The following is a 72,089-nucleotide window of genomic DNA, read 5'->3' as shown; positions in this document are numbered from 1 at the left end:
AGCCTCCCAGAGCAGCCTTGCTCAGGAGATGGCAGCCTTGAGAGCTCGCCAGGAGCAGATGATGACTACTCAGGCTCAGCATACTACTATCTTGAGGCAGCTTCAGCAGCATCTTGGTCTCCCAGCAGCTGATGAACACCTCACTCCTACCACTGTAGAGCCACACTCTCAGGCACCTCTTGAGCCAGCTGAAGAGGCAGAGCCATCTGCCTAAGTCCTCAGAGCCAGCATCACCCTCCTATCTGAACATATATATATCTCTATTATATATTTCCTTTGTGTATTTCGTTTTAGTTAGTCATATATGAAATCCCCCACATTTTGATAGCATATATGGGATTACTTGGATCACTTGTATTACTTCTTTTCCAACTGTACTCAAATGATTAAAGTAATACAAAGTCTAGTTTTTTGTTAACTCTTAGCATTAATTTATTCTTATTTCCTTTGCTCACACCTTTTATTCTTTTTGAAACATGTGGTTTCTCCAATCAGTACTCGAAATTGATATCACTCAGGAGGTACCACTTCCTCCCTTTAATTTCAATCACCCATATCACATTGAGGACAATGCTCAGCTCGGTTGGGGGGGGGGAGATATGAGGAAGGAAGTTTGCTAAGAGGAAGGAAGTATGCTAAGTTATCTTGATATTTTAGCCTTGTATAGTAAAGTAGTTGTAATTTTTTGCTTGTTACTTTAATCTCCATGGTTTATGAAGAAAAATTTTCAAATTAAAACAGGAGAAGCTGAACTGTTGCTTTGCATCTAACTTAGAGTTTGGATTATGCTTGCTAAAGTGGTTCAATTGTTGAAACTTCTATTGAATTCAAGTTTAGTCCTTCCACTTTAAGCTATCCACACACTGTGCACAATAGATTCGATTATAAGATGAAAAACTATTTCCCCCTTGACTTAGAAAATTTTGGGACTTGGTACCTTTGACCTCATTTTAATGATATTGAGACACCCTATGAAAGGCCAATGAGCCTTTGAAAAAGAAAAATAGATAAAATAAATTGTTTGCTTGCCTTGAAACCCGAGCAAGGTCTGAGGGGTATATGGTGAAAACCTTTAAAACCTGGTGCCCTAAGCCTTAATTGGTTGGGAGTCACCGGCCTCAATGCTCGTTACAAGGGTGGATAGGTGGAGTTAGCAAATGGTAGGCAAAAAGGGTATATGAAAAAGTCCGGGGTAAAATCCGAGGAGTTAGTGGTTGAAAGATCCTTAAAGCTTGATGCCCTAAACCTTAATTGGTTGGGAGTCATCGATGGACCCCCGTTACATGGACAAAACAGAAAAGAATGCCCCTTAAGCCTGCTTACCTTAAAAAAAAAAAAAAAAAAAAAAAAAAAGTGTGTTCTCTGCCTATTGAATTTGGTCAGTTTACTAAGTGTTGAAAAGAGATAGGTTGGGGGGAGAGATTAGTTTAGCATGCTATATTCGGAAGCTATCATCTTACACTTAGTTTTTTTTGTGGAAGAATAAAGTTTGGTTCTTTGGAAGTGAAAATGATTTTAAAACTTCAATTTGCATAATGCATTCCCTTGATCAATGGTATTTAGCAAAGTTTTTGATAACTCTTGTTGAAATTTGAGGTTATGTTTCTTTAATGTTCCATGTGAGAGTTTGTCAGTCATGCCACTTGATTATTTTTTGAAAGTGATTAGCATGATGTTGTAAATTATGGTACTTTTATTTTATTTTTCTCTCCTTCATTGCTAAGGGACTAGCAATATGTCAGTTGGGGGAGTGATTACTACTCAAAAAGTTCTATTTGATAGCTTGTAATTAATCCTTTTAAACACTTTTGAGTAGTAGTTATTGCCTTTTAACCCAATTAACATGTTAAGGCCTCTTGCAATCAATTCTAATCAAATTGCCTTAAGTTTTGGTGTTTTGATAGCTTTTTGATCACCAAAGCAATATGAGATTGAGGAGAGTTATTAGGAATCCTTGGAAAAGCAATGGGAAGCTCAGAAGCATGAAGAGCCAAAGCTTTGAAGCCCTTTTGCCATAAGCAAAGTTTAAATGCAAGGAGGGGAAGCAAAGAGAATCCAGTCATGAGGCATTCTTGATGACAGTCATTTCAGCCACTTTTGGACCACTTCCTGAAGTCCAAATTATACATACTATATGTCATTTGAAAGCTTAGGAAGTCAAAATCCAATGCTTCAAACCTTGTTTGATTTGGAGTTGAAATGAGGAAGTTACAGCCTTTGGAAGACAACTGCTCCAAGCTGAAGGAATGATTCAAAAAAGTGCTGCGAAATCACCCTTTTGTTGCGAAACGATTTCGCAGCCTTTTTGCACAGTGCTATGGATTTCCCCTGAAGTTTCATGACGCGATGGAAGCCAAACACCACAAGATGAAAGCCAACTTCGCAACGCTGCGGAATCACCCTTTTGTTGCGAAGTAATTTCGCAGCCCTTCTTGTTTGTCTGCGAAATTTCGCAGACCTCTTTTTTCTCCTGCGAAATGGTCCTTAGTGCTTCCCGATATTTGTAACCGACACTTGGAGATATTTTTCATCAGATTTTTGTTGTCTAAATCCCAAAGTTCTCCTTGTAAGCCACCAATTATAGGATTCCTTAGCTTTTAAGTTAGGAAATTAGCTAAATATCCATGTAATAGTTGTTAATGTAATTTTGGTATAAATATAGCCCGAGGAGCCTGTTCTGAGGGTGTTGAACCTTTTGTAAGTTTGAAAGAAAGTAATATACAGAGCTTGAGCTCTATCTTACCTTACCTTCTCACTTTGATTTTATTTTTATTTACTAAGTTATGCACTCTTTGAGGAACTTTCCCCAGAGAATGAGTAACTAAACCTTTTAGTTCCTTGGAGTGAAGGTTGCCGGGAAAGGTTCCGAGTGCAAGAATCAGAAGCTTTGTGGTTTCAGCTTTGAATGAAGAGAAAGTGTGTCCCATGAATGGTTTCTACGTTTTTAGTTAACTTAAAACGCCTTGGAGTCACCTGGGCCAACACTTGGTAAGGCAAGTGATCTCTAACCATGGAGATGCACTAGTTTACCCCTTGCGAGCCTCTGGTAGGTGACTTAAAGGTAGGATTTTCTAGAATTGCCAACACTTGGTAAGCTTTTGGACTCTAAGGAGACATCCATTAGTTATCTCTTGCGAGCTTGTGAAAGGAAGTCCAAGGTTAAAGATCACCTTGAATGGTAAAGGCTAAGTGAGAGGCTCGAACCATTGCAAGTTGCATCAGTGAGAGAATTAAAGCTGAAATCCAATTGAAGGATGCATTTGTGCAGCACCTGTTAGAGAATTGACCTTATGTTAATTCTCTAATGTGAGGAATTGAACCAACTGACCGGAGCTATGCTATTGCATGAGGAACCTCCCCTGAAAACCTGAATCTCCAAGGAATGCTTTTCTTCTTAAGTAATTTCCATCACTTGCTGTGTTGTTAATCTAAGTCCAAACCTTTTTCAACCAAAGTTTGTGTTTTATTTCTTAAGCTATTCTTAAAATGAAACAGCACCAATTCACTTTGAATTGGTATCATTTTCAGCTTGGAAACCCTTCCCAGTGAACGATCCTAGAGCCACTATGCTATAGTAGCTTTTTTCTTTGCTACCCTAGTTCATGGTGTTATAGGTTATAAATTTTGTTGATTACTCCCGCCATCAAGGAGCACCAACTGGACACGAATCAGCTGAGACACCAATTAGGCATGAATCAGCGAGGGCCCCCCCCCCAGTTATCCCGGGCCGGATGGAATTGATACGCTCACGCACTAATGCTTCCCGCAACAATCTCTGTCTTTTTCGTTTGGAGTCATGCTCCTCGTCCGATGGGCCTCCATTAATATAGTTTATAATGGCTTTGGGGGCGGCTGGAGCCGTGGGGGCTCTAGAGTTGTGATTTCAGGAAGCGTCTCTACCTCCGGCATCTGAGCAGAGGTATTGCCTCAAATGTCCCGCCTTTATAAGCCTTTCGACCAAATAATGAAGGCTCCTGCACGCCTCTGTTGTGTGACCATGGTCCTTATGGAAGGCACATTTTTTACTATGATCCCTTTTGGATTGGTCCGTTCTGAGGGGTCTAGGCCACCTGAAATCGGACATGTCTTGGATCATAGGGAGAAGCTTCTCATAAGATATGGAAAAGGGTGTGAGGGGTGGCATTTCCGGGCAACTTGGCCCTTCCTGCCTTCGATCGGATGGCCTTGGCCGGTCCGAAAGTTTGGCACTTCTTTCCGCACCACTTCTAGATGCCTGTCCGGCAACCAAGACTTGCTGGGTGGCTGCTCGTACGTCATCTTCGAGCATTGAGTATTTGCTTGCACGCCGGAACAAGTCGTCCATCATTGTAGGAGGCTTTTTAGCGAGTGATTCGAAAAATGGGGTGCCTGGACAGATGCTTTGCTTGAAGATCTGTAGGACAACATCCATGCTGTAAGCCTCTACCTGTAGCACGGCCTGACCAAACCGCTTCACGAACTCTCTCAAGGACTCGTTATCTTGCATTTTTATGTTTTGCAGAGTGCTGATGTTCTGCTTTTGCCGAGTGGAGCATAAGTATTGTCCCACGAAGGCTTCCGACAGGTCCCTAAAACTATCAACCGAGTTGGGAGGTAGGCGGTGAAACCATGAGAGGGCCTGCCCTTGTAGGCTGGCGGGGAATACTTTGCATAGCAGCGGGTCGTTTCCTATATCGAGAGTCATGAGTTGTCGATAATGCATGATATGGTCGAAGGGGTCGCTGGACCCGTCGTATGCGGAGAATTTTGGTACGAGGAATCCCCTTGGGGGCTCGTAATGAATAATATGAGAGCAGAAAGGCGTGGAGAGCATGTCATCCAGCCTTTTGCTGATGGAGCCAATGGGTGGCTCGTTTGGGAGGCTTCTCCCAGCTTGTCGTACCGCTTGGTGCGGGGGAACGTTCTGCACCTTAGAGGTGACAATAGGGTCACGGTGCGGGAGAACGTTCTGCACCATAGGGGTGACCATAGGGTTAGGGTGCGCTCCCCAAGTTGTGGCTACTGGCGGTCTTGGCCTGCCAGGCTCTTGGGGGCCCAGTCTCGCGCGCATCGCGCCCGACCACTGGGGTCTTTTTTCACGTAGTCTCTTTGACGAGAGACGAGTAGAGTCTGAGCTTTCCTCACGGGGAGCTCGGTGCATGGGCGTGTGTGGCTCATGTGGCCTCACGTTGCATGTTTCCGGGATTGCTCCTATTGTCCTAGGGTATATTGACTTTGGGTCGGGCCTTGAGTTTGCTACCTGGCCTCTTGAATGCTGTTGACGAGGAGGCCCCGTCGATGAAGCCTGGATGCGCAACACCGCGTTTTCTTCTCTTAATCTTTCTGTCTCCTGGAGGAGAGCTTGCAATTGTCGCTCGCTTGCCAACTGTCTTCTCTCAATGGCTTGGCACCATTTAGAGTTATCTTCCTCTTCTCTAGCAAATGAATGGCTTCTGGAAGGTGTGGCCATCTTTGCTGGTAACTGAATCAGTGAAATGTTTCCACAGACGGCACCAATGTTGAGGCCTCGCATCCCTGTGATCCACGTAGCTGCTGAATGGACGCACGCTCTCAACCAATATTGAGTTATGGTTCAGTAGTCCCTGCAAAAGATGTCCTGAAGGGGTGTCCGGACACACCCTCCGATGGTTTTGTCAGCCATGTATCTAGAGAGATTAATCAGTTGGCCTTTTACTAGGTATAGCAAGCTTACCTTCCTCCTTGTGTGAAGGTTCATATATATAGTGACAGAAGCTCTGCCTCCCTCTTTAATGGTGGGGAGACTTTTTGGCTCGTCATGATGCCTCTAGGTGGTGGCAGGGCCACCATCACCCTACGGGCGGCTGTTAGAGATCTTGGGAGGTGACTTGGCTGTCATAGATTGTGGGAGGTGACTTGCCATCATTCTTATCCTTTCGCTCTGCAGGCGGCGGAATGTGGGCTGTGGCAAGCTGTCGGGATGACATAGTAAGACTTGCTTACTTTGGTTAACGATCCGGACAACATATCCGGATAGGATATGGCGGTGGTCCGGATGTGATATGGCGGTCGTCCGGATGTGGTGTTTGCGAGTGCCGTGTGCTTCTCTCTTGAGGGAGTCCGGATAGGAGAAGCGCGCCACGTGTCCTCTTGGGGAAATCCAAATGAAGCTGATCCGGATAGAAATCTGTGCCACGTGTCATTAGGGGGAGGGGTCCCTACAGGTAAGTAACTGGAATTTTGATGGAGGCTTTAGAGGAATTTTTGGACGAGTTGTATGGAGATTTTTGGGTGACCATGATGAAGGGGTTACATACATTAAGGCTTAGCAATAAAAATAAGTTTTTTTTTTTTTTTTTTTTTTTTTTTTTTTTTTTTTTTTTGCTGTAGTAGTAGGTCAAAACCATAAGGAGCATGAGAGCCTTTTTGATGACGAAGAGGGAGGTGTTTCTTGACCGGCACCAACATAACGACATTGTTAAGGACAAGATAGGTGAGTGCTTGGCGACTGTTGATCTAGTCGGCAAGGTTAGTTCGGTTGAGGTAGCTCTTGAAGAGGCTATGCTCTGGGAATGGCGAGAGCATATTGGTAATATTATGAGCTCTGATGGAAACAACGAGCGTGGAGAGAACGAAGATGAGGAGGTGTAATGCACCCATGGTGGACGTTAGCAACTTGGCGGAGTTGTAGGTGAGGGAGAGAGATGATGGTTATAGCTGCATATGCATTCTTTACATCCACAAACCAATGTTTGGTGTTTGTGATACCCAACTCCCTCCGATAGGGATATGCCAACTAGTGTGCAACAAGGCAGGATACCAAAAAAATAGGGGAATAGCAAAAAAAAAAAAAAAAAAAAAACAGAGCATAAACAAATAAAGCAAATATAAAGCAACCAAAGCAACGTTACCTATTCCAATCAACGGGCTTAGATGCAGGGGTGGGCCAAAATGAATCTCAAATGGGTTTCAAAGAGAAATCAAGACATGAATGCCAATATCTCATATAAAATCTCAAAATAGAGCCTAGAAAAACCAGTTAGAAATCAAGCATAAAAGGAGTATAAGCAAACTCAGATTCTATAAAAATGTGCAAAAGCCTCCAATGCTCACATTCAGGCATCAAAATAAAATCCCATTATACATAGAAAACATAATAAAATGATATGAAAACAAAGGAATCGACAACTTATAGAAATCATACCCGTGTTGATCCCCTTCAAGATGACTCCCCTATGTGTTTCCTCATTTCTAAAACCAGCTTGCCCTTCCTGCAACTCTATCTCTTCCTCTAGAACCCTATTCAACTCTGGTTTTCATCCCTCTCGCTCTATATCTCAGCTCCCCATTTGTTGAAAACCTCATTTCTTCCTCCTTCCAAATGTTTCCCCTTTCTCTTTTCTCTGTTACTCTTCCTTCTAAATGTCTCATTCCTTTTATATCTCTCCTATCTCTCTCTGCTCCATTCCATTTTTTTTAATCTCCTCTCGTAATCCGTTAACCTTTCATTCCAAAAGGCCTCTCTCCACCTCCCCCATTTTTCTTTTTCTAAAACGCCTTCTCATATCCCTTTTCAAAACATTTCCCTATGTCCTCCATTTCCATGCACAAGCTTTTATATATATATATATATATATATATATATATATATATATAGAAACACCCCCAAGAGATAGATGATATAGAGTAAATAAAATACACAAAAACTGAAGACCCTTTACAATCGGAGGGACATTATACATAATAATAATAATAATAATAATAATAATAATAATAATACCAATAATTTATTCATTAAAACAAAATAATATTGAAACATTTTCAAAAAATTAAATTTCCAAAATAATAATAATAATAAATGAATAAAATAAATAAATAAATAAATAAAATAAAAAGTAATAAAAAATAAAAAATAAAAGTGATGCAATTGTACAAAAACAAGTCATGGAAGCCATGTAAGACATACCTAAAAGGTGACCTAGGTGGGCCAAGCAAAACTAAGTAGGCCCAAGTGGATCAAGGTGAACCAAAGTAGGATCTAACCTAAGGATGAAGGGTGGCCAAGGTCACAATGTGGGTTCGAATGAGTCTCTTAATAGAGGGTCCTTGAAGGTGGCTTAGAAAATGAAACTATATAAGTGTTAATGGGCCACCAAGGGATGACAACGAGTCAAGAGAGAAGTATGGGAAGACACCTAGTGTCACATCTGCTAAGATGACAAAATGGAGGGCCTACAAATATGCCCCTCTTCGGTAGAGATCACGAGTGTAAGGAATATGAGTAGAAATATGAGTAGAAATATGAGTAATGAGTGGAATGAAGTGAACTATACCGAAGAATTAAGAAAAGTCCAGAAATTTTGTCCTAGCATATGACTTGATAAGCCGTAAGATAGACCAATCACAAGAGAAGAAATACCCTAAATAAGAGGTTATAGGAAACCAAAGCAATGGGCTGACCGTCATGACAAATACAATGGAAAGATGAGGACAAAGAATGGAGACTATCATCTTTAAACACTAGGAAACTATGACTCTAAATGCTAAGAATGGGAAAAGGAACGACTCTGAAAGCCTAATAGAGAAAGTGGCTCTGAATGCCTATATGAGTGGTAGCTCTGAATGCCTATATGAGTGGTAGCTCTGAATGCCTATATGAGTGGTAGCTCTGAATGCCTACAATATGGATGGCTCTAAAAGTCTATGCAAGTGGTGGCTCTAAACGCCTATGAGAAAATGATGGCTCTGAACACTTAGAAAAATGATGGCTCTGAACGCCTATGGGAAAATGATGGCTCTAAACGCCTAGAAAAATGATGGCTCTGAACACCTATGAAAATGGTGATGGCTCTGAACGCCTATGAAAGTGGTGGCTCTAAACGCCTATGGGAGTGATGGATTTGAACGCCTATGATGGCTTTGAACGCCTATGCAAGTAATGACTCTAAACGCCTAGGAAAATGGTGGCTCTGAACGACTATGAAAGTGGTGGCTCTAAACGCTTATGGAAATGATGGCTCTGAATGCCAATGGAAATGGTGGCTCTGAACGCCTATGCAAATGATGGCTCTGAATGCCTATGGGAATGATGGCTCTTAACACCTATGCAAGTGGTGGCTCTGAACACTTATGGAAAATGATGTCTTTGAACGCCTGTGCAAGTAATGGCTTTGAACGCCTAGGAAAATGGTGTCTTTGAATGCCTATGAGAATGATGGCTCTGAACGCCTATGCAAGTGGTGGCTTTGAACACCTAGGAAAATGATGGCTCTGAACGCCTATGCAAGTAATGACTTTGGACGCTTAGGAAAATGATGGCTTTGAACGCCTATGCAAGTGGTGGCTCTAAACGCCTATGGAAATGGTGGCTTTAAACGCCTATGGAAATGGTGAAGAAAAATTTGATAATCTCTACACTAGGGATATGCCCCAGTATCAAAGGTACATCAAGCTACTAAAATGTTAAATGAAACAAGCAGCTGCAAATATCGTAATGAGAAAGAAACAACACATCATGATAAAGGTCTCAAGAAGTATAAACATAAATATCTTTATATCTCAAATAAATTCCTTGTCAATTGATCTCAAACATAAAGCTCAACAAATGTACATCATAGTTCAACTAAAAAATGACTATGGCAAAAATAAATCGTCTCATAAACTCCTGACTAGGGAGTCTATCGATGCTCTCTAGGTGAAATTTGGTGTGATCCATCTCAGTCTCAAGCAAAGTCATATGTAGCCAACCACAATATCACTAATCATGAGAAAGCTGAAGAATGTGCTCAAATCAGGAGGTAGAGTGGCTACGAAAGTAATAACTGATCATGGAGATACCAATCCCCTGTGTAGAATAAGGAATCATAAATACAAGGCATAAAACTATCCATCTCATCAAAGTGAGGAATATGCCCCAGTGTAACAGATGGTTCTCACATGAAGTAAGTAATCAATACAGACTATCCGCCTATGCACTACTACTCCAATAAGATCTCCTCAACAAGATAGGGATATGCCCTAGTATGGCACTTGATGTGCAAATCTCAGGAGGAATGAACAACATCAATTATCCATTTGTGCATCCAACAGTCAAACAAATCTTAACATCCCAAGGGAAAGATAACACACCCATATAATGATGATCCAAAGTACTGGGCCAAGGTGTAACAGAGTAGATGCATAGCGTATGAAAAATGTCTATCATTACCAATCAAGCATCTTCACAAATCATGGATGTGGGAGTCGTACAAACCAATGACAAGTAGGAAAATCCCATGATGAGGGGAAAATGCCCTAGTATAGGCATCTGGTGTGTCAAAAAGACAGAACTGATATCACCGACTGAATACTATCTCCATACTCAGGTTTTTCCAAACATCATCAAACTAAGCAGAAGAAGAACCAAATGTCACTTAAAGCATCTTCCATAAGGGAAAGCACAACAACACCCATATTTCAACCAATTGCTAAAACCTGCCCAATTGGAGACTGTAAAAGATAACATCTAATCTCATGGCCTCAGGGTGGTCTTATGACACGGACCGTAATGTAGGCTTAGGGTAATAGGGTGAAAGAAATGAAAGGAAACCAAGCTCAAGTACCTAATGATCAAACCCAATACCCTCATGTATAAGATGTAATGTGCAAAATAATCTCGTGAGCTAACGAACTCGATAGCAGACAATGGAAATGTCAATGACGAAATATAAGAGAAAAAATAAATGGTCAGGTTGTCAATGTAGTATGCGATGGATATGGAGAGACTAATAAATCAAAGACATGTATCAATGTAAGAAATGAATAAATAGGGAATGACCAACATGAAAAGAGATGATGGGAAACACATGAGAGAAGCGAGAAGGTGGAGAGAATGATGACCAACTCATATTAGTGCAATAAAAGAAAATCATATCACCAAAGATGGAATGGTAATGAAGACAGTGATTCGGAGACCATAGTGATGGGTTACTCAGTCCTCACACCCAATGTATATCAACCTTGATCCATGAAGTGAAGGATCTCATAAAACTCTCACCAAATTGTTGTTACTTTGAAAACATAAGTATCACAAGAAGTGGGATGCTCTCAAAAGGCTCACATACGAGCTCAATGATAGATAACTCAATGAACAACCCTCAAATATCAATGAATGCTTAGTGAAATACGCTACCGTAAAAAAAACTTATCATCGCACTTTTTTTAATTTATTTATTTATGAGAACACTAGTATCAAGAAATCGAAACTCCACTAAGCAAAGAACAAAAATGAATAAACTCTCCTCAATTACTGATGAAAATATGAATCATACACAAACCCTAGAAGTATGTCGATTCCAATCACTGACACGTATATAAAGCCCCAATCCAAAAGTCACCTCTCAAGCTAAGGTATCCAGATCAAAGTCAACAGGTGAAATGAAGGGTGTGACATGACTACCCCAAGGCACTAAAAATGTGAAAAGTCATCGATTAAAGGAAATAACAAGAGTGAGACGAAGCAAGAGAAGACAAAACACAGAAATAGATGGAAAAGCAACAATAATAAAACATTATAGAAGTGGAATAGTAAGAGGATGGTAACAAGAAAAAGAAAATAGATCAAAGAGTTGAAACTCACGAGACTATCCAAGTAAAACATGCATACACAACCAAGGGCCCCTACCCAGGTGATGAAAGGTAAGCAAAGCTATAAGAAAGAAAGGTTATAATGTACTCGTGAGGCTCAAGGGGCTAGCAATGAATTGTATGTGAAATGGGTGCGATAAGATATAAGGCTAATCGAAATGATGGCCACCAATCCTTTGACCATAATCTTAAACGTAATACTTCTTCAGTTGATCCACGTTGGTTGGCTCTAAAAATTGGTTTCCATATAGGTTAGTCAAATGTGCAGCCCCTTTTGGAGTCAACTCTCGAATAACATAAGGTCCACTCCTATGTCTAAACTTCCCCCTAGGGTCTCCAATTAGGACTCTACGTATCCTCAAAACCAAATCTTCTTTCTATAATGGCCTAGGCCTGACTTGTTTCTTGAAAGCATGAGCGATCCTCATCTGGTAAGCCTGAATATGGTCTACAACTCTCAACCTTCTTTCGTCTATAAGGTTAAGTTGATCAAATCCAACCTGAGCCCACTTTGCCTCAGAAACCTGCTACTCAAGGGCCACTCTCAATGAACCCATTTCTATCTCAACAGGCAAAACAACCTCCATACCTTACACGAGGGAGTAAAGTGTAGCTCCTGTAGAAGTGCGAAAAGAAGTACGGTATGCCCATAAAGCAAAAGGAAGCTTCTCTAACCAATCTCGAAAAGTCTCAACCATCTTTCTCAAAATCCTCTTAATGTTCTTATTTGTAGCCTCTACCACTCCATTAGTTTGCGACCTATATGTAGATGATTTATGATGTTGAATGCCATATTTTTGCAACAAAGTTTGAACTCAGCTATAAAGTGTGCTCCCCTATCTAAAATCAACTCATGAGGAACTCCATAACGATAGATAATATGTGACTTGATGAAATTGGCAACTCTAGTAGATGTTAACTTCGCATATGATGCAACCTCTACCCACTTAGTGAAATAATCTATGGCTACTAAGATGAACTCATGGTCATTTGAAGATTTTGGCGAGATCTTTCCAATGATATCAATACCCCATACTGAGAATGGCCATGGCGCTGTCAAAGCATGTAACTCTAAGGGAGGTATATAAATAAGATCCCTATGCATCTGACACTTTGGGCATCTCTGAACATACTGGCAACAATCTGTCTCCATGGTCAACCAAAAATAGCCAGTCCTCATGATCTTACAAGCTAACATATGCCCACCGATATACGGACCACAAACTCCTGCATGAACCTCTCTCATCACTCGATCTGCAGAGGCTTGATCCAAACATAAGAGAAGCATACCATCAACCGATCGTTTGTATAAAGTCTCTCCACATGTCACAAATCTAGTGGCTAATTGCCTTAATGCTCTCTGATCCTTGGCTATCGCAGACTTAGGGTATGTGCTAGATATGAGAAACTGATGAATGTCATGAAACCATGGTAGGTCATCCTGGACCTTTGTCTCATCAATCAAGTGACAATAAGCAGGCGCAGATCTAGTCTCAATCAGCAAGGGATGAACTATCACATTAGTTGGAATGTCAACTATAGAAGCTAGGGTAGTTAAGGCATCAACAAACTGATTCTGTGCTCTAAGGAGATGAATGTATTTCAATTCCTCAAAATTTTCAATCAATAACTCTAGGTAGGCATGGTATGGCTTTAGCTTTGCATCTCTGGTCTTCTAATCACCCTGAACTTGTCTGAGTACTAGAATGGAATCACCAAGTACATATGTCTGTGTGATGCCAAGCTCTAATGCAGTCTCTAAACCGATGATACACGTTTCATACTCAACAACATTATTTGTGGTAGGATGGAAATAAAAAAATGTTAAACAAACAGATCTCAGAATGTGATCACCCTGGGGAGATACCAACAAAACACCTATCCCATACCCCGAATGATTAGCTATTCTATTGATGTACATGCACCAACCTGATAACCTAGTCATAGTGACAAACTCCTCATCTAGAAAATCATCACCAACTGGCCTACTCTTGATTGTTGGTAAGGATGCTAAATAATCTGCAACAATGCTCCTCTTAATGGATTTTTGAGAGACGTATTGAATATCAAATTCTGTAAGAAGCACTAGCCATCTCATCAGTCTACTAGCCAAAGTAGGCCTATCAAACAAGTATCTTAATGGATTAAGACAGGAAATCAAGTGCACTGAATACTTTGTCATGTAATGCCTCAATCTCCTGGTAGCCTAAACTAGTGCTAAGTAAAGGCACTGAATCATAACATATCTCATCTCATACTCCAGTATCCTCTTACTTAGATAGTAAATAGCTCGCTCATTCCCTGAGTCATCAAGTTGAGCTAGCATACATTCCAAGGCCATGTCTAAAACTGACAGATATAAAAGAAGTGGACGTCCCGACATGGGAGACACTAAAACAGGAGGAGAAAACAAGTACTCCTTAATCCTTTCAAATGCAAGTTGACAATCATCATTCCAAACTATAGGCTGGTTCTTCCTCAATAGACGAAAAATGGGCTCACATATGTCTATCAATCTGGCTATGAATCGACTAATGTACTATAACCTGCCCAGAAAACCCCTGATCTCATTCTTAGTCCTTGGCATAGGCATGTCAAGTATGGGTTTGATTTTATCTGGGTCAACCTTTATGCATGACTCACTGACCATATGCCCCAACAATTTCCTAGAAGTCACTTCAAAAGTGCACTTCTTGGGATTCACCCTCAATCTGAATTTCCAAATCCTCTCAAAGAATCTCTCTAGAGCTGCTAGGTGATCTACTCTGCCTCAGGATTTCACAATCATATCATCTACATAAACTTCAACATCCCTACACATCATGTCATGAAATAAAGTCATCCCTCTGATAAGTGGCTCATACGTTCTTCAACCCAAATGGCATAACCCTGTAACAGTAGGTACCCTACTTAGTAATAAAGATTGTCTTCTCTATATCCTCTAGAGCCATTAAAATCTGATTATACCCTGAAAACCAATCCATGAAAGACAACATCAAATGGCCTGCGGTGCTATCAACCAACATATCAATGTTTGAGAGAGGAAAGTCATCTTTAGGGCTGACTTTATTAAGGTCTCTGAAGTCAACACAAACTCTAACTTTTTCGTCCTTTTTGGGAATAGGGACGATGTTAGCTAACCACTCTGGATACTCAACCACTGATATAAATCCAACACTGAGCTATTTTTGAATCTCCTCTTTCACCTGCATACTCCAACGTGGGTGTAATTGCCTCAATTTCTACTTAATTGGTCTGACATGTAGCAGGATGGGCAGATGATGCTGAACTATAGAGGGATCAAGGCTTGGCATGTCCTCATATGACCATGCAAATACATCCAAATATGACTTGAGTAAATGAATAAGTCTATCACTCTCATATGTGGATAGGCGTAAACTAATCTTCAACTCTCAAGGCTAATCATCTGTGCTAAAATCAACAGTCTCAACATCCTTTGTAGTAGGTGAAAGTCTCTCATCTATGAGATCGGAGTCGTGATCAAAAGAGTTTTTATCTGAATTGGGTTGTGCAATTTCATCATTCATATCAAATACATATGAAGTGGGTGAATAAGGTGCAAGTAATGAAACATCATCACAAGAGACAGACGAATACTCGTAAATGCTCAAATCCATACCTAAATCATCAAAAACATTGTCAAAGCGGGTGATAAATCTCGATAGAATGTCAAATGAAAGAGATGGGTCCACAGAGTCGGACGCTTCCTAAACTGGGCCAACAATGCCCTCATATATATCAATAGTAGGAATAATAAAAGCAGGAAGCTCAGGATTAGGAATAGTTTGATCCCTCTCAGCAATCTCGATGACAGATACTCCAAAAAGCTCTAATGGCTAGAAAGGCTCGTGCTGAACTGCATCAAGGAATTGACTAATACCCAACATGTCCATCTCGTCACGATACTCATCATGAGGAACTACTCCATCAATCATATCTGTAGGCTCAATGACTACCCCATATTTAGTAGTCTCATCTAGGAAGTACAAGGAGAATAAGCTGGCTTAATCTAGAGATGGTGGAGCAATCGTCATAGAAACTGAAATGCTAGGGGTCTCATCACCCACATGCATATGATGGAGCATATGCTGAAGCTCATCCACTGTACTATCCTTAATACTATCTCCTCAACATGAGGCTGAATCTCTAATCCCCTAACAAAGTAATCGGCCAAACTAAAAGTGTAAGGGCAAACAAGATAATCAAATGAGATGCCAAACAATCGAGCCCTCACCCTATCCCTATGTAGTCATGCCATATAATGAACATAATCCTCTGTAGGGGTAAATCCAATTCCAAAAGGAGTATCATGATCAATAATAGTCACGAACTCAGTAGATCCATGTTGGTGTCGTCCTAAACCAAAACCAAGTAGAAATGCCATGCCTCTCATCATATCAAGAACAAGGGTACTACTATGTTGGTCAAATGACATGGCCACGAAATCTCTGCAAAAATCTTGAATCTCAAGGGTTTGTACCTCATCAAATGTGAATCCTGTGAGAAAAAGATCATCATCACTATGACTGATTTGTAATACTAGCTCAGAGGATGAAATCATGTCTCTAGTAGACTGTACTATAATAACCTGCTCATCATGGATAAAATTCACCTTCTGATGAAGGGAAGATGGAATAGCTCCAGCCTAGTGAATCCAAGGTCGGCCCAAAAGTGGGTTAAAGGATGCGGGAATCCTTAAAACCTGGAATAATATAGAGAATATGGTCGGGCTGATAAACAAATCTATAGTCAAGGTGCCTATGGCCTTCATTTGAGTGTTGTTATAAGCTTTCATTGTCTGTGTTGAGGGACCAAAATATGAGGGTGCAAAGCTAAGGGCTACAATAGTGGCTAATGGACAAACATTCAAGGTAGAGCCATTGTCCAATAGGACGGATAAGACTCTATGGCTTGAGCAAACGACTGAAATATAGAGAGGACAAGTATGGTTAGAACCCTCTAATGGTAGATCATTAGTAGAAAACACAATGCAGGTGGCCTTATCGGTTGTCATCATATGAATCAATCCCTTTGGAGCAGTAGAGGTCTCAACATGTATTTAACTCAAGGCTCGAATAAGTGCATCTCTATGGGTACTAGAAGTGGCCAACAAACTCTAAATGGATATTCGAGCCTGGGTTCTCTGCAGCTGTCTCAAGATCTCATCATCCTCCCTCTCTTCTGACCTCATCGCGAGAGTCCGTACCACCAAATGGTCTAGTAATTGGAGGTGTAGCTTGAGCTATCCTCCCACTACGAGTCATAACCTGCACATTAACATCCTCAGGCCATAGAATAAATGGAGCAAATGTGTCCCCATGCCTAACATCTGATGGTGTAGAAGGAGTCAATTGTAATGACACTCTACCCAGGATCAAATTGAATGGTGCAGGATAGAAAAATATGATGTAACTCTTACAATCTCATAGCCATCGTCCGGAACAATCATCTTAGGCAATCCATCATCCCAACTCAGCATGTGTATGATGTCATCCTGAACAAAATCCATGTGATGAATACCCCTAGTAGGCGGAGACATTGAATGTGTGGTGTGAGCAGGTAAAGGGTTCATGAATCAACTGTAATGACGCTCTATCCAGGATCAAAATAAAACTAAGCTGAATTTAAAAGCTAAATTTAGATTATGAATCAGTAAAACTAAAAAAAATGAGAGTTAGTAAAGTTAAAGAAACGTTACCACACTTGTGATGAAAATCACAAGTACACTGAAATAGTATCACTATAAACTTGACACCTTCCCCGGCAACGGCGCCATTTGATTCATGCCTAATTGGTGTCTTAGCTGATTCGTGTCTAGCTGGTGCTCCTTGATGGCGGGAGTAATCAACAAAATTTATAACCTATAACACCATGAACTAGGGTAGCAAAGAAAAAAGCTACTATAGCATAGTGGCTCTAAGATCGTTCACTGGGAAGGGTTTCCAAGCTGAAAATGATACCAATTCAAAGTGAATTGGTGCTGTTTCATTTTAAGAATAGCTTAAGAAATAAAACACAAACTTTGGTTGAAAAAGGTTTGGACTTAGATTAACAACACAGCAAGTGATGGAAATTACTTAAGAAGAAAAGCATTCCTTGGAGATTCAGGTTTTCAGGGGAGGTTCCTCATGCAATAGCATAGCTCCGGTCAGTTGGTTCAATTCCTCACATTAGAGAATTAACATAAGGTCAATTCTCTAACAGGTGCTGCACAAATGCATCCCTCAATTGGATTTCAGCTTTAATTCTCTCACTGATGCAACTTGCAATGGTTCGAAGCCTCTCACTTAGCCTTTACCATTCAAGGTGATCTTTAACCTTGGACTTCCTTTCACAAGCTCGCAAGAGATAACTAATGGATGTCTCCTTAGAGTCCAAAAGCTTACCAAGTGTTGGCAATTCTAGAAAATCCTACCTTTAAGTCACCTACCAGAGGCTCGCAAGGGGTAAACTAGTGCATCTCCATGGTTAGAGATCACTTGCCTTACCAAGTGTTGGCCCAGGTGACTCCAAGGCATTTTAAGTTAACTAAAAACGTAAAAACCATTCATGGGACACACTTTCTCTTCATTCAAAGCTGAAACCACAAAGCTTCTGATTCTTGCACTCGGAACCTTTCCCGGCAACCTTCACTCCAAGGAACTAAAAGGTTTAGTTACTCATTCTCTGGGGAAAGTTCCTCAGAGAGTGCATAACTTAGTAAATAAAAATAAAATCAAAGTGAGAAGGTAAGGTAAGATAGAGCTCAAGCTCTGTATATTACTTTCTTTCAAACTTACAAAAGGTTCAACACCCTCAGAACAGGCTCCTCGGGCTATATTTATACCAAAATTACATTAACAACTATTACATGGATATTTAGCTAATTTCCTAACTTAAAAGCTAAGGAATCCTATAATTGGTGGCTTACAAGGAGAATTTGGAGATTTAGACAACAAAAATCTGATGAAAAATATCTCCAAGTGTCGGTTACAAATATTGGGAAGCACTAAGGACCATTTCGCAGGAGAAAAAAGAGGTCTGCGAAATTTCGCAGACAAACAAGAAGGGCTGCGAAATTACTTCGCAACAAAAGGGTGATTCTGCAGCGCTGCGAAGTTGGCTTTCATCTTGTGGTGTTTGGCTTCCATCGCATCATGAAACTTCAGGGGAAATCCATAGCACTGTGCAAAAAGGCTGCGAAATCATTTCGCAACAAAAGGGTGATTTCGCAGCACTTTTCTGAATCCTTCCTTCAACTTGGAGCAGTTGTCTTCCAAAGGCTGTAACTTCCTCATTTCAGCTCCAAATCAAACACGGTTTGAAGCATTGGATTGTTGACTTCCTAAGCTTTCAAATGACATATAGTATGCATAATTTGGACTTCAGAAAGTGGTCCAAAAGTGGCTGAAATGACTGTCATCAAGAATGCCTCATGACTGGATTCTCTTTGCTTCCCCTCCTTGCATTTCAACTTTGCTTATGGCAAAAGGGCTTCAAAGCTTTGGTTCTTCATGCTTCTGAGCTTCCCATTGCTTTTCCAAGGATTCCTAATAACTCTCCTCAATCTCATATTGCTTTGGTGATCAAAAAGCTATCAAAACACCAAAACTTAAGGCAATTTGATTAGAATTGATTGCAAGAGGCCTTAACATGTTAATTGGGTTAAAAGGCAATAACTACTACTCAAAAGTGTTTAAAAGGATTAATTACAAGCTATCAAATAGCACTTTTTGAGTAGTAATCACTCGCCCCATAGATGGGACAATCATTTTCCCACCAGTAGACCCCACCCGGATATTGCAGCCGCACCGCAACGCCCTCATTCTGTCCCTGGAAATGGGAAATTTTGACGTGAGACGCATCCTGGTTGACCCGGGCAGCTCAGCCGATCTTGTACAAGCATCGGTCATTAGCCACATGGGACATAGTCTCACAGGCCTCGAAAATCCTGGGCGAATCTTATCTAGATTCAACGGGGCATCAACTACTTCCTTGGGAGATATTGTACTACCGGTCCAAGCTGGCCCAGTCACTCTCAACGTACAATTTTTGGTGGTACAAGATTTATCACCCTTCAATGTCATCTTGGGGCGCACATGGATGCACTACATGAAAGCCATCCCCTCTACATATCATCAAATGGTAAGCTTCCTTACCAAGGATGGGCAAATCAACCTATACAGTAGCCAATTAGTCGCTCGCCAGTGCTACCAGATAGCACGAGAAGCAGGGACTAGCTAGGAGGATAAACCCCTCCCTGAGTCCACCCATGCACTTGACCAATAGCAATCACTGTGTCCGGCGGACAAAGATCCCCCGGTAGCAGATCCCTTGTAGACAATCAAAATTTCGGAAGAAGGTACTCACCTTACATATATCAGTTCCCTCTTGACGCCTGAAGAGACTCGGAACATTCAAAACGCCCTCCGACAAAATCATGACGTCTTCGCATGGGCGCATTCTGATATGAAGGGAATTCATCCCTCCATCGTCTCTCACAGGCTTAACGTCTTGCCAACAACAAGACCCGTCCGATAGAGAGTTAGACGTTTTCACCCGGACAGAAAAAAGATTATCCGGGATGAGATTGACAAGTTGCTAGAGGCCGAATTCATCAGAGAAGTGGAGTATCCGGATTGGTTGGCAAATGTAGTGGTGGTACCCAAAAAAGAAGGCAAATGGCGAGTGTGCGTCGATTACACCAACCTCAATAATGCATGCCCAAAAGACAGTTTCCCTTTGCCATGGATAGATCAAATTGTGGATTCCACTGTTGGGCAAGGGATGCTCTCCTTCTTGGACGCCTTCTCCGGATACCATCAAATCCCCATGTCCCCGGCTGACGAAGAACAGACAGCCTTCATAACGCCACACGGTCTTTATTGTTACAAAGTCATGCCATTCGGACTCAAAAACGCTGGCGCCACTTATCAGAGACTGATAACGAAGATCTTCAAACCTCTGGTCGGCCGCACAGTGGAGGTTTATATTGACGATATCGTGGTTAAAAGTAAAACCCGAGAAGAACATGTCCTCCACTTACAAGAGGTCTTCCAACTCTTAAGGAAGTATGGCATGAAGCTGAATCCTTCTAAATGCGCCTTTGGCGTAAGTGCTGGCAAATTCCTGGGATTTATGGTCAGCCAGAGGGGGATAGAGGTTAGCCCGGATCAAGTGCAGGTAGTCATGGAAACACCATCCCCCAGGAGCAAAAAGGAATTACAGCGCCTCACTGGTAAGCTTGTCGCGCTGGGACGCTTTATAGCCCGCTTCACTTATGAACTGTGACCCTTCTTCTTGGCAATACAAAAAGTTGGAGCGAGTGGATGGACGGACAGCTGTCAGAGCGCTTTCGAAAAAATTAAACATTGCCTCATGCAACCACCCATTCTAAGCAGCCCCCTCCCCAAAGAAAAATTGTATGTGTACCTGGCTGTATCAGAGTGGGCAATTAGCGCTGCTCTGTTCCGCTGCCCCTCGCCCAAAGAGCAGAAACCTATTTACTACGTCAGTAAAGCGTTGGCAGACGTAGAAACAAGGTATTCAAAGGTGGAGCTAACGGCCTTGGCTCTTCGAAGTGCCGCCCAGAAGCTCCGCCCTTACTTCCAAGCCCACCCGGTGGTCGTGCTAACCGACCAGCCCCTTCACAACATACTGCACAAGTCGGACCTAACCAGAAGAATGCTTCAATGGGCCATAGAGTTGAGCGAATTTGGAATCGAGTTCCAACCTAGATTGTTCATGAAAGGCCAGGTGATGGCTGACTTCGTGCTGGAGTACTCCCGAAGGCCTATCCAACGCGAGGAACCAAGTGAAAAAGAATGGTGGACTTTGCGGGTTGACGGAGCCTCTTGGGCATCAGGATCCAGTGTAGGGCTCCTGCCGCAATCCCTAACAGGAGAACATCTGGAGCAAGCCATCCGACTGGGGTTCCCCGCCTCTAACAATGAAGTGGAGTATGAGGCCATCCTATCCGGATTAGACCTCGCCCTGGCTCTATCCGTCTCCAAGCTCCGGATTTACAGTGATTCACAACTAGTGGTAAGGCACGTCCAGAAGGAATACAAAGCTAAGGATGAGCGCATGGCGCGATATCTGACTAAAGTAAGGGACACCTTACAACGATTCACCGAATGGACGATTGAAAAAATTAGGTGAACTGAAAATAGTCGTGCCAACACCCTGGCAGGCATAGCCACTTCCCTCCCCATCAAAGAAGCCATATTATTGCCTATACATGTGCAAGCCAACCCTTCCGTCACGGAAGCCTCCACTTGCAATACCATTGAGGCAAGCCAAGCAAACAACAAAGGTTGGATGGAAGTCATCATAGAATATCTCCGGACAAGCACTCTGCCCGAAGAACCTAAGCAGGCACACAAGACCCGGGTACAAGCTGCCCGTTTCACCCTGATTGGGGGGCACCTGTACAAGCGGTCCTTTACAGGTCCCTATCTCAGGTGCCTAAACCACTCAGAGGCCTTGTACGTATTAGCTGAGTTGCATGAGGGGGTATATGGAAATCATTCCGGCGGTCGGTCTCTAGCACACAGGGCCCATTCACAAGGGTATTACTGGCCCACAATGAAAAAGGATGTGGCAGCCTATGTCAAAAAATGTGACAAGTGTCAAAATCATGCTCCCATACCGCATGTGCCGTCAGAGACATTGAAACCAATTTCAGACCCCTGGCCCTTCGCGCAGTGGGGCATGGACATAGTAGGACCCCTACCAGCCGCAGCCGCCCAGAAGAAATTCCTGTTTTTCGCCACGGATTACTTCAGTAAATGGGTGGAAGCTGAAGTATACGCTAACATCAAAGATAAAGATGTCACCAAGTTCGTATGGAAGAACATCATCTGCCGCTTTGGAATCCCCCAAACCATCTGATTACTACCCAAAAGTGCCATTTTACACCTTTAAGTCATTATGTTTTAAGCACTTTTGTGTAGTAATTCTTCACCTTTATTCCAATTGGCATGTTAAGGACCTAGCAATGACTTCTAATCATATTTGTGGCTAGTTTTAGTGTTTTGACATCTTTTTGGATCATTAAGACAAGCCAACCAAAGAAGAAAAGCAAAGAGAAGCAAAGAAAATCAAAAGAGAAGCAAGGAGGAAATCTGAAGTCAGCAGCTGCAGTGTTCTTTGGCACTTTTGGAGCACTTCCCGAAGTCCATTTTTTACATGCTATATACCGTTTCGAAGCTCAAGAAGTCAAGAATCCAACGCTTCAAACCGTGCATGATTTGGAGCTGAAACGAGGAAGTTATGACTTTCGGAAGAGAACTGCTCCAGGTGTGCGAAAATTTCGCACACCTTCTGAAGGGTATGCGAAATTCGCATACCTGTGCGAAATTCCTTCTGAATGGTGTGCGAATTTCGCACACCCCCTCCCCTGTTTTGCCGACTCCACTTTAGATATTTTCTTAAGTTTCTTTTGATGTAATTTCCTTTCTTCTCCTTGTAGCAAGCCAATGAAAAGCTTTGCTTTTGTAAAAACTATATAAGGGGTGGAAATCACCTCTTGAAGACAGGTAACACGAGTGTTGAGCTGAACACTTAGCAATATACAGAGCACTCTTATTTTCTATTTTCTCGTTACTATTTTCTCTTTCTTGGAAGCCAAACAACCTCTGAGGATGTTTTCTCAGAGGATGAGAGGCTAAACTCTTGGTTTCTTGGAGTGAAGGAAGCTAGGTGAAAAGTCCAGATGAAAAGTTGGAAAATGCTCGTGCATTAAATTCAGGTAGTTGAAGTTCATAAATGGCTTTTAATCTAAAGTTTTGCTTTAAATCCCTTAGAATCACTTTGAATGGCCAATACATGGTAAGCTTCAGGTCTTTATGGATGCTTATTGCTAGATCCATATTAGTCCATTAGTTATCATGTACGAGCCATTAGAAAGTGGTTCAAGGTGAAGACCTATATAGTATCTAAAGCCATTAATGGATCTTGACTACCATTTCTATTGATTTTTATGGATTAAATCTTCATTGTCAAACCTACACCGGTTCGGGAAATAACTATAGGTTAAATCCCCAATGCGAGGAGAAAAATCCGGAATTTTCCACTTTGCATTTTAAACTTGATCCTAGCAATCCTTAGCTCCGAGAAACTTTCTTTCTTCCATTTTTAATTAGTTTATGTTAATTTAGTTTCAAATACTTTCAAAACAAATTTTATTTTCTTTTAAGCTTTAAGTTTTTGATAAAGGAAATCATTAAATCTAATTTCTAATCATGAGTATATCACTGGTAGAATGAAAACCCATCCCAGAGTTCGACCCTAGAGCCACTATACTATAGTAGCTTTGCTACACTAGTATGAGGTCATAGGTTTTATAAATGTTTTTTGATTAAATGACCCGACTGGGTATCCATGCGAATCACCATCATAGCCAACAACGGTCCACAGTTTGATAGCAAAACTTTCCAGAATTTCTGTTCGGAACTGAACATCCAGAATTCATACTCCACACCACATTATCCTCAAAGCAATGGGCAAGCAGAGGCCACAAACAAGACTCTAATAACTGCCCTAAAAAAGAGGCTCGAGCAAGCCAAAGGAAAGTGGGTGGAGGAGCTACCCGGCGTCCTGTGGGCTTATCGAACCACACCCGGACGTCCAACAGGCAACACTCCCTTCGCCCTCATATATGGCATGGATGCTATCATTCCTACTGAAATAAGGCTGCCTACTATCCAGACCGAAGCAGGACCGCAGGAGGATGCAAATGCGGAATTAGGAAGAAATTTGGACCGGGCAGACGAAATAAGAGAAACCGCATCCATCCGGATGGCTGACTATCAACAAAGGGCAGCCGCTCACTACAATCGCAAGGCAAAGCCCAGGAGCTTTAAAAGTGGTACGCTGGTCCTTAGAAAGGTTTTTGAAAATACTGCTGAAACCGGAGCAGGAAAATTTCAAGCCAACTGGGAAGGCCCCTATATAGTATCTAAGACAAGTGAAAGTGGAGCCTATCATCTACAGAAGCTAGACGGAACCCCATTGCTCCGACCATGGAATGTATCTAATCTAAAGCAGTATTACCAATAAAAGAGAGATAGAAATGCAATCTGAATAAGTATGTTTTATTAATACTTGTAAAAAATTGTATACATAGAGACTCTCCGGACTACAAAGTACAAAGAGGAATCACAGTAAAAATTACAAAAAGAAAAGCTCTCATTGGGAAGGCTTGCCGCACAACTTGTCTTCCTCATCCGGAGGAATCAAAGGGACGTCCCGTTTAATACCATGTTTCTTCAGGCAGCAACAGTAGCCGAAGAAGTACATTTCGTCTACCTGCTTCTGGTAGTCCGCTTCGAGTTCCTCCCTTTGCGCAGCAAACTCAGCCTTCAACTCTTCTTTTTGTGCTGATAAGCGCGACTGCAGATCCTCTCTCTGTTTTTTCTCGATGGACACCTCTGTCCGGAGTTGCCTCACTTCTCCCCTCAGCAAGGCCATCTCACCCTCCGCCTCATATAGGCGGGCGTCTGTAGATTCCTCCCGACTCTTTGCCTCAGCTAACTCTATCCGGAGAGCCTCGTTATCCTCTTGGGACTTCTTCAAAGCTTCGGCACTTTCTTCAAAGACTCTCCGGGCAGCGAATAAGCTAGCTTCGGCCCGCTCCAACCTCAAGCACAATTTTCTTCTTCACTATTCATGCGTTGGGAGACGAAGGCCTTCATATAATCGGCAGTCCGCAGCAGGTCTGAAAAAAAATCGCGCTGTTGAGCCGTGCCGCGAATGCCGCTCACCAGCTGCATAAAAACCCACAAACAAGAAGTGCAAATTACAAACCATGTGACAAACACATTAGTATGGCAAGAAAAATCAAGAAATAAACTATACCATTTCCGCCGCTTCAAACATTTTTGCTGAAGGCACAGCAATATCTGAGCCGGGTGGAATCCGTTTCAGCATCTCTCCTAACTCCGCATAGCTGAAAGGGCTAGTGGAGGGGTAAGCCGCATCATCAACTAGACTTCCCCCTAACAAGGCGGTAGGGTGTGACTCCTCCTCCAGATCCGAGCCCCCATCATGCACGGCTGGCTGGGTCTCTTCGAGTGAACCCTCATCCGGGACCAACACCAGGGCGGTTGAGTTCTCTTCTGCCATCTCCGTCTCACTACCCTCCGGATGATCCTCCTGGACGGATGAGCAACTGACTTCAATGGTTTCCAGAAGACGATCTTGAAGCCGCCCGATGAGGCCAAACTTTAAGTCGCGGGTCGGACGAGACCTCCTTGTAGCTAGCCCCTTCACCGGTACAAGGGCAAGGGAGCTTGGCTCGCAAGGAGGCAAACCCTGACTCTCAGCCCCCGTTTCTTCCGTGGGAGGCAACGTTTCAGAGAAAGAGGCCCCAGCTGCATCCGCGTCCGAATGGAGAGAGCCGGGCTGATTCACTAAGGTCGCTTCCTCAGCCAAAAGAGCTAGCCGTCTAGCCGCTGGCACTTAAGGCCCCGATCCATTTAGACACGCGAGACGTCCGGAGCCGCTTGAAACAAAAGGCAAGACAGAGGGATCTGGCGTTCTTATTGTTACTCCCTTTACAAAAGTTGGAGGTGGTATTACCACTTCCTTTGGGGGAGTTTGAAGTTTTATTTCTTTTCCCTTATTGAGAGCCTTCTTCTTCTTTTTCGCTGGGGCGCCAGCAGGGGGAGAGGGCGCAGGGCGTTTATCACCAGGAGCCTTCCGCAGCGTTCCTTCTTGTCTTTTCTCCTCCCGTTCGTTGAGACGGGCTTTGCGTGCCCGGGCGTCTGCCTTTCGCGCCTCCGTGTAGAATGGGAGGTCCTTGAGAACAAAGTGTTCTCCGCTCACCACCTTTTTGGGCAGCCGCCTCGGGAGTATGTTGAGTACGTACAGCTGGGGCTCCCGGGTAATCGCGCGAAGATTCTGCGCGGAGAGAAGCATTTCACAACTCCTCTCGTCCGCCGCAATCTCAAATAGCATGTTCAACCGGTTGAACGAGGCTTTCTCCACCCATTCTACCAGCTTCCCCCTTTTATCCTTGCCTGCACCCAAGAAAACAAAGCATATCAGCCACCTGATAATGCTGATCTAAGTCACAACACGGGGATACAGGAAGTAACTTATTCATACCTGGGACCTTCAAAGACTGGTTGGGAGCGAACTGCCTATCCTGATGCACAGTCAAACCCGCCCATAGGCCCTTAACCAGCACATGTCCTCTGGCGGCCCCCTTGGTCGAGTCCGGAAGGCTGGTTACTAACTGAAGGGATGGAAGGCTGGCGACAAAGCTGAAGATATCATTCTTCCCATTCTTGATCGAGTAAATGAAGAAGACCTCTAGTAGTGATAGGTCAAGATTGAACAGCATGCTCAAAATGCTGCACCCCATCAGCACCCGGACCATGTTCGGATGGATGTAAGCCGGGGGAATCTGGGTGAAATGAAGAAACTCTTTGAACAAAGACAGGAGGGGGAACCGGAGCCCAGCGTTGAATTGCTCCTTGGTGAAGAAAATAGAGTTGTCCTCAGATTTGTCAGTCGACACGGCCTCTCCGTCCATAAGTTCAACGACCACGCCATTGGGAATGCAGAAGCGTTCGTGAAACTCCCTCACATTCAACTTATCCACGGATTTTTCCGCATGAGCATCTCCGGACACATCTCTGCCGCTCTGTCCGAACGAGCTAGACGAGGTAGCTTCCTTGTTCGCAGACATTTTTTAGGCTGGCGCTGAAACAGAACCTGCATAAAAGAATACCAACAGTCAAAAACAGCAATCCGGCCCCATAGCCCTAAACAGTAGAAACTCTCAGAAAACCTAACATAACCAGCATCCCCATCTCAACCCTTGTCTCTACCCCAAAGAAGAATCGATGCCCACAAAAGACGTAGAGGGGCAACGGAAACCCTAAACACAGTCAAAACCCCCCCGAAAAAGCCCTAAAAACCAGTACCAACCCCCTTCGCAAATAACTTGCCCAACAAACCAGAAGCAACCACAAAGCAAATGCAAATAAGGAGAATGCAAGAATAGAAAAACATACCGAGCGTAAAATGGGAAGATGGAGATGAAGTCCGCAGTACAGTCATCCTCACGGCACGAGTGTTGCTAGCAAAAACCTTCGAACTTCACTCACAGATGAGGATACGCAGAAGGCTGAAGAGATAGCACTACCAGCAGAAAATGAAGAAGACAAAATGCAAGAGTAAGGGACTCGGTCCGCTATTTAAATGAGAGACAGCCTCTCGGTATTCTAAACGCTCAACTGCGCCATTATTGAACAGACACGCTGCCTGGGAATTCCCAGAGACGGAGGCTCATCATAAATGCTCTACTTCCTCTTCGCCTCCACGCACCACGTGGCCCAATGAGCGAAAGAAGTAACCTCGGTTTCAAAAACAATCATTTTTAACCCGCCCATTTTGCCCGGGCAAAATGGGCAGGTTAAAAGGGGGCATTGTAGGGACCCCTCCCCCTGATGACACGTGGCACAGATTTCTATCCGGATCAGCTTCATCCGGATTTCCCCAAGAGGACACGTGGCGCGCTTCTCCTATCCAGACTCCCTCAAGAGAGAAGCACACGGCACTCGCAAACACCACATCCGGACCACCGCCATATCACATCCGGACCACCGCCATATCCTATCCGGATATGTTGTCCAGATCGTTGACCAAAGTAAGCAAGTCTTACTACGTCATCCCGACAGCCTGCCACAACCCACATTCCGCCGCCTGCAGAGTGAAAGGACAGGAATGATGGCAAGTCACCTCCCACGATCTATGACAGCCAAGTCACCTCCCAAGATCTCTGACAGCCGCCCGTAGGGTGATGGTGGCCCTGCTACCACCTAGAGGCATCATGACGAGCCAAAAAGTCTCCCCACCATTAAAGAGGGGGGCAGAGCTTCTGTCACTATATATATATGAACCTTCACACAAGGAGGAAGGTAAGCTTGCTATACCTAGTAAAAGGCCAACTGATTAATCTCTCTAGATACATGGCTGACAAAACCATCGGAGGGTGTGTCCGGACACCCCGTCCGGATATCTTTTGCAGGGACTATTGAACCAGAACTCAATATTGGTTGAGAGCGTGCGTCCATTCAACAGCTACGTGGATCACAGGGACGCGAGGCCTCAACATTACCTACCCATGAACCCCACACGCATGTGATCACCATACATGGGTGTGGCTAACATTTTTTTCCAATTTGTTGTTAAGCCTCTACTAGACCCACTACCAGCTGCTCATTCCACCACCATACCCATATCTCCACCTCTCAATACCCACTAAACCCACTTCTCTCTCTACTTCCTCCATTATTCATTCTCCACGGAACCCAACTCCCATGCATCCCATGACTCACCCATGCCCACCATATGGCCATTCTCCAACTCACATGTAGTCCATGGCTCACCCATGGCCACCATATGGCCATCTCCCAACTCCTATGCATCCCATGGCTCACCCATAGCCACCATATGATCATTCCCCACTCCATGCAGCCCACAGCTCATCCATGGCCACCATATGGCCATTCCCCAACTCCCATGCATCCCACAGCTCACCCATGGCCACCATATGGTCATTCCCCAGCTCCCATGCCGCCTGTGGCTCACCCATGGCCACCATTTGGCCATTCCCCAGCTCCCATGCAACCCGCGGCTCACCCATGGCCACCATTTGGCCATTCCCCATCTCACATGCAGCTCGTGGCTCACCCATGGCCACCATATGGCAATCCTCTAGCTCTCATGCATCCCACGACTCACCCATGGCCACCATATGGCCATTCCCTAGCTCACATGCAGTCCACGGCTCACCCATGGCCACCATATGGCCATCCCTCAGTGCACCATGCAATAGTCACATGTAATCTTCTTCTTTTTTTTCTTTTCTTTTCTTTTCTTCTTTTAATGTTAAATTTTTATTTATTTATTTATTTATTTATTTTTATTCTTTTTTTATTTCTCCATTTTCAAATAACTCTTTAAAATTCCATTTTTAAAAAAAAAAATCTAATTTTCAAGATTTCAATCTTCAAATGATTTCCAAAAATACCATTTTCCAAAAATTCCAAATTTTCAAATTTAATTTTTAAACTACCGTCCTCAAATAATTTTCCAAAATTCCAAATTTTCAAATTTAATTTTAAAATACCATTTTCAAATAATTTTCCAAAATTCCAAATTAAATTTTTTAAAATACCATTCTCAAATAATCTTCCAAAATTCCAATTTCCAAATTTAATTTTTAAAATGCCATCTTCAAATAATTTTTCAAAATTCCCAAATTTCAAATTTAATTTTCAATATTTTTTTATATAAAAAAATGAATGAATAAGTTTTCATAATTCCAAAATAATGGAATTTGTGAGATTAATTCATGCAAAATAAATTGGGCTTTGGTGGGGGCCCAACATTCATAACATTTCTTTCGAAAATAACTCAAGTGAATTGTATGGTTGATATTGTTTGATTTTGATCAGTTTTGTGTGAGATAGTTTACACTTATCATTGTGTACTAACTTTGTTTTATGATAATGCTTTATTACCTGCTGCCAAGGTAGGCTCTCACTCTCACTTTGTTTATTTATTCGTCATCATGACTTGTTTTTTATCCGTGATCATTTTGGTATCTACTGATTTCCTTATCAATTGTCACACTGACTTCACCTTATTTAGTAGAGACCCATTTTTAGGGACTTAGAGGGGTGCTACAACCTTTTTACCGTACCTTCCCAATAAGTAACCTGGCCCTCGGACCCGACTTTGGTTTTCCATAGACCGTCTTTTCTAAATAAGGAGTTACACTTAGGGTTTTCTTTTTTATTTTGTTTTCCCTTCAAAATAAAACAAAAATAAGTGGTGACTCCAAGTCTTTTCTAAAGATTATATTTTCACTAAATAAATTAAAAAGCAAGTCACGCCATTAGGTGGAAACGCATCGAGTTAAAATGTGGGATCCACAGGTAGTACCCTATGTTTCAACAATGGGTAGCCTTATGTATGTAATGCTAGGTACTAGACCGGACCATTTGCTTTGCTATAGAGATGGTGAGTAGATATCAGACTAATTCAAGCAGGGAGCATTAGACAAAGGTCATGCATATACTCAAGTATCTTTAGAAAAGAGAGATTATATGTTGGTGTATCAAAGTGATGAGTTGTTACACCTTAAGTACACAGATTTGGACTTTCAAATATCCAATAGAGACTCTTGCAAGTTTACATCCAGTTTTTTGTTTACTCTAGTTGGTGAGGTTATTAGTTGGAGAAGTATGAAGCAATCCTCTATTACTAACTCCACCATGGAAGCCAAGTATGTTGCTACTTCTAAAAAAACAAAGGAAACTGTTTGGATTTGGAAATTCTTAATGGGACTTAGGGTAGTGCCCTTGGTTGCATTGCCTCTGGTACTGTTTTGTGATAATAGTGAAGCAATGGCACAATCTAAAAAACCAAAACACCATTATAAGAGTAGACACATTAAGCAAAAATATCACTTGATACGTGAGATAGTAATGAAAGGAAATGTAGCCATGGAAAATATCACTTTTATGGAGAACTTGGCAAATCCTTTAACCAAGATTTTGTCTACTAGAGTTTTTTATTGTTATAAGGATAGCTTAAGTGTTAAATGTGTTCCCATCATGATTTAAAGCTAATGGGAGTTTTTTAGGATTGAACCTTAGAAAGCATGACATGATGTAACAAATTAAGATTCATTTATAAGTTTATTTATTTATGTTTTTCGGTTTCCCTTTATTATGTCTTTTATATTAATTTGTTATCTAAGCACACACGTATGCATCTCTTATATTGTACATGACTTGGGTACATTAAGGGTTACATAGAGGATACAAGTCATGGATTTCTTATAAGTAGATAAGTTATTCACGGTCAATTCATGGATTTGGGTAATAAAGTAGAGACTATAATGCACTGCCTCTTAATTGGAGGGATGACTTATCTTGGCCATCAAGATGGGTTTCCTATGGTGAATACATTAGTGTGTATGGTTACACATTAGATAGTACCTAGGGTGAATCATGATGCAAGGTTATCAATTGTCATGATTTACCAAGCTACTATACTCCATGGACTCTCAGCCTTGAGAGGATGATCTTATACCAAAATCAACAGGAGACTTAGGGTGAATCATGATGCAAGGTTATCAATTGTCATGATTTACCAAGCTACTATACTCCATGGACTCTCAACCTTGAGAGGATGATCTTATGCCAAAATCAACAGGAGACTTTGACCCATGGGTGAAACCCCAATGTGGTCATCTATCCCTATTGATTGTGTCATTATTGATAGAGGCTAGAGGCAACAAGTATTCTCAATAGAGGTACCATGATACCTTATAAGAGTTAAACAATTTGTCCCCTTGGGAAATCTAAAGGACACGATTTAGAAGACTATGATCATAGCATTTTCACTTAGTGAAATTTGACATAGGCTTTTTAGAGGTTAACTATGTTAATTGATCACATAATAGGTGGGATCTATAACTCAATGATTGAAAAGATAATCTAAGGTGATAGCACTACTTTGTTAGATTATAAACACTGAATCATAGATAGCCTACATGCAATGGATAGTAGGCCATAGACCCGAGCTTTGTCTTATTATTATTTACATAAAGTACTAAAGTATAGTTGATTTTCTATAGTGGAATATTGAATCAATTTCATAATTGAATTAGAAGGGAGTCAATACTGTCCTATGGGTCCCAATGGTCCCCATTTGAGCTCATATATCTTGATTACACAATTTACAAGGGTTAGATAAGCTCTAGGTTCACTTAAATGTATAAGGGCATTTTAGTAATTACATAAGGTTGCACAAGGGTTAGTGAATGGTATCTTTAGTTTGGGTTAATTGATTAATTAAACAGTCTTGTTGGGTTAATTAATCAATTAAGACCCTTTTAGGTTAGATTAAGTGGCCCAAGTTAATAGGCTCAAGTCACTTAAACACAATAGGAAACCCTATAAATACCTCCTTAGGGGTTAAGGTTTCCTGTTAGTCATCTTCCACCAACCAAAGAGTAAAGTAGCCTCCACCTTCTCAAACACTTCCCCATTTGAGCGCCAAGGATCGAGATTGAGTTATTGGGTGGAAGATCATGGATTTACAAGGCTTTTGACTACTTCGATTTGCATTTTCATCAAAAGGAATTGATTTGGGAATATTCAAAGCAAAGGTAAAGTTTTCTAATGCACACATCTAGATCATTTGATTGTCAAAAATGCTAGTTTTGCTTTCGTTGCCAAGAATCTAGAAACATTAGGGAGTTTTCATGCACCTGACCTAGTCCTAGAATAAGGAACAAAACAATCTAGGATTCTTTGCAATCCATAAGAGTTTGATTTCTTTTTTCTACTACTACATTTTGTTGTGGAGTTCTAAGGACATTCAACTAGGATATAACCATATGCTCCTTCAAGAAAGAATCAAACTCGCCTAATATGTACTCTTTACTCAATCAGATTGAAGTGCTTTAAGGTGATTACCTAACTAGTTCTTCAATTCCTCCTTAAATTCCTTGAATTTATCCAAAAAAATCGAATTTCCTATGCATAAGGTAATCATAACCATACCTAGAGAAATCACAAGTAAAGGTGATGAAATACTCATGCCCTTCACATGCTTGGACATCAAAAGGTTCATGCACATCAATATGCACTAACTTCAAATATTCTTTGGCTCTAACCCCTTTAGTAGTAAAGGCCCTCTTGGTCATTTAACCTTCCATTAAGGATTCGTAAACTAGAAGGTCTTCTACAACTAATGAGTGTAATGTTCTAAACTTAACCGATCTTTGGATCCTATTTAGATTTAACCTAAGTGTAGAAGCCACAAGTATGTTTCATTAGTGCTAGGTATTTTCCTTATTTTTTTTAATTATATTTAGACAATATATTTTTGGTTAAGAATGATAAGGGGATAATTATCATCACAAAGACATGGTTGTCCTTGAACTTTGAGATGAAGGACATAGATGAAGCAAACTATGTGCTCGGAATTAAGATCCTTCAAGATCATTTAAGGCAATTTCTCAATTTGTCCTAAGACACTTATTTTAAGAAATCCTCAAGTGATTTCAGATCTAAAGTTGCAAAACCATGGATACCCTTATTAGAAAAGAAGAAGATGGCTCAAGTTCCCTATGCTAGTGTCTTGGATAGCCTAATGTGTGTTATGATGCGTACTCAATCTAACATTTGTTATACAATTAGGTTAGTAAGTAGGTTTCAATTAAATCTAGTTGTGCTCATTGAATAGCAATGTAACAAATTCTTCGATACCTTAGAAGGATAGTTGAGCATATGCTTTACTATCGGGTACTTGGTTTATGCTTGGTAGGCTATAGTGATGCTAATTGGGGTTGCAACCTAAATGATTGTAAATAGACGTCTGATTATGCTTTCATGCTTTTTGATGGCCTCATATCCTAAAGTAGTAAGAAGCAATCTTGTATTGCATTATCAAATATGGATTCCAAGAAGGTGTTTTCTTAACAAGGTTCATTCGACAACTTAGTTTTATCACACATGCTTATAGAGCTCATCAATATATATTACAATAGCATGGTCTAGTATCATTACATTTGAGACAATGCTTCGCAACATGGAATGGTCCTAAATTATATTTTTATGATTTGCATGATTGTAGATCCTCTAAGCTAATAGCTCAAGATGTTTATTAGGCTCATTTAGAAGTCCATGATTGCATAGATTGTGATTTGTTTTGTTTGATTTTTCCTAGTTGACCATGACATTGGATTTTCAACATTTGAGATATTACTTATGACAAAAATGTTTCATTATCTACTTAAAATTATGACATGGAAGATTTTAGAATTCACATAGTAAGGCATATCAACATATGCAGATTAGCTCACTCACATAAGCGATCACCTTTAACACTTGAAGATTGAGTAAAGATGAGACTCATTGAGCTTGCAAAGTTAGGATAGCGGGATAAGCCAAATTTATTTAAATGTCACCTTGAAAGGGACCAACATGAGGTCCCTCATTGTTTAACATTGACTATGGATAAATATTTAGATCTCATTATCCATATATGTAGCTTGTAGAATAATTGGATGTGAAACCTTGAAATTACATTGGGATTAGTAAGCATACAAACAACTCAAGTCTGATGCCTAATGGTGATTGAACTAAGAGATATGTATGGTGTTTAGCAAGATGTATACTTTTCAAAAGAAAGCTCCACCATGACATATTTCATACTACATGTGCTTAGTGTCCAAGATAAGGAAGTAGAAGAAGGAATCTCTACTTCTTCCCTTATAGATCATTATACTTTATATATATTATCTCATATTTTTTCTATGCCTTACAAGATTTTTGATAGTGTCATGAAGTGGGGGTATGATATATGCTACTCTAGTATGTTTCCTATGGTCTTGTTTAATTTGTTCTAAATGGGTAACGTTGATAACACATTTGTGTTTTATATTCATTGTCAACAAATTGTTTTGTGCTTGAGCGCTATAAAATAACTATGAGATAAAAATGCTAGATAGAAGGTTTTCTAATGCAGCTCCAAGATATTACTTAATGGGATTGGAGGTGTTAAATATGATGTGACCACATGAGTCTGGGGCATAATGAGACATCAAATGAAATGCTCTATGCCAGTCTAGATAAGATTTGGTATACTACTCCCAATTTCTTTTTGTAGGTGGCTTGATGGTCTCGTAGTTCGTTAACTAAGTATGAATGGAACAATTAATAAGATGGTAAGAGATGCATGTGTTTGTGCCTACTATATATGTGTGAATGGGAGACGTTGGATTGGCCAAAATGGAGTGCCTATAGTTAGCTAGCCCAATTAGGGGATAAGTAGTATATAGGAATTTTGTTAGCAATTGGACCCTTATACTAGGGTTCAAAATCTCAGTCGAGACTAGTACAACTTGGTGGAGCCCATTCTGCCTCAGCCATGCCCAATATTGGACCCATACCCGAGTCAAAATCAGTGAAGAAAATCAAAAACCACAAAAATGAAGAAATTTGAATGGACAATTTGTAGCCTTAGTCTTGATTTGCATTTTCATCCTTCAAATATAAACTTTTGCATCTCGTATGGCTGATTTATTTCCAATTTAATATGTAAGAAGTTTTTGCTGAGATGTGAAATGGGTATTTTTCATAAATAAATAAAAAAAAATGAGTATGTTAATAAGGAAATTGGTGTAATGGGGAGATCTCGTGAAAAGCAAAGAATATGAAAGGGGTATTTTACTGAAATGGGTCTCTTACAGAGAGATGGAAGAGAGTATTTCGCAAAGAAATAGGTTTTTTGCAGTCTTGTGGAGAGATGAGAGTGAGCTTTGTGACCGAAAATGGGGGAGAAATGGGTGTGTTCCATAGGGTGGGAAAGAAGACCAAAATAGGAAAGAGGTGCTTTTGATTGGATATTATATTTATGATTATAAAAATTTAAATTGAATAAAAAATTAATATAAAAAATTAAAATTAATGTATAGAATCACTAAATATATTTAAATTTTATTTATTCAAATGAAAATAAAATTAATAAAAAAATCTTGTTGTTTTTTTATAATAGTTTTATTTAAATTATATTTGATAGGAAAAATGATATTTATATTTCTAAAGGTGATTCATGGTATTTTTATGGTTGAAAATATTTTTTAAAATTTTTAAAATATTTATTTCAAACAAATTTATTATAAAATATTTTTTATTAGTTTTATCTAATATTTAATACAAGATAATAAATAAATAAATTAAAATCTATTACATAATGTTCTCTATGTATATTTATTAATTTTTTTAGTCTATTTGTATTTATTTTTTGTGATAATTTTAAAAATTTTGGTAAAAATTTTAGAGTTCTTAAATTAATATATTTTGTATTTCGTCCTATACCAATCCAAGATATTGAGACCGATTTGCCTCATACCCTCCGAGTTATCACAACTTTTAATCATACCTTATCCTAACCAAAATTGGAGTAAGAGAGATTTTCCAGGTGAAAATCTCTCGTCCATATAAATATCCCTTTCTCTCCCACCCTCCAAGTTCAAAAATAGAATTCCAGAGAAGTTCTTAGATTATGGGTTTCCTGGGTGACTCCAACTAGTGGTCTGCACACACTATGAGTAAGGATGGCAAAGGGGTGAGTTCAGGATGGATCGCCCCCGTCTCAACCCCGCCCCGTTTATTCAAAATAATTCTCATTCTCGTCCCGTTTAACTTTATTTTGAATATTTTTTTTTAATTTTTAATTACATTAAAATAAATATGTTTTATAAATAATTAAATTATTATATTTTTTATAACTTATTTTATTAAAAATATTTTATTATTATCTATATATTAAAAACAGTAAAATAAAAATGAAATTAAATTAATTTTAAATTTTAAATTAAATTAATTTTAAATTTTAAATTAAATTAATTTTATATATAATCAGGGGATTTTTAAAAAAAATTATCAAACCCGTCCCAAACTCATTTATTAAAATTGAACTCCGTCCCATTAAGGGGGACAAGTACCCGAAAAAACCCGCATCATTGTCATTCCTAACTATGAGCGTTCAGATAGCAACAACGTATCATCACACAAATCCTTTTTAGGTATAAACCAAAATGCTTCCAAACAATAATTGAAAGGAGCATGTGAAATTATGATATGCTCTCATCTTCTTTCTGCACCTATACTCCAAAAACAACTCCAATCTTAATAGTATGTTCTTCTCCTTTCTCCCCCCACCTTCCTCTTTGCCGTTTCATTTTCTTTTCTACTCATTCATTTCATCTTTTTCCCAACTCCAAACTGTAAAATATATTTAAAAAGTTAAAAAAAAAAAAAAAAATTTACTTTAAAAAAAAATAATAAAAAAAGAGCAGCCCTTGCCAACTATCATAGTTGCTCCTCTCTCCCTCTATTTTCTTCTTTTCCTTTTTTCATTGTGAAGCAAGGAAGAAGATGAGATGAATGGGAAGGGACAAAAACGAACTGAGGAAGAAGTTGAAGGAGAGGAAGGGAGTTAAGGTTTGAGTTTCTCGTTGAAGGAAGTAGATAAGGATTAAGGATATTATTCTAAATTTACATGATTTTCATTATTTAAAAAGAAAAGAATTAAGAAGTTTAATTTGAATTGAAAACAAAAATCGAGTTGAATCAAATAAAATCATCCGAAGAAAGCCTTCAAATGGCCTCCCTTTATTTACCATCATATGCTCAATTAATTTCTTTAAAACCTTCTAAGATTTATTGGATACCAACTATTCATTGCTCAAAGTTTGATTAATGTACCCTATAAGATTACAAGTTTCCAAGCATATTCACTGCTCCAAGTTTTAGTGGGCTTCAGAAGATATGCATGCATGCATACCAAGAATAAGCTAAGTCAGCCAAAGATTTTGCACTCCACGTGAATCCATATATATATAACATTTGACTATTTATTTAGAAAAATAGAGTAGTAATAAAGAAAAAACTTTAAATTTAAATTTAAATTCGATGATCACCCGTCACAGTAATTGTTGAAATAACATTATTCAAAGAAATGTATGTTTGAGGAATCCTGACGAAAGGTTTCGTGACGTCGTCGTACTACTTTTTTTTTTTTTTTGTTTTTTTTGTCTTTTATTTAAGAATAATAACATGTGTTGTGTGATTGGTAAATAAGATGATAAAAAGAGAAAGGATTATAAAGGAAGAAAAACACATCCCGACCGTGTGATTTACTTTTGAGGGCCACATTTAACTTTTGACTATACCCCAACAACATACACCAGCTTTGATCATCAACCCATATGATTTCTACTCATTGTTCCATGATTTTCACTGAGTGATTGAAGAATAGGAACATGGGTCAGTGGTCATTTTTGTAAAAGAAAAGATGTAACAGCAAGTGTTAGATTTTGGTTGAGGGCTTCAAAGGAACGTTTGTCTGAGAATCTGTAAAAGAGAAAGCGAAAAATGACTCAAAGACAAGGGACTTTGAATCCTTTTATATATGTGTGTGAAGGGACGATGGTACAAGTGTTAAGAGGAAGAGTTTTTAGCCGAGAGGAGAGTAGGGTGGTGGTGGTGGCTGGCGGTGGTGGTGGTGGTGATTGGTGGCAGGGGCGAAAGGTGAAAAAAAGACAATGGCGCCAGTCGGATTACCTCCAGGTTTTAGGTTTCATCCCACTGATGAAGAGCTTGTGAATTACTATCTCAAGAGGAAGATTCATGGACAAGAGATTGAACTGGATATCATTCCTGAGGTCGATCTCTACAAATGTGAGCCTTGGGAGTTGGCAGGTTCCTCTTCTCCTTCTTATTCTTCTCCCTTTCTACATAATATACAGAGAGAGAGAGAGAGAGAGAGAGAGAGAGAGAGAGAGAGAAAGGGAGTGAGAGAGATTTCATTAACATCATCTTCTTCTTCTTAATTCTTCGTCTTTATATGTATATATAGGGATTTGATTTCAGGTCAAAAAATGCCAGTTATTCTTTTTTCTTTTTTATATGGTTAATCTCTCTCTCTCTCATGCCAATCATTCATGTCTTTTTATATCTTCTGTTGTATGCTTAAATTTTTTACCTTGTCAAGTAGAAAACAACATGAACTCTTCCACAAATTCCATGTTTTTATATTCATTCTCCTCCTTTTTCTTCCTTAAAGCTTTTCAGAAACCATTTATGAGTAGGTGAATTGTCTATGATAAGTCATGCTGATTCCAAGTTTTGTTTTGTGGTCTCATACAGAGAAGTCATTTTTGCCTAGTAGAGATCCAGAGTGGTACTTCTTTGGACCACGGGATCGAAAATACCCTAACGGGTTCAGGACTAATAGGGCAACCCGGGCGGGATACTGGAAATCCACAGGAAAAGACCGGAGAGTAACATGCCAAAGTCGCGCCATTGGAATGAAGAAAACACTGGTTTACTACCGTGGCCGTGCTCCTCAGGGGATTAGGACGGATTGGGTGATGCATGAGTACCGCCTTGATGACAAGGAATGTGAAGAAACGTCCGGAATTCAGGTAGTTCGTGTATGATCACATGATTCATTACTTGTTCATGATGTTGAAAATTGAACCAAAAACTCGTAATCATTATCATCATCAGCTGCAGCATTATTGGTTTTTTTCTTTTATATGCAATGCTCTTATTTGCTTGAGGCTTTCTTTTCCGTGATGATGATTTAAGCTTTACACTACACCCAGATCTTGAATGCATACTTCCTTCTTCTCTTCATCAAATTGGCTGTGAAATTAAGGCATTATCACCATTGAATTTAATTATTTTGTTTCTCTTAGGTATTAACACTATAACAAGAAGGCATAGCTCTACAGAAAAATAGGTAGGCACCAAGTTATAATCTACAAATCACATATTCAAAGTACCCTAGAAGTTTAAGCAATGGCATTCAACTATTCCATGACTTAATCATGGAAACTCAATATTCTATAGTCAGTGTTCAAAAAATAATGCTAAATCTCATGACCCTTGATGATTAAAACAAGTTTGTTTGAACAAACACTATTGAAAGTACATTCTTGTTGTAAATATATCTGTAATGAAGCAAATGAGAGAACTCGACTGATCCTACACCTACCCAATTGTTATTTCTAAACTTAAAACTAGCAAAAAACATCATCTCCAATTGACTAAAAAAGCAGAAAATTCCATTCCTTGATTTGTGCCTTAACCATTTTCCTGCATTTTTTTCTCACCCACTTTACACCAAAGAGGATGCAAAGCAAGCCAAAGTTTCAACAAGTACATTGTAAATCACTCTTGATGAATTGGAGTCCATGGTGAATGTAGAAAAAAGCTAGCTGAATTGGAATAATGAGATTTTGAGAGGTTGAAATAGAGTAAGAAGTGCATGCTAATGCTAAGACTTGCATGAAAAGTTAGAGCTTTTGTCATTCTCTTCTCTCACTTTATCTTTCTTTATCATATAGCCTGTGAATAAAAAAACATAAAAACAAGGGCATGGGCTGACATATATATTCGTTTCTTGCTCTGGTCTCTCTCAGATCTCTACACAGACAAAGCCTTTGGCTTCTTCACTTTCTCTTCTCTAATGAGACAAAAGCATTATCCCCAATTAATATATACCTTGAGAGAGAGATATGTATTGTTTATTTGTTTTATATATGTTTCGAGTGTGGTAATCTAGTGTAGATTCTATAAGTACTCATCATGAAATCACTTGTTTTATGCAAGCCTAAAAGCAGACTCATCAACTTCACTTTACTTTTTCACTTTATTCCAAACACAAAAATAGGCCAATTAGGTGTCAATCTATTCTCAGATTTTGATTTGATATCAAACTTGTCAAATGCACTTCTGTTTGGATCAAGTTGTGTGCATAAGAGTTCCCCTTTTGTTTCATTTTTTTTTTTTTTTCCTCTTTTGGTGGGGTGGGGCATTTCACAATGTTTCTTTGATTATTTGATTATTTTATTTGTGTGGGTCTTTTGGCAATGAACGTATAGATGGAAAAAGTTGGGAGAAGAAACAGTCAGTATAGTATGTAGCATATTATTTTTAGGCTTTGAAATCATGATATTTTTTAAAGGACGATGCATGCGGTTTCCTTTTGTAAAGTTATGTAATTTGTAAGCAAAGAAGAAGGAAAAAGAAGCTTCATTGCTGTGTAAAGTCAGTTTTGATACTTAAAGGTGCCAAACGTAGCCTCCCATTAGCTAGAAAGGAAAACAAATGCGAATGTTATATACATAGCCCCCAATTATTGACTAGTGCAGACAAATTGGACCCAGCTTTAATTCGAACTTACTGAATAATCAATAGAATCATGAATGTAAATTTCAGCTCAGAAAATAATAGGATCATGCAAATAAGATTCAGCATAAACTCTCTCTCTCTCTCTCTCTCTCTCTCTCTCTCTCTCTCTCTCTCTCTCTATCTCTCTCTATCTATCTCTCTCTCTCTCTCTCTCTCTCTATCTCTCTCTATCTCTCTCTCTCTCTCTCTCTCTCTCTCTCTCTCTCTCTCTCTCTCTCTCACATATCACACATAAGTTGTGGCCTATAAATTACATCTATGCTCTCCTCTCTAATTTAAGTTTATGTACCTAAAATATATACATATATGTTTACATATATTCCATCTACAGGATTCCTACGCATTGTGTCGGGTGTTCAAGAAAAACGGGATATGCTCGGAGAGTGAAGAGCAAGGACAATGTAGCTCGTCATTGATGGAGAGCTCACAAGGCGTCCTCAATGACTACGAGACCATGTCACCGGACGTTCCCCTACCATCCTCTTCATGCATGGAGGAGGAAGACAAAGATGACTCATGGATGCAGTTCATAACCGACGATGCATGGTGTTCTTCCAACACGATCATGGGTGGCGCCGATGAAGTCTCGTGCCCGCCTGCATTCACAAACTGAAAGGCCGGGAGAGTTGTCAACCAACCACAAATAATAATTTAGATATCTATATATATTTCATATAATAAGACATCTGCATGTTCTTGAGGACAAGTTTGTAAAATTTCTTGATTTTTATGTGTAGATTATTGTGCCTAATTGCTTGTAGTTTCTTCATCTTCCATATATCATATCTCTATATATGGTGGTTTGGCGGGTGGCATATGTCCATGAAGGCCAATATATGGAATGGCTGTCTGGATTTTTAGGGTTTTAACCTCTTGATTGAGGCTTATTTGGGTGTTACTTGTGGAATAAAGGACATGAATAATTAATATTTTTATTTTTTAATTGTTAATGTTTTTGTTATATTGTTTCCATGCATTGTAACGCTGTAGTGGCATATATATTTATGTTAGATGGGGCCCACGCCAGCCTTTGGATGGAGTTGGGAATTCGATCCACGAATTTAACAAATGTAACCATATTTGTTAATAAATAAATATAAAAATAAAAACATGCATTCAAGGTTTAGTTTAGTGGTGAGATGTGAAGCATATAACTACATAAATAATAAGAATTTTTCATGGTAAAATAATTTTAAAATAAGGTTAAAAAAAAGGAAAAATTTAACCAAAAAATTCACTATCCGAAATTATATTTGTATTTTTATACATTCGCCTAAAAATTAAAATCTTATTTATACATCCACTCTACAATTTAAAAATACCTTAAACACTCTTTTCATAATTCTCTCCCCAAACTCATTTTCTTTTTTCTTCCCAACTACAAATCACCTTTGTTTAAACCTTATTTGTAGGTATATTCATAACTAATTTCAATTTTTTTATATATATATTTTGTTTGAATCCATATAACATACACAACATGGATATCTCTTAGGGATTATTTTTGAAAAAAAAATATTGTAAAAATGATTGAAAAACAATTAAGAAGAATTTATAAGTGATTTAAAAGTGAAAAATCGTGAAAAGTTGCAATGTAAATAAAAAAAAAATTGTAAACCATGGGTGCGAACCAAAAATGCCCAACATCTTGAGAATGTTCAGTTACACAATGCCGGACACTTATAAGAGTGTCTAAATACATATTTTTGAACATTATTAAATTAAATGTCTAAAACTACAATGTCAAACAAGGAAAAAAAAAAGTTCGATTTTGGAATTCTAAACAAAAATCATGAGAGTTTTTCTTCCAACCCTAAAAATATAATAATAATGTAAAAATAATAATAATAATAATAATAAAACCATACACCTTTACTTGTAATATTATTGGATGTGATTATTTGTTTATACATTTGTGAGAAACACAACCCTCTTATCGAGTTTTGTTAGGGTTATAGAGCGATCTGAAGAGAAGTAATGATGAAAGGAGAAGGAGATGAGGCAGAAAAATACTTTAGTAGAGATTTCAGCAACGAACAATTGTCTTAAAAAAATTTAATTATAAAGATGAATGCAAAGAGAATTTCGGTAAATATAAATATAATTTTTCTTTATATTAAATTCATTAAAAATATTATTTTAGAAATGTGACTTCTTATCGAAGTTAAAAAGAATAACTTTTATTTTAGGTACAATGAAAATAATTATTCCTGTGTGTTAAGAGAGAGATTTTGATAAAAGATAAAATTATTTTTTAAAATAAGTTGAAAAAAGGGGATTTTTCCCAAGAAAGAACACTAATCTTATTTCCGATATATTGTTTTAGAAGTCACCAAGTGAGAGTTGTTATTGGAATTACCAAAATAAGCTTTTAGTTTATGTACAATGAAACCAATTTTTTCTCGTGTTGAAGAACCATGAGTTACATGTATACATGAATAACAAATTCCTAAGACGGTCAAGAGGAAAAACTTGAGAAAGAGATAGAGAGAATGAAGTATTAGTTTATTAAATAAAATGTTGATACTCCTTGATGGATACATAGAGGCACCACAGTCGATTGGATTTGGATTTGAAGGCATTAGTAAAAATGGAGGCGGAGCGTCTTTTCAAACCTTCCACTTGTCAAATTCTGCAGGGCTTAACATGAAGGAACTGGCGTTTCGATGGCCACCACCTCCGTATTCCTGTGAATTGAAAGCAACCGGTATAACAAATTCAAAAAACAGAGAGAGAAAAGGAGTAACAACTAACAAGCTACCTGAGAGATGGTGGTCGTGTCTTCCTTGTCCACACTCCTGAGGCTTATTTTCAAGAATTGGTCATTTTTTAGCTCAGGGACTCTGTATACAACAGCTCCAATGCCCCTATTGATAATTGATTCAAAAGAATGAGAATGAAGTCCAAATGGTCCCAGTTGTTCTGAAGGAGGAAAATGAAACCATTTTAACAAAATAAATTTCTTCCCAAGTCTGAAATCGAAATCATAATTTTCCACTCAATCTGCCTGGTTTTTTTCTAAATAAATTGCCCCACACACCATTCTAATTGGGAACACATACTTGATTACCCTTAAATGAATAACCATCATGTGCTAAAAGCATTAGACGCTTCTTTTCCAGCATGGACCACATCACACCAGCTTTTAAGCCTTCATGCCTGTCAATCCTACTGTTTGAGAACTGAGCGATTTCTTTTTCCTTTTTCTATAATAACCCACAACTTTCTATCACCAAGCCCTTCAGAATCTATGGGGACTCAAACCTTAGGGTACTGACTACACCTCTTACAACCAACACTCGGTAATCTAGGGCATTCAACCAACGGCAGGAATCCAACTCAGGACCATGTGACTCTACCACACATCCCGGCTTTCAACCTCACAGGCTGAGAATATTTTAGAAAAAATGTTCCTCAAGCTGAGATATATTTTCATAACCACCCTAGTTCTTCAAACAAACTTGTAGCTGCTAACCTACAGTAGAATTTCAGTTACCAACTCCTAAACTTCAATTTGGTAAATGGTTTTTATTCAATAATCTATATAAATAATTCTTCCGACTGTCGTTAACCTCATTCTCCTTAACTGAAACTCTCTTATCCTCAACTTTAATTCATAAACACATTTCAAGTCCTTGCATTTTCTCATCCACGAAAATCTCTACTTCCTTCTTCACATACTGGTACCTAGCTTTATATGAGGAATCATTAGTCTTAAATTTAACCTCAGTCACTACCATCTTAGCTTTCATTTTAGCCATTTGATGAATTCCAATACCTTTTCCAATCTTTTATAGATATATATAGTTTTCTACTTAGTTGGAGAAGAATGAAGTTTGGTATGAACTATAGTTTGATACCAAAACAAACTAAAATAAAATCTGAACTAAGAATCAACAATCAAATCCAAAATCCAATATCATCACCTCAGGTTTGGATCATACTTTAATATCAAAAAACTAAAAAGAAATCTGAACTAAGAATCGATAATCAAACCCAAAATCCAATATCATCACCTCAATTTTGATTAATAACCAGGACCTTAATCCAACTTTGAAAAACCTTATTTTAGTATTCCAATTGGAAATTGATTAATTACACAATCTTGATCAACCAAAAGAAGTTGCAACTTTCACACATGAATCAGCAATTAAAGTCTTGTGTAGGAGAGCTTCTCAAACACTGAAAGCACCATTTGAGGGTCAAATGTTACTTTTAAGAGTGTTTAGATAGAACTCTCAATCATGGGTCTCATACTTCCTAATGTGATTTTTCTACAGTTTGAATGAGTAGGGAAACTCATTATTTTTCTCAAATTTGATGCAAGAAGCATATTTCTATTTAATTAATTTTTTAAAAATGACATAATTATCCTTATTCTTAATAATAGCATTTGTCAAATACAGTTCCAAAACATAAAATTCAATCATGCTACAATAGTAATTACTTCTACTTCTGACGTTAAATGCAAAAATTAAATGTTATCCTAAACAAGATTTCATTAAAATTTAAGATACTTAATAACATCCAATCACCCAAAACTAAAATTGTCACACTATCAAAATTCTATCACAAATTCTTCATGATGTGTGACACTTAAAAGCCCTCTGAGCCAACTCAATGGGCCACTAGATTAATTAAAAAATGAAGCAAAGCACATACGAAGTTAAGGAAATACCCCAACTTCTATTAACTCTCAAACCAATTACAGAACCTGCCAAACTCTGAAAGCAATTACAGAAACTGCCAAGGCCTCTCTAAGAACTAGACTTCCACACAACTCTTAGGAAGCTCATGCTTAGAATGGCCAAGCAATGCACCATTTACAGACAACTATTTTTTTTTTTTTTTTATCAATAAGCAATTAAGGTCTAAGGACCATCTTTTATCCACAATTTGGTTTCCAACCAAAGTAAATACACAAAAGAAACTTTCAGCTTTTGAATGAACAGCACACCATCCTCAAAAGCAATTGTATTCCTTGCCTTCCAAATGACCCAAAACAAGCATAACGGTCCCAATTGCCACGCCACCTTCCTCTTATTGCCCACAAAAGAGCCCCTCCATCCTAAAAGGGTTTCCTTAACCGAATAAGAAAAGACCCAAGAAACTCCAAAAAAAGAGAGGAACAACGTCCACACCTCCCTTGTTCTTTCACAATGAAGGAGGAGGTGGTCAATCAACTCCCCACACGTTTGGCACAAAAAGCACCTATTTGCCAACGCCCAACCCCTCTTTTGTAAACGATCCAAGGTTAGAACTCTTCCCCACGAAGCCTCCCACGCAAAGAAACTTAACTTGGGTTGCACACAAGAATTCCAAATAATCTTCGAAGGGAATGAAGCAAGAGACACCGGCTGCAAAGCCCAATACAAAGATTTTATCGAAAAAACCCCATCCTTCGAGTCCATCCACCTCACCCTATCCTCCTCATCCACCCTAACCATCTTCCCATCCAAGCAACAAAGCAATCTTCCCACTTCTTCCATCTCTCAATCATTAAAAAGCCTATTGAAACGAGGAGTTCAACTTCTCCTCCTTTCCCCCTCGGCTGTCCAAACTTCATTTACCCAAGCCTCTTTAGACGTTGCTAGAGCAAATAATGAAGGGAAAGCCTCGCAAAAAAGGGTGGTTCCACACCACTTATCTTTCCAAAAACTCACATTCTTACCATCCCCCACTACAAAGCCAAAAAAAAGGGGTTACTAGCTGTCCCATCTTATTTATAGCTTTCCACAACCCAACTCCATAGGCCTCCCTAGCTTCACAAGATTTCCACCCTCCTCTTTCCCCCCCGTATTTCCTTCTAATCACTTGGTTCCAAAGGGACTTTTTTTCGTTTGCAAAGCGCCAAACCCACTTGCCAAGGAGAGCCCTATTGAAAGAACCAAGACTCTTAACCCCCAACCCTCCTTTACTTTTGTCTACACACACCATCGGCCACCTTACTAAGTGCAGTTTTTGCTTAAGAGCCCTACCACCCCATAGAAAATCCATTTGTATCTGTTCTAGTCTCGTCCTAACCTCCCTAGGTAGCTAGAAAATAGACATAAAATAGATCGGTAGATTGGACAAGGTACTTCGAATTAAGGTAATCCTCCCCCCTTTTGAGGTGTACTGCCGCTTCCGCATAGCCAATCTCTTTCGGAATATTTCTTCTATTCCATCCCAAGCACCAACAGATTTAAAAGGAGCACCCAAAGGCATTTCTAAGCAGGAGGAGGGCAAAATTCCCACTTTATAACCGAACTCATTAACCAACTCTTCCACATTCTCAACTCTACCAATTGGAATCAGTTCACTTTTTTCCAAATTCGCTCTTAACCCTGACATTGCCTCAAACCACATTAACAGCCAACAAAAATATGTCAACTGCTCCTCTTTAGCCTCACAGAAAATCAACGTGTCATCAGCAAACAATAAATGTGAGATCTGGACCCCTTCACCCCTTCTTCTCCGAACCGAACAAGGCGTCAAATAACCTCCAACAACTGCTCTTTTCAGCAAACAACTAAAAGTCTCCATCACGACTACGAATAAATAAGGCGAGAGAGGGTCTCATTGCCTTAAACCCCTTGAGCTCTGGAAAAAACCAACAGGGCTTCCATTCACCAAGACTGAAAATCTAACAGTGGATAAACACCACTTTTTCCAGCTACACCACCTTTCCCCAAACCCCATCTTCTCCAACACCGCTAACAGAAATGACCAATCCAAGTGATCATAGGCTTTCTCAATGTCTAATTTGCAAAGAATTGCCCCTCTATTACTTTTCAAAATGGAATCTATTGTCTCATTAGCAATCAGCACTACATCCATAATCTGCCGCCCCTCCACAAAAGCATTTTGAGACGTTGAGATCACCTTGGCTAACACTCCTTTCAATCTGTTAGCCAACACCTTAACTAACCACTTGTACAGCCCTCCCACCAAGCTAATTGGCCTAAAATCCTTCAAGTCCTCAACCCCCCCATTCTTAGGAATCAACATTAAAAAGGTTGCATTCAGACTTCTAACAAATCTCTCAGTCTCATGGAACTGTCTGAAAAAATTCATTACCTCCTCTTTCACAAAGTCCCAAGAAAACTGCCAGAATGCCATTGAGAAACCATCAGGGCCTGGCGCTTTCTCTCCGCAATAGCCTGACAGCTCACCAAAAACCTCCTCCTCCGAGAAAGGCTTCTCTAGCCCCTCCACATCCACCTCATCCAACCTCTCAAAATTTAAACCATCTATACTGGGCTTCCAATCACTAGGATCCGCCAACAACCCTTGGAAAGCTCTGCTCACCTTCTCTTTGATTTCACTTTTACTCTAGTCAATTGATTCCTTCTTCTGTGAGCATTAGTCATCTGATGAAAAAACCTAGTGTCTCTATCCCCCTCCTTCAGCCAAATTTCCCTAGACTTCTGCCTCCAAAACATTTCTTCTAAAAGAACCCACTTCTTATACATTTCTCTTGCCTCCTTCCTAGCCTCTTCTTCTTCTAACGACAAAGAGCAAACCCTCTCTTCCTTATCCCAATAATCCATTAAATTCCACGCATTCTGCTTCTTAGAATCAATCTGACAAAAAACCTCTTTATTCCAACTTCTCAAAATCGGTTTTAAAGCCTTCAATTTTTCAATCAAAATGAAGCTAGCCGATCCACTAACTTCAATCCCCTCCCACCACTTTCTCAACACCTCTTTAAAGCCCTCCTCCTTCAGCCACATATTCTCAAATCTAAAGGGCGTGGGCCCTCTCCTCATCACTCCCCCATCAAGAAGAATCGGAGAGTGATCAGAAACCGGCCTAGCCAGTACAACTTGAATGGCCCCCTGAAAATGAGCTTCCCAATCCTTAGAAACGAGGAACCGATCAATTCTCGACTTTAACCGATTATTAATACCTCCACTCCACGTGAACAGCCCCCCCTGAAGAGACAAATCCCTTAGTTCTAACTCCTCAACCACTTTTGAGAATCTCCTCATTGTCGGGGACATACGGCCTTCTCTCCTCCACTCAAAAGGGAATCTTATCATGTTGAAGTCTCCTGCTACACACCACGGCTCATTCCACAAACCTTTAATGGCCCCCAACTCACTTAAAAAATCTTCTCTCTCCACTTTCACAATGGGCCCATACACTCCTGAAAAAATCCAACAGAAACCATCCTCGCAATTCTTAAAGCGACAAGAAACTGAATATTTACCCACCTCCATCTCCACCATTTGCAGCACCCTATTATCCCAAAACACCACAACCCCCCGCCCCCCTCAAATTTAAAGCCCCCCACTCCAAACATCTTCTTACCCCGAGGTTTCTTACAATTCCATTAGTCATCTCCTGAGTTTTTGTTTCCTGGAGACACACTAAGTCCACCTTCTGTGTTTTAATCACATTCTTTATCAATTTTCTCTTGTCTATATCATTTACCCCTCTTACATTCCATGAAAGAATTCTAAGCCTCATCTAACACACTCTTGATGACCCCAATCCCCTCCTGACCCACCGTAATTTACCGACCATTCAAGTTTCTTCAGCTCGCAATCAAATCTCGAAGGTCTCTGTCTTTTCCTCTTTTTTCCGCTTACCCTCTCAGAACGGTCTCTTCTTTCTCTTATTCTATTAAGGAGTTTCAAAATCTGACTTTCAAAGCCCTCAGAAGCCATTCCCAAACACTGACAGAACCTTGCCAAACAACTGTACCTCCATGACTCCTCATCCTCTCCCTCTTTCTCAACCCTTTCATCCCTCCCCTCTTCTAACAAAATAGAATCACCAACACCCTTCTGACCGCCCCTTCCTTTCGCCGGATACACTCTCAAAGGACTTACATTTAACTTCCCCCTGCTTTCCTTAAAAAAGGCATCAAAACCACGACTCTCCTCTACCTCAATCAAAGCCCCCTCCACCCCAGAGAAAGGACAAGAAGAAGAGACCCGTCCCCCCCAAATGCAAACGGAAGAAGGCTCAAAGAGGGAATACCTGGAATCTTCCTCCAAAAGGCACGCATCCGCAAGGGAGCACCTTCCTGACTCCCCTTTCTCCACTTCAAGACCCATCCCGCCGGGCAGAAGCTCTTCTTCAAACCACATCTCTGATCGTGGTCGACAAAAAGAAGCCATGGCTTCTTTTAAAGGTTCGTCCATTATGGGCCTAAATGAAAAGGAAGCCCAAGTTGCTCCTACAATGGACTGCCCCTCTTTCAAACCCGACTTGGGCCTGCCAACCACACCACCCAGCCCATCCCATTGAGAGCTTCAAGGGCCATCGCAAGAGGCCTGCCCCACTCCTCTGTTGGGCTGCCCCTCTTCCCAACACACCATGGGCCCGCAGATCTCCCTATCTTTTAAAGCCCAATCCATTTGGGCTTGAGCAACTTCACAAACGAGCTTGCAACATTCAAGCCTAGCATACCCCTCACTTAAGCCCACCCCTCCACTCCCTTTTTCTGCAGCCTTCTTCCCACAGGCTAAAAATTCTTCACTTGTACCTGTCGTCCTGTCTCCATCACACTTTTCTTCACCCCCAACCTTTCTGATTAAACCTGCCCCACCAGCCTCTGCTACACGCCACCTCTCCTTCCCCTTGCTATTGCTACTCTCCGTGCGTGAGCCCACATCCCACTCTTCCCTAACCTCTTCCCCCTCTCCCCCTTTCAATTTCTTCATCAGCACCACTACAAAGATCCACGGCAGCCTCTCCCACCACAACTGTAATGCATAACAATAAGAACCGACTACTAAATGCAGAGTTCCCGGAAAAAAATTCCCCCTGTTCTTCACCAAAATTCTAGCCCATTGAAACTGAGGAAAATTTTTTGTTTCTTCATCCACCTCAACAAAACCTCCACAGTAGTCTCCAATTCTTTTAAACATATCTTCATTCCAACAATGAAGCGAGAGTCCCACCACCCTTACCCAAACTTCTTTTGCTTGGCTTCCTACCTGCAAGCACCCCACCTCCTCACTCCATCTCTCTAATTGCAGCACTTTGTCTTTAAAGCAGCACGTCCCCCTCTTTAGCACTCTCTCTGCCTCCTCTTCATCTTCGAACTCCAACAACATGAAAGGTCCTCCTAGCTTCAACACTTTCATACCTTTTTTTATATTCCAGCTGCGCTCCCCCCATTTTCTAACCAAAACCATCTCCATCTCCATCTCCACCACCGACCCGTCATCCCATCTCTCAACAAGGCACCGGCCCAGCCCTTCCTCCCTATTTCTCAACCCTCTCCCTCCAACCTGAAGCCATAATGCATCTCCTTGCCTTCTAGCCGGTTCCTTAGCAACATCCACAAAGGTCTTTTTCTCACCCTCCACCTTCTTTCCAAGGCACCTTTCATCCTTACCTTCTACTATCACCACTTTCGGCTTTGAATCAACTCAGAGTGCCTCTTCAAACTTTGCTTCCTCTTGAGTAACTACCCCTAAAGCCCGAAGTTTTTCAATGAAAATGACCCAACCTCCTAGCAAACCTTTTCCTTCAGGGAAAACTAAGCAAAATCTCTTAGTCTCTACATCAACAACAGAACATAAGATGTATCTCCCCGCCCCATTTTCACGTCTTTCCAATTTGAACTTTCTTCCCTCTTCCTCCCAAACTTTAACTAATCTTCCTTTCTTTTCCTCCCTGCAACACTCTTCAAGACCTTCCAGAAGTTTTCTCAAACTTGCCACCTCGAACCTGATCCAGGAGGAGAACCCTCTACTCCTCTCTACAATGGTACCTCTTAGCTTTCCTCTAACTTCCTCTATTGAAACTTCAAACATCTTCGACTCTATCGCAAACCAACACTTTCCCCCTCTCATTGGGAAACTATACCATTTACAGACAACTATGTAATTAGTTACACAACAAATCCCCACTTTTGGAACCAAGCCACTTTTCTGGCCCACACCCTAGGCAATTTTCCCAACTCATTCACTTAGACACTACCACTTGTCCATGCAGTTGAAGCAATCATTGCATCAATTCATGCCACTAGCATTATAATTAAAAGACTTTCTTAGCTTAAGTCACCTATCTTGTAGGCCTCTTCAACAAGCCACATATCACATGTTTACTTTGGTTAATGCTTGCAAACTCGCTTTTCATGCCAAGTGTCATGCCCATAGTGCATCAACAACCCTTTAGTCTCCACCAATGCCAAGGTGCCATACCACATACCTCTAGGTGTAACGTCTACAATGCATAAGCAGGTCTTACATGGTCTCCACCAATGCCAAGTGTTGCAACAAATTAAACCCATGTGTATCAAACTCGTTTGCTTGTAAAGCCTTTCATTCAAACCAATTTTTATGTAGTTAACCCAAGCTAACTAATTCCATTTATTTAAGGCATGCCAAATCCATGCCCCGGGCTTTCACCACACGTCATAGCATTGTGCCTGTAGGTTGCATCATACTCATAACATTGTGCCCCGATATATTTGGGCAAGCAAGGTCAACCAACAACTTGCTCATATTTGTTTAATGTCCATATAGGACCTATGGAGTGGCATAATCGATGCCACTTGGATCTCTCCAAGGATGGTGATGGAACTAAAGTGGCATTTGCTATATCACTTGGAAGGCTCAACATGGATCCTCAACAGATATCAGGGTGTTGGTTGGCTTGCTAGCACTCACACATGGTCGTAATGCCATGTAGCACAATGGCAACATCCATGGTTGAGAATGCTTTAGAATTAGATGAACAAAAGGAGTCAAATGTTAACAAACATATGGATCGTGCAGAAGGCTTTGCAAGCAAGAGGGTTTGGCACACATGGTTGCAATTTGGTCTAACACTTAGCGTTAGTGGATACAAAGCAAAGGTCATTAGGGCACTATGAACAAATCCTTGGAGATTGAGACAAAGCAAATGTCATTAGCACACTATGAACAAACACTTGGAGACAAGTGATGTGGCATCTTACTATTGGTGGAGACCAAGCAAAGCGTTGCTAGCACATGACACCTGGCATGAAAGTGCTTGCAAGACAGATGGCATAAATTGAGCAAGTCTCTCAACTAGAATGACAAATGGGATGAATTGATGCAATGGTTGCTTTGACTGCATGGACACATGGCATTATCACAGTGAATGAGTCAGAAAGTTGCCTAGGATGAAAACAGAGAAAGTGGGTTGGTTCCAAAAGTGGGTGGGGAGTTACTGTGTAACAACCTAGTTGCCAATAGCTAGCGCATTGTCAGGCTATTCTCAGCAAGAGCTTCCAATAGTTCTATTAGAGTCTTGTTATGAGAGAGGCTTTGGCCATTTATTGTAGATGCTTTCAGAGTTAATACAAGTTAAGGGTATTTCTCTGTAACTTTATGTGTGCTAAAGAAACTTAAAAGCTGAAACACCCGTACAATTATTGTTTAATATCCAATACGCATGCACTTTTAAAAAATACGAAGTTTTAGCAGATGATTTTTTGGGGAAAATAATTGACACAATTTGACCCATTCATTCATTCAGCCACCAACTTGATTTGATCTTTCAGTTTTCAGTCCCACAACAGCTGGCTCATGCCACTAAGACATCAACTATTCAATATTCAGCTCACCTCAGAGGCCTTCCAAATTTCCTTCTTCCCTAAACACATATATTCAGCATTGCAGAGAACTACTAAATGTGGGAGAGCATTGATACAACTGTGCAATATTTATTAAAAGAGTAGAACAACAAAACAAAGAAAGAATAAAAAAATTCAACAAATTTAAATACCATAACCAAAAAAGCACCAAAATTGCCACAAACCTCAGCTTTAGATTGCAGCTTTTATTAGCTAGCTGGTGTCCAAGTTCACTCCTCAACTCTGAAATAGAATCTGCATTAACAGCCTACAGGTAAGAAAACATAATCAGAAATCCCTTTTTGTTTCTCTTTTAATTTTTAATCTGGAAGAGAGAGAGAGCACAGGCATGGACAGGACACAACATGATATGGACACAGCACTGCAAATCCTAAAAAGTTAGGACAGCATCCCAGCAAGAACACGAATGCACACACACACACACAAATATACAATCAATGAAGTGAAACAAAGAGGAACAATCATCTCCCACATAAATAAGGAATGAACAAAAACATTTTTCAAAACTTGCACTGAATGCTCCATCCCTCAAAAGTCTTGAAGCATCACTCTAGCCAAGTAGTTCAAAACAAACAAAGAAGGTTCATTCTCCAACAGGCCCAAGTGTCAGTGTGTCAATGAAGTGAAACAAACAGGAACGATAATCTCCCACATGAATAAGGAATGAACAAAAACATTTTTTTGATAAGCAACAGCAGAAAATATATTAAAGAAGGCCGAAAGGCCGCACCGCATACAGGAGGTATACAAATGAACAAAAACATTTTCAAAACTTGCACCCAATGCTCCATCCCCTCAAAAATCCTAATGTTTCACTCTAGCCAAGTAGTTCAAAACAAACAAAGAAAGTTCATTCTCCAACAGGCCTAAGTGTCAGTGTGTCCAATCCAAGAAAACAATTAAAAGGAGAAACCCTGTTATCTTGGTATTGCAGGGACACTCAAATGATTGATGAAAAACCAGTTATACACCTTGTTGTAAGGAAAAATATACACAGTTGAGAGACAGGACATTTATATATTATGCTAAAATGGTCCGATAATATTTTATCCTAGGGCACACCATTAGTTTCAGAATTGGGTAAAAGATAATGATTTATTATATTGATTGGAGAAAGATATCCAAGTAATCAGGATGGCATGAATCAATATGAAATTATTTGTTTTGTTAAGCAACCACCAAGTTCAAAAAACATGATGAAACTTCTGTAACAATTAACTCTTAACTTTCAACTTCTGTAACCATTAATTCTAACTTTCAACTGTTCATTGATCAACAAAACCTTAATTCCAAGCATTTGAGGCTGCCCACAAACATTGAAGCAAAGCAAGATCTCACTAGGAGAAATTCAGTTAAAAGTTTTACCTCAGCAACATAAGTAATCAATTAATAAGCTCAAAACACACTGGTAAAATTGCATTTTGTTGTCTTAAAAGTTGCTTATTTATAAATAATTGTCAGTACTAAAACTCTCTCATACTTTTACTCTACTTACGACTCTCTAGCTACAACACTAACTAAAAAATCTATCATAATTCAATAATAATTTTATAACTCTCATCCTGATGAGCTTTTAAATTTCATTATATTTGTCTGTGTGTTCAGATTGCTAGAGATTGTAAGATCAACAGAAACTATGTATTGGTAAAATGGTTAGTTTGTTTGAGACTTTGAGTATACTATTTAGAGAATGGCTTGTTTGGGATGTTCTTTCAGGTGTGAGAATTGTCATCAATGATGAACAATAGTAGTTTGTTTCAATTATTTCTATTAAAATCTGAATTTCGGACATTACACTCAAGACACCCTTAAAAGATTTATTCTATTTCCAAAATTGGCATTTAAGATGCTTCGAGCTCCTAACTAACCAAGGAACTCATAGCAGAATTACCTTTTAAATAGGACATTTCCCCATTTTTACACAACAGCTGAACAATGTAGTAGTGCTTCCATCGAAATTGGGTTTACAAAACCAAAGCTGTTTGTTCCATGGATAATGTTATTTTTACATCTTGTTCAAAGCATAAAGCTCAAACATTTCTATCTGCCTTCATTAATCACAAGTTTTATTAAGATCCATTTTGTTCTGGATTTATATTGATTCTTAAAACAACACAACTTGAACTATAAAAATCTGTTGCATAGGCACGATGCTTACGACCCTTTGCATGAATTATTCAGTAGAATACTTTTTGGAAAAAGAAAATGTTATAGTTTTCTCAATTTAAATTCTCTAAAAAGTCAAATCAATGAGAAAACATATTTAAAAAGTGAAACCTCATTCGTTGTTCTGTTTTACAGTCAAATTCCAGTAACCTCAGGATTATGTGTTGAGTCCGATATAATTCTCACTTAAAAGTATCTTCAGCATGGAGTCATGTCTATTGTCAGAAAAAGTAAGCCTAAACTTAATTGAGATTGTGTAGACTGAGTTAGGATTGTTGAAGTTACCCAAGGTAAAAAAGAAAATGCTGGAGCAGAATTATTCCCACTGTGGGGTATGCAATCATGGGTTGGGTAATGGGTCTGGATTTTAGATTGGAGCACGACCTCGACTATCCAAGGAAGTATGGAAAATCTTTAAGAAGCTTCACCTACCTCCAACCCAATCTTTGAGTTAAATTGAGTTACTCCTCGAAGTCCCTCAAAGATACCCACTTTGGAACTAGCATCCTAATGCTAGTCCAAGAAAAGAATAGAATGGATGTGTGTTACAAATGCTTTGACTAGGGCTCATTGTTGTACTAGGACATGTTGCCTTATCAACATAACAAGGCATTTCAAGAGCCAACATTTCACCCTTAGAAACATGGGCTTCCGATTCCACCAGGCCTCAGCCTAAAAACCCCACAACTCTTCACCCCCACATTGGTTAGGCCACTACCCACCATGAAGACCATTCCCTCATTCTCCTGCATAAAAGGCCTAAAGGGGCTCATTTTATGATCCAACAACCCTAAACCTCTTATCCAATAAAAGCACTGTCCCACTAGGTCTGCTGCTAGCACCATCAAAACTTATCTAACCTCTCAACCCAATTTAAATCTTCAAACTCTGACATCACACTATCTGCATGGCTATACTCCAGTCCCGCTAAGGATCTCACATTAAACGGCTACCTACAAATAAGAAAAAATGTGTATATGTTTGTGTACAAGACACACAATGGAACCATACGCGCACACACACACACACAACCTCAGTAGTGGCAAAAGGTAGGGAGATTTCAGGTGCAAGTCCCAATGGGGACAAAAAATTTACCGATCAAAAAAATAAAAAATAAAAGATAAAAACAGCAAAAAAAAATTTTTAAAAAGAGGCTGTTATTTGAAACACATGTGATTGCTGATAAGCAAGAAAACCCAAAGCAATTGACATCATATGTAAGAGGAATGCATTCCATGTATCTTTTTCCTATATCCTTTGTCCTTTTTTTTCCTAATCAGAAAAAGAAGATATTTATGCATTGAATGGTAAAAACAAAAAAAGGACGAGCAATTCTTTAAGATGTACAATTGCCAATCAGAAAGTAAACAAGGATCCTGCTGCACAAAAAAACTAGAACTATCTGCACAAACAAAAGACAGAAAAGCAATGTATACACACTATTGAAACTCTATACACTCAATGGGGAAGAAAGTCTCCAACAACAGAGACCAGGTGCTTTACTCCTTGCTTGGTTAACTAGTCTACAACTTGATTAGCTAAACGAGGAACCCAAGAAAAGGAGCATCCCACCTTGCTAGCAACATCTAGAATTTTGCATATCCAATTGTCAAACTTCTCTGAGTCTTTCTCCCTATTAGACACCAGGGATATTACAATAGCAGAATCTCATTCTATCATTAAACAATAGGCACAAAGCTTTAGCCTGTAGCAAGCCCTCTAATAATGCTAATATTTCTGCATCGATAGCTAAACCCATGGCTGCAAGTTTAGAGTATACTCTCAGTACTGTAGTTGAATGATCTCTGATCACACTTCCTATACCTAATCTGTCCAAGATTAGCCAAAAACACCCCATCAAAGTTTGACTTTATTGAACCTATAAGACAAGGTAACCAATCAAGCATAACCTACCTATGTGATCTCTTTAAGTATCAAACATTCTACCAATCTAACAATAGAAAATTGAAAGGAATATCAACAAAAGGTTCATTGACTACGGACTAAAGAGAAGAGAAAAAGTAAATCAAATCCCAAATAGCATACACAGGTCTCCTATCCTCAAATATCCTGGCATTTTTCTCCAACCATAAAAACCATATCGAAGATAAGATAGCCACTTGTCAAAGAACTTTCCCTCCTGGTTGACTGCCAATCCCCTTAAAAGAAACTCCCAAAATCTTTGTTACACCTCTAGAAGGCACCTAATCAATCATGGCAATAGGGAACAATCTATGTATCTATGCCAAAGTTCCAGTAATATGGGGTAATGAAGAAAAAGATTATCAGTAAATTTACTACTCTCCAAACACATAAAACATTGGTCTGGACTAAGAGTTTTGTAGGGTCTCCTGAATTTGAACAAGTTATTGGTATTAACCTTCTTATTAGCCACAAGTCATGCAATAACCTTAAATGGAGCTTTTAAATTCTAAGAGAGGTCAAGATAGGAGAACTGAAAGAGCTTTAAAAATTGAACTCACTGAAAAAAGTCCTGAGGGTATCAATGGTCAAACCCTTTCATCTAGGAAGGAAGGTGAGAGGTACATGTGTAATAAGGAAGAAAGAAGGCAAGTTAGATTCTCAAAAAGGTTTCAACGGAAATCAAAATTCCAAGATGGATAGATAAAGAACAAAAGTAGAACAAAGGAAATAGAAAAGCTTCTACTTGTTACAACTTTGAAAAGATTTGGAAACTAAAGTTTAAGAGCTGATCACCTAACCAAATATCCTTCTAAAAGCAGATTTTTATACTATCGGTTTTCTTTTTATCATCAGAAGCAGCATTATATTAAAAGTAAACAAAAGTACATGAGAAGGATGAGGAGTCATCCCCAAAGTTACAAAAGCGGAACAAAAAAAGCTAAAACCACCACAATATGAGGAGACCTAGCCAACCAATAAGGATGACATTTTTTATACTATCCCACCCTAAGAAATTGGAAAAATTAGAGAAATCATTGAAAACTTGAGCAATAACTTTCCAAGAACAACGGTGCGACCACCAAAAAAATGGCGTTGGAATGAGTGCAACCCATAAATACTTAAAATGACCCTATACTATAAAGCATTGCTCTCCCTGGGAAACCTCCACAACCACTTACCTCAAGGTGATCCTCCTTAACCCCAAACCTCCATCCCCTTTCGATTTGCACACATAATATTCCCAACCAATGAGGTGGTCTCTCTTCCCTTTACTAAATCCTAACCAAAGAAAGTCTTGTTTCAATTTCTCAATCCTAGCAGCCACTTTAACTAAGATCTTTAAAACAAAAAGGTCTTTTTCAATCCATTTAACCAACAAGAAATCCTATCTAACATTGGGTCCCAAAATGAAACAGCTCTAGGGTTCTCCCCCCAACCGCCCACCCAAAGGGAGACCTAAGTAGGACTTTCCATTCTAAGAGGGAAGCTAAATCATGAATAAAGTCCTCTATGACCTTAATACCTGCCAATGAGCCTTTTTCTACATTGATCTTGAGGCCTAACATGCATTGAAAGACCATTAAGATGAACTTAAGGTTTTGCAATTCGCTGTGTTAGCTCCAGCAAAAATATTGTATCATTTGCAAACTAAAGGTGAGACACCTTGTCCTGTCTTTACTCACTAAAAAGCCTTCCAATAAACCATGATCCTTGACTCTCAGTACTATCCCACTCAACACATCAACAACGATGATGAAAGCAAAGGGAAGAGAGAGTTGTCATGCCTTAAACCTCTAGATGCTTTAATCCTACACTTAACACACCTATTCACTAAAATAGAAAAACTAGTTGATGTTAAAACCCTTGAATCCACACCCTTCACTTTAGACTAAAACCTTTCCTCCCTAACACATGATCTAAGAAACCCCAATCTGCACAGTCACAAGTCTTTTCAAAATCTATCTTGAAAACAATTCCCAAATTACCAAAACTACTTCTTTTATCTATCACTTCATTTGCCACTAAGACTCCATCAAGGATGTGCCTACCATTAACAAAAGAACCTTGAGACAAGTGAATGGTCTCATGCAAAGCCCCTCATATGCAATGAGATAACACTTTATCTATGTCCTTATAAAGACTAGTAATCAAACTAAAAGGTCTAAAATCAGAGACTTTAGATGTTTGAGTTCTCTTGGAAACTAGTGCAATGAAAGTGACATCAGTGCTCTTATCTATGACCTCACTATTGCAAAATTTTGAGAAAACCTTCAACATAACCTCCTTGATTATGTCCCAACATTCTTGAGAAAAAGCTATGGTAAAAGTAAAACCATCAAGGCCTAGATTTTTTTCCTTATCCATTTGAAAAACTACTCCTTGAATTTCCTCCCTTATAAAAAGGCTCTAGCCATCTACGACTTTCCTCAAAAACTAGGAACCACTCTAACCCATCTATCCTCTAAAATTCCTTATATGATTTGTTGTATAGTATCCTAAATAATTGAAGATCTCTTCTATTACACCTTGTTGGACTCTAGTAAAACCTTATCTTTAGGCACCAAAGACTTAATATACTTCTTTTTCCTTCTACCATTTACTACACTATAGAAATACTTGGAATTGTAATCTCCTTCCTTAACCAATTTTTCCCTAGCTCTATATCCCTAATGCGGATGCAACGATTGAGGAGATGTGGGATCAAAATTCTGGTCAAGGAGGCTGGAACCTAAACTTTTTGAGAGACTTTAATGATTGGGACTTGGATATGGTTGGGGATTTGCTATATATCTTGAGGGGTCATAGGCCTTCTTTGGAGGAAGATTCAGTTATGTGGAGGCGAGGAAGAAATGGCAAGTTCAGGGTCAAGGAAGCTTATAGGTTGTTGGCCAATCCTAATGACACAGTTTTTCCTTCAAGGTGCATCTGGGTGGATAGGGTGCCAACTAAAGTTGCTTTTTTCGCTTGGGAGGCGACATGGGGGAAGGTGCTCACTCTGGACAGGCTCCAAATAAGAGGGGTGCAACTTCCTAATTGTTGTTTTTTGTGTGGTTGTGAAGAAGAAAATGTAAATCATATTCTTATACACTATATAGTGGCTAGAGTTTTGTGGGATATTATTCTTGGGTTAGTAGATGTTAAATGGATCTTTCCAAAAACTATAAAGGAAGTCTTAACTACCTGGAGGGGCCCTTTTGTGGGGAAGAAAAGGAAAAAGGTTTGGAAATCCATACCGTTGTGTATTTTTTAAACGGTTTGGAAGGAGAGGAATAGACTAGTTTTTTTTTGGGGGGGGGGGGGGGTGTTGAACATCCAGAAATTAAAGAATTTTTTTGTTTGTAACTTATGGAGCTAGGCCAAATTGTATTTAGGCGAGGAGTCTCTCTCCCTTATAGGCTTTTTGGAGTGGGTAGCATCCACTTAAGGGGAGGTGAATCTTTTCTAGTCTTGTTGCTCTTTTTTGAGGCCTTAGCCGCCTTGTATACTCCCTGTATGCTTTGTGGCTTTTAGCCTCTTTTTAATGCATATCTTGTTTACTTATCAAAAAAAAAAATATCCCTAATGTACCTCTTCCCTCAACAACAATTCCTTAAGTTCAATCTTTTTTGCACCCCTCAATGCCGCTAATTCCCATATCAAAGCATCCTCCCTCTCACAAGAATCTACCATGGCAATGTCTCTTAAAATAGCATCCTTTCTTTATTATCCCCAAAAATGGCCTTATTCCAAGTTTCTAGTTTTTCTTTGATAAATTGCAACTTTGGCATGAATATGACTCGCCTAACATTCAACTAGTGTATCTCGTCACCAACATCCAACATTATCCTTAAAATCAGCATGGGTCAACCACATATTCTCAAATCTAAAAGGAATCAAGCCTCACTTAAAAGGATTAGTGTCCAAAACAATCGAGCAATAATCAGAAATAGGTTAAGGTAAGGTCACTAGAAGGCTATAGGGTCATTCATTCTTCTTTTTCAAAATTTCATCGAGTGTCATGGCCCGTGCTATGACACAAGACACATGCCATGACATGTGCCACAACCCGTGCTATAGAAAATAAATATCTTTTTGAAATTTTCATTAGAAATAATTGATCATTAAAAGGTTATTACCATTCAAGACAAACAATAGTTTAGCAAATGTCTAAAGAAAATGCTATTTGGTATAATTAAATCCAATCCTATCCTATCATATTCAAACTGTAAAGCCAATTATGAATTGTTTTACAAAAAACAAGAACAACATCTTATGCAATTGTTTTTTTCTTTTTTTACATACCATCCATCACATGTTCCATTGTTTTGATAGGTTTTTTCCTATATTGTATTTCTAACTAGAAATAGTCTAGAATTCTCAATCTAACTCTCATAAAGCATGCCATCAAGGTGAGTGACCCTTGCAAATAAAGGGCACAAATGGGGAATTGCCAACAGTAGAAGGTTGATATTCCTAACGAAAAAAGGACTTCCTACTCATTTGAGGGGGGGAAGATCTTATCCAACCTTTTAAAAAGAAGGGATCCTTGCACATTTAATCAAGTGAAGCCTACACTTTCCTAACTTTGTGAAACCCTTATGATGATGATGAAATCCCCCCACCCCACCAAGATCCAATGTTCTTCCCAAAACTCCTTTCATAAAGTTGAATCAATTGGGCTATAGACAAAAGAAAGCCAATACCCTACCCAAAACCATTTTTCTTCTCCTTTACGCATATAACCTTTGTTTGATATCCTTCATCCCCTCCTCCTAAGCTGATCCAATATCAATATCCTACCCTATGTAACTTCCCATGTGAAAAGTCAACCCTCAATTGATTCTTTATTCTTTGAACAATGGCAATTTTGTGAAAAAAAACCCATTGTTCTTATCACCTTCTAGACTTCTTCCATTATTGCCCACTTTTTAAACTCCTCCATTGCCTTACTCCTAGCCTCATTTTTCTCAATTGAAAGAACATATTCTCTTTCCTTAGCATCCTAGAAACCAATCTAATTTAGAGCAACAACTTTATTGGAGGTAAGATTCCGAAATACCTCTCCATTCCAAGCTTTTAGGTCTCATTTTAAGACTTTAAGCTTGGCTACTAGGATATGGCTGAATAAACCCCTGACATTGTAACACTCTCACTATTTGAGCTTGACCATTTTGTAAAAAAACTTAGTGTTCTTATCACCCTCTTTTAGCCATAGCTCTCTTAATTTTTGCCTCCACAAGACTTCTGCCCACTTTTTAAACTCCTCCACTACCTCCCTCCTAGCCTCATTTTCCTCATGTGAAAGAACATCCTCCTTTTCCTTAGAATCCAAGAAACCAATCTAATTTAAAGCAACAACTTCATTGGTGGTAACATTCCCAAATACTTCTCTATTCCAAGCTTTTTGATCCTGTTTAGGACTTTAAGCTTGCCTACTACGATATGGTTGAACGAACCCCTAACACAGTAACACTCCCACCAATTTCTAACCAGGTCTTTGAACCCATCCACTTTCAAACAAGTATTTTACTCTATATGTATAAATAGATAGACAGATAGATATATAGATATATATGCAAACAATATATATAACAATGCCATCCAAAAAAGGGAGGCGCATCCTATGTACACAAGGGGTATAAAAGAGGAACAACTCAAACAAAAAAGAAGCAACACCTAAAAAATTAAAAAAAAAAAAACCATTATCCACAGTTGAGACGATCAATAAAATCCACCATAGGACTATACTCCCTCCCCAACATGCCTTTAGACCACTCCAAAAGAGACTTAATGGGGATCTCTTTCAGCTTTTGACCATGGATGTGAAGGTCCTTGCCATCAAGGATTCTTCTATTTCTTTCATGCCACACACAACAAAATAAGCAAAGGGAAGCCATGCTCCAAACCTTCCTCCATCTTTTATCTAAGCCCTTCACCTTCCAAACCAAAAGGAGTTCTTTCACAGAATTTGGAAAGACCTACCATAGTCTAAAAAGTGTTAGTTACATGTCTCACAACTTTCTAGCTCTACCACGAGGAATACGGATGTAATTTGTTGATTCCTCACTGACTTTGTAAAGATTACATCAGTTGGTCATTGACCATCTCTCCTTATAACGACAACAATGATTAGGATCCATACCCACAATGCCTCCCAAAAAAGAGGTTAAAAAAAATAAAACCTTTTCAAACGGACACAAGTGTCTCAGATTTCTTGGCAGGGAATAGAACATGATTTTTAGCAAGTAAGGCATTACAAAAAGATCCCTCTATCTCTATTTATTAGCATACAAGAAATAGTTATCAATCTAGTTTTCATTTCTATCTTACAACCACAAAACTAAGGAACTTTTAAGGTTCAAAACTAATAATAGCAGCTCAGCTTGAACTCCAAGTGCCGGAAGCAAGAATTTTGAACAATTCTCCATATGAAAGGGTAAATTTTATCATAAAATGTCACTTAAAAAAAGTGAAAACATAGAAAAAGTGTTTATAAATAAACTAGGACCATTCTTCAACACATATTGAACATACAGATAAATGGGGCATTTTTCTGTATTGAAGTTTAGAAAAAGTAGATGAAATTTACCAGGCAATGTCCAAATGTCCCACCCCCAAGTGCAATTTCATATGACTGCTCAAGAGCCTCATCTATTAACGCTTGCTTTTTTGATAAGCTCACCATGCCTTCATTGATCACAGTCTCAAGATCCAAAGAAAGCAGCTGAAAGAATTTTATAAATTCCTCTTTAATCAAAAGTATAAGAAAACAACCAAAAGCCACACAAAACAAAGCATTGTGTTATAATCATAGTTATTTAAGACTTACAATACACAATACGATACAACGATACAATAAATTTTTTTATGAAAATCGATACATATCACAATCCGTATCTTATTTTAAAGCATATCTTACGATACAAATACGATACACGATACGATACATGATATTATGATACAACAATACATACATCTTCAACAATTTTCCATAATTTTGTGAAAAAATCAAATTAATTCTTCTTTTTTTTGTTAAAATAATTTATTATATTAACTATTTAAAATATAGTAAAAGATTAAAAACTGATCATAAAAAGGAGAAATAGGTAAAATAATTTTATATGAAAAGTTGCATTCTTATTGTCATATGCTATATTAGAAGTTAAGTAAGTTTATTTTTACAATGAATATTGGAAAATTTTCATTTGAATGGTTTGAATGTTGACCATGAAAATGATGGTGATTAGTGAATAAAAATTTTTACTTAATGAATTAGTTTTTTTTTAATTTCTTTTTTGGTGGAAAAGGAATGATGACAAACAGGAAAAGCTAAAACTTTGAAAATGACACATAAAGGCACATGCACATACACACACACACACGCATATACCAATTAGCAACACCATAAATGCATATACCTAGTTAGAATTTGGAACTAACAATCATAGCTAAAAATTGAAAAAGTTTATTTTTGTGGATTATGTGATGAATCTATATTTTAAAGTTATATTTTGTTAATTTGAACTTGTCAAAACATTAACATTCAATGTTTTCATATTACATGATATAGATTAACTCTTTAGATCCTACTATCTTCCATAAAATTGGATATATATTACTCTATACTTCATACTTTTACTAGATATTCACATATACATATTTTTCTATTTATTTTTCTCTATACAAAAAGCTTAGATACATGATACAATACGCAATATGGAAAAATAGGAAAATGATACATGATACGTTTTACGAGTTAAAAACTATGGCTATAACTGGAATTAATATCTGTTTAGTATAACATCAATGCAATCTAGCAGTATGTGATTAAGGGCAAGGAAATAATCCAATATCTGGAATATATATATATATATATATATAGATAGAGAGAGAGAGAGAGAGAGAGAGAGAGAGAGAGATCAAATTCACTTAGTTTTCATCTCTATTTAACATGGGAACAAAATAACATAAGCATTGAAGCTTGGAAGAATTTCTTATCCAAAAAAAAAAAAGGTTATTCAGATGATTACAGATTTAATTTCATGAAGAAAAGTTAGTCAAAAATACAAACATTCTAACCATCACAAAAAAAATATGTAAAATTTTGGACAAAGTTTAGAGTGCTTCAAAAAGTGAAACAAAACTTGCTTAGAATATAAAGTAGATCCAATGAATTAATCACACTAGAAATGAATCCACTCTTATGGCTTTATGGATTTCCAAATACCAAGCAAGTCAATTGGAAACTATATCTAAACCAACGGCAAAATTCTTACTTGTATGGATTTTTGGACAAATTCGAATGTTTGATTCCATAATTCTTGTGATGCTATTCTTGTTAAACTACCAAATACCACAAAATCTAAACTTTTCAGTATTATCAGCCACCAATCTATGTCAAGCTAACTAACAATTAGCACCCCATTTGACATGCACTGACAAATGGAGAAATACCATATTGAACTACCTATTTAAACCAAAAGCTTAAACTTTTAGGTAACAGGTCAACTCTATATATCAAACCAGATAACACTTAAACAATTACAACTAACTAATATAATGAAAAACAACCAAGTCCTTCCTCAAAATCTAACCAGAAACATTTGAAAATATAACTTAACTGACAGCACAATCTTGAGATGCGTTGAATTTATGTCATAATAAAAATTTTGTGCCATATTTCTCATGATATTATTGTTTAATTACCAACTAATCCCCAAAGCTTAAACTTTTACATAATGGCAAAAAAACATGTCTCATGGAAGTTAACACTCAATATCCCACTTCACATTTGGCAACAAATAGAGGAACGTCATATTAAACTAACAATTAACCCAAAACCCTAACATTTTAAGTAATGAGCCAACACCCTATATCAAGCCAAATAATGCAACAACTCCTACTAATAAGTCAAAAACAAAAACAAAATACCCAAAAAAAAACCCGTTCAAACAGGAAGGAATTTAATCTGACATCATACTCAATATTCAGAATTTCAAACCCTTCAACCCGCTACTAAAAGTCTTAGAGTTCTCAACGCCCACTGATTCCCCATCTTCTACATACCCTAAATTATTGTTCATATTGAGTTTTTACCATATCCAAATCATCAATGTCATAATTCTCACAATAGGGTTACTATTAAACCACCACCTAATCCAAAAGTTTAAGCTTTAGGTAATGGTCACAAACAATTAAGTTTAACAAACGGAGTCACATTTGGCAACAAATGGAGGAATCAGTGGAAGAATATCATATTAAACAACCAATTAATTCAAAAGTATATAGACTTTTTAAGTAATGGACAGTCATACACATCAAGCCTGCCAACACTTAACAATTTTAACTAAAAAAATAACCACAAAAGAAACCAAAACATTTGAAATTACCTGCTCAAACAACGATGGATTCAACCCAACATTATACTATAAATTCAAATCCTTGAACATCATACTTAAATTCATGTTAACTTACTCATTACTAAGACAAGCAATGATTTAGGTAATGAGGCAATATTGTATATCAAGCCAAATAACCACAAAACAACCAATTCCATGCTCAAACTGTAAACCAAACCGTTTGAAATTTACCTGGTCAAACAAGGAGGGATTCAACCCAACATCAAACTCAAGATTCATGTCGTTCAAGCCACTGCTAAAAGCCTTACTATTCTCAAGACCCCACCTCCACAAATCCCCATCCTCAACATATTCAAACACCCTCCTGACCCTCTCAAACTCCCCGGCAACCTCCAGGAGCCCCTCCTCCACCGCCCTCTGCTTGAAATAATCAAAAGCAATGGTGGCCCCACTTCTCCCGACATCAATGACTTTGAGGGCATTGGAGGGATTCCAACTCTGGAGCAGTTGCAGAGCAGTCTTGTGGTGGTCAAGGACAGTGACTTGGGGGACGTTGGGGGAGACTTGGGGCAGGAAATCGGGAGGACCCGCAAAGTCAAGAAGGTAGAGGTGGGAGATTTGGGGGAGAGGGAGATGGTGGGTGGAGACGGGGGAGTAGACTCTGTTGGGGAAGAAGAGGGTGGGGGTGGAGGTGGCTCTCAGGTAGAGGTGGGCGGCCAGGGCTGCGAATGCGCCGTCTGGACACGGGTAGTGGTAGAGCACCGCCGCTGCATTTGGGAGGTGGGACATGGCTGGGAAACCAACACCAACAAAGTGTGATGTTACTCTGGGACAAGGAGTCCGACGACTCGACCGTACTTTCGCATCTTGTTGGATGAAAAAACATACAACTGCCTGGATTTTATGAAAGGAAAATATATTTGATAAAAAAAATATATATATATTAATAAGATAGAAATTAATTATAATCCTTGAAAATATTTTATATTTAAAAAAAAAGTAATATAATATATATAATGGGTATGGAAGACATAATCTATGAAAAATAAAGAATAAATCCATGATCAAAAATTTTATTAAAGTGATTCCTTACAAAAAGGAAATGGAATCACAATCAATATTGTGGGGAGTTTCCCTCCACGTGTTCTTCCCAAACTAAAGACCCTTTGGCCGACTAGGGCAAACATATAACCTATATGGGATCACTCCATCTGGATCAAGATAAGCACCGTCTAGCACTAGAAGTGAGAAGTTTTCCTCTTCCACAATGTCAGATGGATTGGACAGACCAAGTCGGCTGACTTTTCAAACGAGCTCATAAATGCCAGATGGAATGGATATACCAAGCAGACTGGACTTTTCAAACGAGCTCACAATGCCAGACGGTATGGATAGACCAAGCTGATTGGACCTTTCAAACGGGCAAATCAATCTAGTCAAAGTCCTCAAGATTTCTGACATGTGTGGTTAACCACGCCTGATGTCTGAGCAATAGCCTAGACGTCTGATGTCTGAGTGACGGACTTAGGGCCATTTACACCCAAAAGTCAATGTCAATCAATTGTTACACACAATCCCGGACATTGGCAGCTAAATGGACAGTCAGCTACATGATTTGAGATTTTGGCACAATAGTCAGCAAATGGCATCAATCAGCAATCCTTACTTGATGTGATTGCTCAATCCACACAGCAGCGACAACGTTGACTGTCCTATCAAGGCTCTATTTTCGCCTTAAGGGCAATTACTATAATGACAGTGTCATCAACTCTATATAAACCCCTCAAGAAGTATGAAAAGGAACACACTCATTCTCTCCCACAAAAATAGTTAAAGCTATCCTCAGTGATTTCTAACTTAAGCTTTGGAGGGACGTGCCTGAACCACCTGTTCGGACATCCTTTTGTGTGGGGAAGAAGTCCGCTTGACTCTAGTGAAGCTAGAAGGACCTGAATTCAGTTGACTCGACACCAACATTAACATCGTTTGTGGGAACGACTAAGGATGTCAACACCCTCCAGAAGTCGATCATCAACTATGGGTGGCAAAGACTACTTTGTTTAGCATGAAATGATGAAGAGACGCCAACAAGAGAATGATTGGCATATGCAGTCTCTACTCCACCAAATGAAGCAACTCAAATAAGAGAATGAAGATTTGCGGGAATAAATGTCAGCATCAGGCCCCTCTCAAAGTCGGCACCCTCAAAGCCAACAAACAACCTCAAAATGAACTAATGAGGTATATTTCCTCGGGAACACAAAGTTCTCCTTTGGTAGCTACACGAGATGGTCTAAGGAGGAGGTTTTACCAGCTTACTAAACATAGTTGGACGAAGGCGTCAACTCTACCCGGACATCAATGAAGAGGAGGCGTGGTAGAAAGTCACGTTTGTCAAATGCGATGCGAGCTCGATTGAGACCTCAGATACCAAGCGTGGAGGGGCAACCATGCATATCAAAAACCTTGAAGGCCCATCTAGGTCCCCTAGCTGCAGTAGTTATGTCGGGATGACCTTCTCAACCGCCAAGGCAACAGCAAGCTGGGGCCCTGGTGATCCAAGTTCCACCCAGCTCTGTCTGCCGACGGGTTGATAACATGCTCTCCACGCCATTCGACCCTCATATTATTAACTATAAGCCATCTAGGGGGTTCATAGTGCCAAAATTCACCATGTACGACGGAACAAACAATCTATTTGATCACTTCATGCACTTCAGGTGGCTCATGACCCTCGATATAGGGAATAATGCACTGTTGTGCAAGGTCTTTCCAACCAACCTACACGACCAAGCTCTTTCTTGGTTCCACTATCTCCCATAGAATTTCATGAACACTTTCCGAGATATATTGGAAGCCTTTATAGACCACTACTTATGTTTCGCTCACCATAAGTAGAACATAAGCACCTTGTAGAACATTAAGTTACAGGAGAACAAGTCACTCAGAGACTTCATGAAGCGGTTAGAGCAAGTCGTGCTCCAAGTGGAGTCTTGCAGTATGGATGTCATCTTACATATCTTCAAGCGAAGCATCGGCCTAGACACGTCATTTTTTGAGTCTCTCGTAAAGAAGCTGCCTGCAACGATGGATGACCTATTCAGGGGAGTAGACAAATACTTCATGCTCAAAGACGATGTTCGGGCAGCTACTCAACAAGTCTTAGTCACCAATCGTCAAACCAAGGACGATAAGGCAGGAAGTTCTAACCCCTCGAACTAATTGAGGCAAGCTAGCAAGAGGCAGTAGCATAATCAGACGAGATTGACCATCCTCAATATCCTATATGAGAGACTCATCCTGATGATCTGCTATCAAACTTCAGATGGCCAGAGTCGATCAAAATAGATCCAGTTAAACGGGATACAACAAAAGGTGTTCCTATCATAAGGATCACAACCATACCACTGAGCAATGCAAGAGTCTCCATTACTTGGTGGAGAAACTAATCAAAGTTGGGCACCTAAAACATTATGTCCACACAACTGGCAGACAAAGAGAGACATCACAAGAGCTAGCTGTCCAAGCCCCTGCTTCTCTAACAGTTCCCAAATTTGTCATCAACTACATACATGGAGACCCCGTAGACGATAGACATAGTTCTAAGAGGCAAAGGCGAAGATTGTTTCATGCAGCCTCTGTAAGAGAGTGGGTCAACTCCATTCAGCGCAACTTTTCGGAAGAGAGTGTACGCCCCATTGACGACACGATTACTTTCACTTCAGTAGGTGCTAACTGAGTATTACAACCGCATGAAGATGCCTTAGTCTTAACACTAAGTGTAGGCAGATTCGACGTGAGAAGGGTTTTGGTTGATCCGGGTAGCTCAGTTGACCTCTTGCAAATGTCAGCCTACAAGTAGATGGGCTACTCACCATCAGCCCTAAAGAACCCAGGGCGTTTGTTGTTCGGGTTTAATGAAGCTACGACAACTTCTCTAGGTGACATTGTGTTGCTCGTCCAAGCTGGCCCAGTCACCCTAAACATACAATTCTCAGTGGTCGACGATTTGTCCCCATATAATGAAATTCATTCCCTTTACCTACCATCAGATGGTGAGCTACCTCACGGAGGAGGGACAAGTTGATTTCCTCAGCAGTCAGCTAGTCGCGTGCCAATGTTATCAGGTGACACTAGATTTCGGACATCCAACCGGCAAGGAGGCGAGTCCGGAATCATCAAATACAAGGGAGCAATAACAGTTACTGAGCTCTGCAGAGAAAGATCCATCTATAGTTGATCCACTCCAGCCACTATGCCTCTCACATAGCACAATCAAATCACCTATACCAGCTCCCTACTTACGCAGGACAAACTGAAATTACTAGGAAGTGTGCTTTAGGGAAACAAGGACATCTTTGCCTGGACTCACTCAGATATGCCAAGAATTCATCTATCTATGGCCTGTCACAAACTTAATGGCATGCCCTCTTCGCATCTTGTCCGGTAAGAGGTCCGACGTTTTCATCTGGACAGGTAGAAAATCATTCAAACATAAATTAACAAACTATTGGCAGCCGGATTTATCAAAGAAGTTAAATATCCGGACTGGTTGACAAACGTGGTGGTCGTTCCAAAGAAGGATGGGAAGTGGCAAGTTTGTGTTGATTATACTAATCTGAATGACGCCTACCCAAATGATAACTTTCCCTTACCTCGGATAGATCAGATAGTTGATTCTACCGCTAGACATGGGATGCTCTC

General features: G+C 39.4%; 2 protein-coding genes across 3 annotated transcripts; one reads left to right on the top strand and one right to left on the bottom strand.

Moving 5' to 3' along the window:
* Nucleotides 1–38,710: 38,710 nt before the first annotated feature.
* On the top strand, nt 38,711–42,322 carry LOC117904971 (NAC domain-containing protein 86). Of its 2 annotated transcripts, none has more exons than XM_034817813.1 (3): nt 38,711–38,888; nt 39,336–39,613; nt 41,719–42,322. In XM_034817813.1, the coding sequence occupies exons 1-3, from the start codon at nt 38,732–38,734 to the stop codon at nt 41,998–42,000; spliced, it is 717 nt and encodes a 238-aa protein (XP_034673704.1). In that variant the 5' UTR covers nt 38,711–38,731; the 3' UTR covers nt 42,001–42,322. The 2 variants fall into 2 exon arrangements, with proteins under 2 accessions (XP_034673704.1, XP_034673703.1); XM_034817812.1 differs by having other exon boundaries at nt 39,336–39,616.
* Nucleotides 42,323–43,762: 1,440 nt separating this feature from the next.
* Nucleotides 43,763–68,253, bottom strand: LOC117904998. The gene is made up of 5 exons (XM_034817852.1): nt 67,617–68,253; nt 64,616–64,750; nt 54,120–54,202; nt 44,149–44,254; nt 43,763–44,074 (listed from the first exon to the last, which is right to left on the bottom strand). The coding sequence occupies exons 1-5, from the start codon at nt 68,172–68,174 to the stop codon at nt 43,997–43,999; spliced, it is 960 nt and encodes a 319-aa protein (XP_034673743.1). The 5' UTR covers nt 68,175–68,253; the 3' UTR covers nt 43,763–43,996.
* Nucleotides 68,254–72,089: the final 3,836 nt, after the last annotated feature.

The sequence above is a fragment of the Vitis riparia genome, chromosome 17 (assembly GCF_004353265.1).
Source record: "Vitis riparia cultivar Riparia Gloire de Montpellier isolate 1030 chromosome 17, EGFV_Vit.rip_1.0, whole genome shotgun sequence".
Classification (NCBI taxonomy): domain Eukaryota; kingdom Viridiplantae; phylum Streptophyta; class Magnoliopsida; order Vitales; family Vitaceae; genus Vitis; species Vitis riparia.
Note: the sequence above shows the minus strand (reverse complement) of the source record. Positions and strands in the feature narration are given on the sequence as shown.

Excerpts from the sequence above, each read along its gene's own strand:
- LOC117904971 (XM_034817812.1), top strand. The coding sequence starts at position 38,732 with ATGGCGCCAGTCGGATTACCTCCAGGTTTTAGGTTTCATCCCACTGAT. Across the intron at positions 38,889-39,335 it reads TGAGCCTTGGGAGTTGGCAG|AGAAGTCATTTTTGCCTAGT; the intron begins GTTCCTCTTCTC and ends GGTCTCATACAG. Across the intron at positions 39,617-41,718 it reads AAACGTCCGGAATTCAGGTA|GATTCCTACGCATTGTGTCG; the intron begins GTTCGTGTATGA and ends TTCCATCTACAG.
- LOC117904998 (XM_034817852.1), bottom strand. The coding sequence starts at position 68,174 with ATGTCCCACCTCCCAAATGCAGCGGCGGTGCTCTACCACTACCCGTGT. Across the intron at positions 44,255-54,119 it reads AGCTGCAATCTAAAGCTGAG|GGGCATTGGAGCTGTTGTAT; the intron begins GTTTGTGGCAAT and ends AATTATCAATAG. Across the intron at positions 44,075-44,148 it reads ACACGACCACCATCTCTCAG|GAATACGGAGGTGGTGGCCA; the intron begins GTAGCTTGTTAG and ends TTCAATTCACAG.